The sequence below is a fragment of the Bubalus kerabau genome, chromosome X (assembly GCF_029407905.1).
Source record: "Bubalus kerabau isolate K-KA32 ecotype Philippines breed swamp buffalo chromosome X, PCC_UOA_SB_1v2, whole genome shotgun sequence".
NCBI classification, from domain to species: domain Eukaryota; kingdom Metazoa; phylum Chordata; class Mammalia; order Artiodactyla; family Bovidae; genus Bubalus; species Bubalus kerabau.
The window spans coordinates 2,028,522-2,100,610 of NC_073647.1; the positions used below are offsets into that span (position 1 = coordinate 2,028,522).

Genomic DNA, 72,089 nt, shown 5'->3' on the forward strand with positions numbered 1-72,089 from the left:
GAGACTGTTTTATTTAAATTTTGACGTAGCCTGACAATAAAATCTGCATAAGGTTCCCCATTGGATTGTTTAATTTGGGTAAATGAAATCGAGGCTTGTCCAGGTGGATTTATTCTCTCCCAGGCTTTTAAACATATCATTCTCACTTGAGCGAGTAATTGATCATCAAGTTGTAACTGAGCTTGAATGCCAAAATGTGCCCCACTACCCATTAACTGATCAAGTGTTATATCAACTGGCGGGTTGGCTGTCTCATTTCTGCGAGCTTGTTGATTTGCCTCATCTTGCCACCAGGTCCTAATTGTAAAAATTCTGAGGTGGATAGGCAAGTTCTGGCTATCATTTCCCAATCATAAAGAATTAACCATTCAGGTTGTGAAAGTCCCTGAATTAGTCCCATGGTATAAGGAGAATTAGTTCCATATTGGGTACATGCCTGTTTTATCTCTTTTATGGTTTTAAATGGTATGGCATTATAATCATAATGCATTCCTCCTTGTGAGAATTGAGGATCTGGTGGGATTTGAGTTACAGTCACAGGGAGAACTAAAACGTCTTCATCCCCCTGCAATTGTGCCATACGAACTCCCTTTTGTAAAGGTGTCATTTTATTAGGCACAGTTATCTGTGGTTTAAAAGCAAATCCATCATCCCAAGGGGTTTCAGGATTGAAAGGAGGAGGCTCAACCAAAGGTGCAGTTGGTCCAGAGAGAAAGATCTGTTCTTCTATCATTCTTTTGGCTCTTATTTTTCATTTTTATGGATTATTTCTCTTCCTCATCACCTATGTTATCATATAAATTCATTTCCTCCATTTGTTCTTGTATTTGTTCTACAGAATCCCCTGAATCTGAGGTTTCGGATTGCAGAGGTCCAAAAGCTGTACTAATAAGATTCCCTACTGATCATACAGACAAAGGAATCTTTTCGCCACGTTTGTAGGCACGGCGCAGGCAACGCATAACTTCTTGCCATTCCTCATGCCTCAAAGTCCCTTTATCTGGATCTAGCCAGTAGCAATATTTTTCAACGGCAGAAAACAATTCTTAAAAGAGGAATGAGAAATCTCAACCCCCGAACTTTTTTATAAAGTTTTTAACTCTTGCATATAGTCACTATGCTTAGAAGGATTTTGCCCCATTGTTACCCTGATTGACAAATCTGCAGGGGTGTACTTACCAAGTACATTCCTCGTCCTCTGAGTTGGCCGGATTTCCCTGCGTTTTCTGCCGTTAGGAGCTAGCCTCGGAAGCTGGATTCACTTTCGGATCCCGGTTTGGGTGACACTTGTCGAGACCAGCTCGACAAGCAGGGTTTCCGAAAGCGCGATACGGCGAAAGAATGAGAAATGAGACACAAGAATTCAGAGAAAAGCGAGGATCAGGGGACCAACACTGCTCCAAGTTGAAGGTGTCAAAACTGAATCCAAGCCAGCTTTATTATACTTTCAGGCGTGAATGAAAGAATAAGCAGGGAGTTAAGCTATAACTCATGTGGCCTTCAGGGCCAAAGAACAAAATGATCATTAACCATTGAGTAATTAGGAAGCAGTAATCAATAACAAATCAGTAACTAAGACTAATATTCTTATCTATAGATTTTCCACCAGATACATAAAACATGTGACTCTGAGATGCCAGTCCGACCCCAGGATCATATCTTGTTTTCAAGATTATGAACTGTTCCCTCTGGACTTGTTCCAAGAATCTCATGCCTTATCCAGTTTATCAGTAATTATAAATTTCTTTTGCAGCCCTTGCCAGGGCCTGCTTTTGTTTTATTCTTCCTGTCTCCTACAGAGGGTCAAATAATGCCTAATTATTCCACATCACCATTACTGCTAGTGGAGTACCAAGCCCTATGCAGCAGGAATTCCACAAACAAAAGATTTTCTAGCATCTTGTCTTCATGTTCTCATAGTAAGGTGGTTGGAGAACATAGTATTGGGTTGGCCAAAAAGTTCGTTCTGTTTTTTGGCACTATCTTATGGCAAATCCCAAATGAAAATTTTGGCCAACCTAATATTTAGCATCACATAGTTTGGGTTCAAATATCTTGTCATTCACTAGTTGTGTAACTCTGAGCCAGTCACACAACTTCTTCAGCCTCTGTTTCTTCATTTGTAAAATGGGGCTTATACTAGTTTCTACCTCAAAGGATTTCTATAAGAATTAAATGGGACGTAAGTGTAGATCACTCAACACAGTGTCTCGCTCAGTAAATAATTATTTCTTCTCTTCCACCAGGCATCCTCTTCCTTCCATCTTCCTTCTGTTCCTTCCACAGCCCATTCTATTCAATGTGGCATTTAAAAATCTATGAGTAGTGCTGGTGGGAATGTAAATCAAAAAATCACTTTGGAAAACTGGCAACAGCCACTGCAGCTGAATAGGGTATACCTTGTGATCCTGAATGTATCTGGATCTATACCTAATAGAAACACATATAGAAGACATGTTGCAGGAAAGTTCATCGCTGCACTCTTCAAAACAGCCCCAATCTGGAAACAGTCCAAAATGTCCATCAATAAAACAGATAAATTATAGTATATTCATACATTGGAATGCTAAACAGAATGACAATAGAGGAACTACAGATCTGTGTTATGGTACAACTGAGTCTCCAAAACATTTAAATGATGAGCCAAAAGAAGTCAAACATAGAGTGTACTTGCCATAATATTCCACTTATGAAAAGTTCAAAAACTGGCAAAACTAATTTATGGTGTTAAAATTCAAGATGGCGGTTAAACTGGAGGAAGGTAAGGAGGGATCTTCTGGGGTTCTGGCATGGTTGTTTCTTGAACTTGGTGCATGGGATTGTTATAGTTGTGAAAACTCTTCAAGTTGTACACCTATGATTTGTACACAAAATATTTAAGAAAAGCTGTATAGTATGCTACAGCAAATGTTTAAAAAATCATGAAAATTAGCAGATTCACTTTTCCTGTTTAGAAAGCACCAGTATGATATTATGCATCAGGTGCTTTCATTTTCTTTCAAGGGTCTCTGGCATGCTATCCTCTAGTATTCTGTAGGAAACTAGTATGTGTTTTCTTTGTCCATCCACTAGGTGACATAGCTAGGGAATCATTATCTCTTTGCCTGGCAGCAAGGAAATCTATGTGATTGTCTTTCCTAAGTATATTTTACTTCCTAGGATTGAAGGAAACTTTCAGAAATAATTTATTAATATTTTGACTATGGATGGAGTCAGATTCTTTTAATAAAGTGGTTGTCTGAAACTATTAACTTTAAAGAGATAATTCATATACACACATGTACTATGAGAGACTTTTTCCAAAAAATATATTAATTTCTTTTTCCTGTAGGTAGACTAGTAGCGTTCCTTCTCTTACAATTTCAGCTGGTGAAGTTTAAGAGGCTTCTTTCAGAAGAGGTGTAGAAAACAGTGGGGTTACTCAGTAAGAATTGAGTTTGTGAAATTGTTCAACTGCCTTCTGATTTGTGCAAAATTTTCACATCCAAATAGCTAGAAGAAAGCCTTAGATAATGATCTCTTTTATATTTAGTGACTCAAAATAAGATGAAAGGGACTTCCATGAATAGTGACAAAAATTTAATCTCAGTAATAAGGGGAAAGAATGTGGGCCATAACTATTGGATCAGTTTTTATTTTAATGTTTCTTTTCCTCGACAAAATCACAATTAGGAGTTGGTTTTTTAGTTGCCAATGAGTTATTTCTAAATAAATCTCTAAAATGATGTCTTTTTTTTTTAAGCTAAGCAGATTCATGGCTGAGGTGTGCATACACTGGAGGAGAAGGCCATAAAGTCCAGCATTGTACAATTTGATGCTTGAAGGTCCTTCGTCATAATTTTGAGGTATTTTTGCGCAACAGAAATAGAATGTGCTATGCGTGATTTCCAAGTTTACAATCACTTTACTATTGCTTACCAGACCATGGTTTAGGCCTGGATTTCAAGGCACATGCATAGCCATGCTTTCTCTCTCCAACTTTATTTCTTGCCCCCACAAACAGAGTCATCTCATGGTCTCCTATACTCTGCTCATCCCTACCGGATGACTTAGTTTATATAGTTTCCTCTCTCTTGTGCCTGTAACCAAGCAGGACCCTATGGGCTCTTCCCAGGACAGCCCTTCTCCCATGTCCTCAGTTTTAACTCCTCTCTGAAGTACCTAGATGATAGTATTTGATGCACATTTCCTGAGTTACAGATGTGAACTCTACCCCTCCACCCAAATGGAAGATGTTAACTACTTGACAAACATCAGCACATGGGGCTTCCCAGGTGGCACAGTGGTAAAGAATCTTCCTACAGTGCAGGAACTGCAGGAGACACAGGTTTAATCCCTAGGTCAATAAGATGCTCTGGAGAAGGAAATGGCAACCCACTCCAGTATTCTTGCCTGGAGAATCCCATGGACAGAGGAGCCTGGTGGGCTACGGTCCATGGGGCCACAAAGAGTTGGACATGACTAAAGCGACTTAACAGCAACATGAGCACATAGCCTAAGGACTGATAATGTTAACCCCTGTGACACCACCCTGTTCCCTTGTTATCAGTCAATCAGAGAACTCTGTATAAGTGGATCTCCCTGTGACGCCCCCCACACCCCAACCTGGCTTTTAAAAATGTTTTGCCAAAAACCTTTGGGGAGCTCAGGACTTTTTAGGGCATGAGCCACCTGCCTCCTTGCTTGGCCTTGAAATAAATCTTTCTCTGCTCCAAACTCTGACATTTCAGTTTGTTTGAACTCACTGTGCATTGGGCACATGAACTTGCACTAACAATTAGGAATCTGTTCCCAGGGACGGTCAACCCTGGCCTGGGTCAGCCCCTTCCCTGAACCCCCAGCAGCTGTTGGATCCCATTTTGCTTCAGAGATCTCAGAGGGACTGTCATCCATAGCACAAGACTGTTTGGAGCCAAGAAACATCCAGAGATATGGTCCACATTCAGTGTTGTTGAGTGAGTCGCTCCAGCTTTCTCTGGCTCAGAATTGTCTCCACTCCATCTGTGCTGCTTCCCTTGTGGGAAGAGAATCACTGTGTCTGCTCTCTTTCAAGAGCTGGGCCCATTGTTTGGAGACCTCCATCTGAGAGTAGAAGTGGAATTTTAGACTACACCTCCTCTGATTTTCTGTGTGAACGTAGCTTAGTTGTTGTTTGTGTTTTTGTGTGTATCATTTTGGGGTGAGCCACTCATGATCCATTCTCTTTTGGGAGCCAGGCAGCTCTGCAGCCTCCGTTTTGGAATGGAAGTGGAATTTCTGGAATATGGCTTGTCTGATCTCTAGTTTGTGGGACCATATGTTTGTTGTTTGTTAGAGTTTGCATTGACCAGTTGAGACATCTTTGGTGATTAACGGGGCTTTGGTGATTAACAGGTTACCAGGATATCCTTCTCTATGGTGTTGGTTGGGATTTTCCCTTTTGAACTAGCCTTGGTCATTCATACAAGGCTTCCCAGGTGGTGAGGTGATAAAGAATTTGCCTGCCAATGCAGGAGATGTGAGAGACACGGGTTTGATCGCTGGGTCAGGAAGATCCCCTGGAGTAGGAAATGGCAATCTGTTCCAGTACTTTTGCCTGGAAAATCCCATGGACAGAGGAGCCTGGAGGGCTATAGTCCATGGGGTCATAAAGAGTTGGACATGACTTAGTGACTAAGCACGCATGCACACAGTCATTCATTCAACTTCATCTCTGATAATGCATTGGTTAGAGTTCTCCTCTTTTGGACTGATCGGGCATTGGATAGGAACCTTCTTTTGGGGGGCTAGGGAAGTGTGACCCTGAGAAACTAGTTTGAATTGTTTGCTTGACATTTGATAACACTGCTGTTGCTGCTAAGTCACTTCAGTCGTGTCTGACTCTGTGCGACCCCAGAGACGGCAGCCCACCAGGCTCCCCTGTCCCTGGGATTCTCCAGGTGAAAACACTGGAGTGGGTTGCCATTTCCTTCTGCAATGCATGAAAGGAAAGGTGAAAGTGAAGTTTCTCAGTCGTGTCTGACTCTTAGCGACCCCATGGACTGCAGCCTATAAGGCTCCTCAATCTATGGGATTTTCCAGGCGAGAGTACTGGAGTGGGTTGCCATTGCTTTCTCCTGGCCATGGATAATTAAGTATGGATGATCAGAGCTCTGTTCCATCTTACAGTTCCCTGGGGTATTTTTGTAAATTGAGGAGATCTTTAATTATGCTCCCTAAATGAAAGAAAATGCCTCAGTACTCTCTAAGATCTGGAGAACAAATGCCCCTTATATCAAAGTGGGTCTTTTGGTATTGCTGTTGGTGCTATTGGGTGTGTGTGTTTATATGTGAACGAGTGTCTCAGTATTGAGTCCAAACCCGCCTTTTTCATCCTGATTTTGCTGAAAATGAGGCATGAGAATGTGAGCAGGTGATATGTGCTATTGTCTATTACTGTTATTTGTTTGTTTAAACTAAACAAACAAATAACAGTATTTGGGATATTTGAGAACTGGAAAAAAAGAAAGTTCCCTGAAAATAGCCCCAAATGGCTGGGTTTTGTATAAGTAGTTAGAGGAGGAATTTATATTTCTCTTCCTGTGCCTGTGAGATATAAATGACCTACCTGGGGTCTCTGGAACTTATCTAAACATCTGTGTTGCTTGGAACTAAAGGAAAAAGGGATGTGGTAATAACATTTAAAAAACCCTCAAAACTTTTTAAGACTTTTATCATTTATAAGCAGCTAAGCTGATGTTTTGCAAAACTGCCACATCTTCAAGAAGAGTCATAAAAAGGATGTTTTAACAAAAACGAGTTTCTGATAACTTAAATCATAGTGCTAAGCTAGATAAGATACTTTAAAAATCTAATGGAAACCAATTTTGTAAAACTGTTAGTAAAAAAAGATTAATTATATACAACTGAGTAAACTGATGAATATGGTTATAATTTTTTGGTTTTGCCTGAAATATTACTGGCTTTTAATCTGTGTTTTTCCAGATGTAAGGAAATCCTTCCCGCTAAGTATAGTTATGACACAGAAAGTTAAAATTAATAAATAGGTATGGGAACTGGATTCCCAGGTGACACAGTGGTAAAGAATCCGCCTGCCAATGCAGGAGACTCAAGAGACGCACGTTCGATCTCTAAGGCGAGAAAATTCCCTGGAGGAGGCAGTGGCAATTCATTCCAGTATTCATGCCTGGGAAATCCCATAGACAGAGCAACCTGGTGGGCTGCGGTACATAGGGTCACAAAGAGTTGGACATGACTGAGCAGGCACTCACAAGCACATCATGGGAACTGGAAGCAAAAACATAGAAGTCCAATTACAAATTAGGTAGTAGTTAAGTCTAGGAGGTTTCATCCAGTTCAAATAATTGTAGATAAAGAAGGAAAGAGAATTGTGCTATTTACTAAAGATTCTAAGGAATATTCACTGCCCAAGGCTGATCAATTCCTTTCTACAATTGCCTTTTATCACCCTGTTCAGCAGAAAGTAACCAGAGCTATCCCTTTCCCACAAGACTGTAGAGTGGACATTGACAGTGGAGAATTGTAATAGGCAATAACAAATCTAACTCCATATTGGATTTGTTTCTTTTACTTTATCCTTTGTATTCTATTGCTTTTGCTACCAGTTGATCACTAAAGGGACATTGCCTATCGTTTAAAGAATACATGATAGGCCATCTCAGAGAACTCTCCCCCATGCTTAAATGTTAAACAAAAATATTTCTGTTCAGTTCACAAGGAACATTCTGACCTAACCCACCAGTGAATGGCTGTTTTACAAAATTGTTTCTTGCATTAACAAATGTGTGACTGAGCCTCTGATAAAATGATGACATATAGTCCCATATGAGACAAATGATTGTTAATAGTGTAACTCTAGATATGGGAATAAGCAACAAGAGGGAATACTTACTTTCCTGGACCATAAGAAACTAGTAAGACAAGAGGTCCAGAGACTTTTGGCACTCTTAATAAGTCCTAGTCCAGTGATAGCACATTGAGTAGCCTATCAGTGCAATATTCGCCAGACCTGGGAATGAGCATTCCTAGCACATGGGATGAAATGCCCTCAAAGCCATGGTCAAATTTATGATGAAAGGGCTTTGCCAACTAAACATTGGCACTTGCCATCTACCTCTACAAGGGTTAAATCATGAGCCACTGCTCCTGCTAACTTTGAACACCCCCTGAAAGGACTTCAGGGTGGAGATCAGGAATCAGGTACTCTATACTCTGGGAACAACTGGCAGAGCAGGCTTTCAGATTGTAAGATATGTTCAGAAGATTTTATGAGCTCAAATTATTGCATTTTCTCAAGGAAATGAAATCTAGGAAAGCGTTAAAACCAGTAATGGTGACATTTCCTTTGGCCACTGAGGAGAGAAATGCGTTTAGAAGCAAAAATGGAATAACTGTCAGACTCTGATGCCACCAGCCATTTTCAAAGCGGTATCTGCTGGAATTGTATCTGACCAGGACCCTATGGGTACCTCTGTCAAGTTTATGATTGATCTACTTATCTGAACCTTTATTATTTTTCTTGTTCAGACCTTGTTTCCTCAAGATTGAGGAGTATAAAGATAAGGGGGGATTTGTAACCAAGCAGGACCCAAGGAGGCTTCCTGGACAGAGTTCTCCCCCATATCCTCTGCTTTAGCTCCTCTCTGAAGTACCTAGATAACAGTATTTGATGCACATTTCCTGAGTTGTTTTTCAGATGTTAAAAAACTCCCCCTCCCCAACAAATGGAAGATGTTAACTACTTGTCGACCATGAGCACATAGCCCCAGGCCTCCTGGAGCCTAAGGACTGATAATGTTAACCCCTGTGACACTGCCTGTTCCCTAACCATCAGCCAATCAGAGAATTGGGCACAAACTGATCACGTTTGTACCCTGTCCTTTATTTTTTTTTTAATTTTATTTTATTTTAAAATTTTACATAATTGTATTAGTTGTCCTTTAAAAATGCTTTGCCGAAACCCTTCAGGGAGCTCAGGGTTTTTTAGGGCATGAGCCACCTGTCTCCATGCTTGGCCCTGCAATGAACCTTTCTCTGGTCCAAACTTTGATGTTTCAGTTTGGCTTCACTCTACATTGGGCACACGAACTTGCTCTAACATGCCCACTCAATTTCTATACTTCTTTCAAGCCCAAATAAATTAAAAAATTCACAAACACAATTTGTTCATCAGTTAATAAGTCAGACTCCCAGAAAGAGAAAATGAGCTCCTGGTATTTTATGATCTTTTGGAGATGGATTCTAGACCAGTTTTCCTTTCCCTTCTTTGACCACAAAGTTCTAAATGGCCCTTTCTGAGTAAAAATTCCTAATAAACATTTCCTGAGTGCCTGTTCTGTGTCTGTCAGGATTTGTGCCAGGTATCGGAAATACAGGAATGATTAAGACAGTTTCCCTACCCACAGAAAGTTTGCAGTTTAAAGGACTTGAGGCCAGTTTAAAGGACTTGAGGCAAGTAATTTTACACAATGTAAAATGAGTATTGAATAACATAGGAATCCAGAGGAGAGGCATCTAAGCCTAGCTTTTAGTAATAGAGGCACAACTATTGTGGAAAGATCTGGAGGAGGTAATACCTAAGCAGAGTCTTAAAAGATGGGTAGTAGTTAGTCAAATGAGTAAGGCAGGAATTTCCAGAAGAAGAAACAGCATGAGCAAAGGCACCGAGGTGAGTAACATGTTATGTGCATATGCTGGAAAGGACACACGAGCTCACGAGTTTGAGGCAGAGACTGTCAAGAGATGTTACTGAAAAGTTAGAAAGAAGCCATATCATGGAAAGCCATGCACAGCAATGGGGATAATATACCTAAAGCAAGCAAATAAGCAAAGACTAAATTCTTTACAGTACCTTCTGTCTTAAATTTTATGCCTCTAAACTCTGGTGGCTCAGATGGTAAAGAATCTGCCTTCAATCTAGGAGACCCAGGTTGGATCCCTGGGTTGGGAAGATCCCCTGGTGAAGGATATGGCAACCCACTCCAGTATTCTTGCCTGGGATATGGCAATCCACTCCAGTATTCTTGCCTGGAGAATTCCATGGACAGAGGAACCTGGAGGGCTACACTCCATGGGGTCACAGAGTCAGACACGACTGAGTAACTAACACTTTAACTTTCAAACTTTCCAAGTTGTTAGAAATTTCTCTACTGTATAACAGGCAGGGAAAATTGCTGATTGTTTCCTCTGCTTACCACTTATCCTTGAAATAGATAGATTCCTAGTCTCTTAAATTTTTTAAAAATTTTATTATTGGAGTATAGTTGCTTTACAATAGTGTGTTAGTTTCTGCTGTACAACAAAGTGAATCAGCTATATGTATACATACATCCCCTCCCTCTTGACCCTCCTTCCCACCCTCCCATCCCATCCCTCTGTTGCTGCTGTTTAGTCACTAAGTTGTGTCTGACTCTTTGCAACCCCATGAACTGTAGCCCACCAGTCTCCTCTGTCCATGGGATTCTCCAGGCAAGAATACTGGAGTGGGTTGCTATTTCCTTCTCCAGAGGATCTTCCCAACCCAGGGATCAAACCTGCATCTCCTGTGAATCCTGCATTGCAAGCAGATTCTTTACCCACTGAGCCATCAGGGAGACTCTCCCATCCCTCTACTCTAGGTCATCACTATTCCCATAAGTTCAGGTCAGTCACTCAGTCGTGTCTGACTTTTTGCGACCCCATGGACTGCAGCACGCCAGGCTTCCCTGTTCATCACCAACTCCAAGAGCTTGCTCAAACTCATGTCCATCAAGTCGGTGGTGTCATCCAACCATCTCATCCTCTGCTGTCCCCTTCTCCTCCCGCCTTTACTCTTTCCCAGCATCAGGGTCTTTTCCAATGAGTTAGTTCTTCACATCAGGTGGCCAAAGTATTGGAGTTTCAGCTTCAGCATCATTTCTTCCAAAGAAATCCCAGGGCTGATCTCCTTCAGAATGGACTGGTTGGATCTCCTTGCAGTCCAAGGGACTCTCAAGAGTCTTCTCCAACACCACACTTCAGAAGCATCAATTCTTCAGTGCTCAGCTTTCTTTATAGTCCAACTCTCACATCCATATATGACTACTGGGAAAAACCATAGCTTTGACTGGATGGACCTTTGTCAGCAAAGTGATGTCTCTGCTTTTTAATATGCTGTCTATGTTGGTCATAGCTTTTCTTCTCTTAAGTTCATGGCTGCAGTCACCATCTGCAGTGATTTTGGTTACCATCTATTTTCAGTGCTCCATGTAAACAGAATTTTGATATGCGACTTTGATAGTTTCGTAAATGCTATTAGGTTTGCTTTTCAGCTCATTCTTTCATAAAGAGGTTTATAAGTCTTCCTTCCCCTCCTCTCTTTTATGTCTGCAACAGGTTAATATAATTCCTTCATTTTAGCCTTTAGGTCATACCAGTATCATATAACACTAATAGGTCCACATACACGTGCATGTGCATGCTCACACAGACACAAACACACACAGACATACACACCAACCTGTGCTATATTCAAGACAAAATTAGATGAAAGTTACTGATATTTTCTCCTGACTGCCTTCCCACTTCCCTTATGGACTTTCTTCTGCCTTACCTGCTCAAATTCCCCAGGGCATATTTCTATTGCAAATGGAAGATTCTTGTCAGCTGGTGGAGAGCAGAGGAGCTGGACGCTGGACCCAGGACTTGGCTCATGGCTGGTTCATCCGTGTGCAGCAATTTATACTGTGCCTCATATAACTGACACCATCTTTTGCCTGGTATGATCGAGTTTAAATCCTTTGAGTTTTCTGAAGAAAAGGTGTTACCTTGGTAAACAGCATTATAATAGTACTTTCCTCCCTGGCCCAACCAGGATGCTTCCTCATAGTTTACTTTCCAGGCCTCGCCTTTCTTGCAGAGTGGAGTCCTTTGTTAGGGTTAGAATTTCCCATAAACCTGCTCAATAATTTGTTTTTGTTTGGCCTCTTTGAAATTTACACAAAGCATTCCCTGTAAAGGGCAACACTGTCCTGAAGGCTGAGAAAGGCGCTTCAGACACAGGCTCAAAGTTGCTCTTTTCAGGCAGAGCCAGCTGAGTAATCTTATCTCAACTGGCTGCTTTTCAAGGTGCCCAATTCACGAGCTTTCCTCTCTGGGAGCAGTGTTTGCCCCAGGGGATCAAGTGCTTTCTAGTGAAGGGCAAAACTTTGGGAAATCCCAGAGCCCAGGACAGTACAGTCTGTTAAGGAGAATCTTGGGGAATGGAATGAACCCCACAGACCATGTCCTTCTCTGCCTCAGGCACTGGTAGAGATCAGCACTTGGCCCCAGGACAGAGACCAGACTGAGAGGTTACAAGGAAGCAGGGAACCCAGGAAAGGAGGAGAGACTGCAAAGGCAGCTGCCAGGCTCTGAGTCAAAGGCTATCAGTCATCTCTGCTCCGACTGCTCCACTCTCTCACAGCCCAGCCCTTTCCCGGGGCCGGGGCAGGGGATTGCTACATGCCAGCTTACCTGGGGAAAAACCGGAGCCTCACTTTAGTCCCTTCCGGTAATTGACATGACAGGGCAACCAGGCGGGGGAGGAGGGAGCTTCCCTCCATAAATGGTCCCACCCCTGGGCAAGGTGGCTCACTCTGGCAGCTAGTGACTGGGGAGTGTGTATCCGTCACCAGTCAAGCTCGGCCAGACTGAGAGACAGGCAGAGCAGCCCAGGGAGCCAGTGAACCATGGACAAGTTGAAGTGTCTGAGCTTCTTCAAGTGCAGAAGGAAGGAGGTAGGAGTCTGTGAGCTGCGGACCTGTGGAGGGCTTGGGAAGGGAAAACTTAAGGAGAGGCAAATCTCAGCTTTTGCTCTCTTTGGCTGTTCCGTTTACCACATTTCTGTTCAACTGCCTTCAAGTGTGACTGAGATGTCCCCATAGAGGAGAGGAAACAGGACAGCTCTTACTCTGGTAGCGAGAAGACTTATGGTCGCCTCATCTTCTGCCTTGGGTATGCCCACCACCTTCTGTGTTCTGTCCCTCTCTGGACTGTGTCCATAGGTTAGAGGGAAATAAGAAAATAACCTGACCTGAGGGAACCCTTCCCTCTTCTCTGAAGTGGAGAGAGTGCTGTTCCACCTGATGGGACATTAGAATTTGTCTGAATATTATTTTGTGGCTTTCAGAAAAGCACTGGTTTTACTCTGGAAAGGAACTTGAACTTCCCTGACAGCTCCAAACATCAAAACTAGCAATTATGAAAAAGAGTCTATGATTTTTTTTTAAAGCAGAAACTATATTTGAACCTTTTTTTCAAATAGCTCCTCCAATTTCAAGAGTATTGATTTCACCTAATTCATCTTTAAGACATTTGTACTTGAAATTTTATTTGGCCATCTTCAATTGCCTTTTATACTGGGTGCCACATGTAACCTTTTCACTAAAATTTGGATGACATAACCCAAAGAACTAGTAAAAATATCCACCTACAGAGTTTTTTTCATTTTAAAAGCAGTCATGCACAGAGGTGTCACTAGCTTTGGAAAACATTCTCTTTGGCTATGTTTTTCAGGGTTTGTTTCTCTCTGTCTCTGTCTGCCTGTCTCTGTATGTCTTTCTCTCTCTCACTGTCACTCTATGAATTTTTGAAATTATGCTTTTGTGTAATTTTTAATAGAAAAATAAGCTGATGATATTTTTCTTTTTCTAGAATGCTGAGGTTGCACCTGAGAATCTTCATGTTAATGAAAATGATGAGAATCAGGAGCGTGGTAACTGGTCCAAAAAATCAGATTACCTTTTATCTATGGTTGGATATGCAGTGGGACTGGGGAATGTGTGGCGATTCCCCTATTTGACCTACAACAATGGTGGAGGTACTACCCGCTGCCCCAATTTATTTCCCCTTCAGTTTTAAGGGAGGTGCTCTATGGCCTCTGATGATATTTAAGACCTAAGGAAAGGTATATGATAATATGGGTTAGTGGGAGGATAGGAAATGAGCATACTTCATTTTATTATTAGACCATGGTTTTCTAGCTCAAGTTGGAAAGCTGGTTTCATAAGATCTTCAGATATAAACTTGATAAAAGTTGCGTATTTAGCACTTCTGATTTCTCATTTGAAATCCCAATCTTCATATGACTTACTCTTCTTAATTTATACATGTTCCTATAATAATGTATTCAGACTCAAGTTGTGTTTTGCCTAATTTATTGCTGAATCTAAGTAAAAGGCAGGGAATTCTCATTCTAATAGGAAATTCAAATAAATCATTTGCTTAAATAAAATAAGGCATTACATTTTAGAAACTTAAGTTTGGAAAGAGTTGATTAAAAGGTAATTAAAGGTTTTGTACATTAAGTTGCAATATCAGTTACATATATTCCAAATTGGATTGACCAGGTAGAAGATCCTTCTAAAATGCAATAGAATTTAATTCAAGGCTAGGTGTTTAATTTCTGTAAAACAATCTGGTTTATACCTCATAGATCACTAAAGAAGACTCAATTAGAACAAGGAGAAAAAAATAACTCTGAAGTGATACCCAAAAGGAGACAGAATGAATTGCACAATCCTCTAGTAATGTTGAAACAACTTTTCACTTACACCATATTTATTTACTTGTAATTACAAGTCCTATTAGAAGTGTAGAGGTGACATTCCCTTATATTTCAAAATTGGATACCAGTGAAACTATGCACTGTAATTATTTTTCTTGGTACAATAGGATTTTGTGTGGTGATATTTCAATCTTACATTCCTTATTAATTGGTTATATTAAAACCTTCAAAGATTTAAGAAAGGAGCTCTGTTTATCAAACACTTTAAGTGTTGGTCCATAAATTACCAACATAAATTACCAACTAGAGCCAACATTGTTTAATCAAGAGTTTAGTATACATTTGAGCTGGAAGATGCGTCAGGAATCATATGTCCTAAGGTCAGTGTAGTTGAGAAAAGCATTCAGGTTCCTTTTCAGCCCCTTATGTTCAGGTTTAAATTAAGAAATACCCTGGGAGTTGATGTCATAAAGGGCCAGTACTTACTATAGATTTCTAGGAACTATATCAAACTAGGTTTAATAGAGAATTTTTTAACTTAGCTGAAACAAAATGGCATTATTTTATTGTATGCTATTACCTCTCTCACTGTTTCCTCTAAAAATTAGCTTATCATATTGGCTCTTATTTTTAAAAGATCACATCATTTGAGTAGTGGATGATCTGCTCTCTCTCAGTTGCTTCTCTTTTTTGCCCAAGGGTAGAACAGGAACACGAAATTCAAATTTGTCAAATGTTAATAGATTAGATTTAAACTTATGGTCAGGCTTAAAAGACTGTTGCTAAAATCTGGAATCATTTTAATCTTTAGATGCTTTTTAACACTATAAGAAAGAGAAGTATCAAGACTACCTTAGGGTCTAGGTCAGTAGTGTTAACTTTGTATTGCTAATCTACCAGTTATGGTTCTTATTAATAATGAAATAATATAATGGGTGAAAAGCCATTGATAACACTGAGGAAAATTGATTTTTGTATGTGTCTAAAAACCTGTTTACACTGGGCTGGCAAAATATTGCATATTGTTTTTCAAACAGATATTTTGTATTACTTTTTCTTCATATTTACCATTGGTGGGAATTAAACTTCTATTAGTCGTAGTAATGATGGTATGTACATTGCAATATCTGTAAAAACATATTTGTCCTTATGTTCTGGTGACTAGTGACTTGCATGTAACAAGTACTTTATTGTCTTCTTATTTCTAGTAAAATATATTTTTAGGGTTAGAAAAAAATGTAATGCCCAGGTATGATGTTACAGTATCATAATGGGAAAACTATATGAAGAAAAAAATGTACATAATCCAACCCAAAGTCTATTTTACTCACTTATCTCCACATTTTCTTATTAAACTTTGTTAATTTAAGACTTCTAGAATACTTAAACAACAAATTTAATATTCTGTCCCTGCTTCTACCAAAATTCTGGTCAAAGTTTTAATGAATTGTATTCCCTAAAAGTAGACAGGATAAACGTAAAATAATAAAAGGTTTAACAACAGCAACAAAAAAAAAAACAAACAAAATTGGGACTGAATAATCTAAATGTAGGAATATTAGTCCTTATGAAATTGAATGTTAATTCTGAATGCATCTCAAGGGTTCAAGATTCTTATACCAAAAATAATGTTTCTTATTAACATTGAGTGAAGACACATGACTATTTGGAGAATAATGAACTTAAATGCAATAGCTTCTACTTTGAACCACATTTAACATTTAAACCCTAAGTCTTAAAAGCAGATTGTTTTTGTTAGTTTTTAAGGAGAGAGGAGGGAAACTAGCTTTGAACATATACTATATGCCTGCCTATTTTGTGAAGTGTTTTCACATAGGCTCTGTGATTAAACCCTTACCACAAACTGATGAGTTGGCATTGCTCTTCCTATTTATGTGGAACCCAAGATTGAGAGGTTAGATAAACTGCCCCAGGTCACATAACTAGTACATGATGAAGCCAGGATATAAACCTAGGTCTATCTGTCTCCAAAGCCTATGATCATTCAACTTCTTTGAATTGCTTTTTATGGGTTATTGTTTTTCATAATCACAACAACCTCATTAGGTAATACCAGCATCCCCATTTCATGGATGAGGAATCCAAGGTTTAGAGAATCAACTACTTTCTTACAGATTTGAAGCCCAGATTCAGTTCTCTCTGACTCCACTATATCAGAGTGCTTTCAAAATGTTGTGTTGGTTGTCAAAGTGCCATCAAGATTTGGACATATAATAGTACTTTGGTTCTTGTTTTGCCTTTTCTAGGTGCCTTCTTAATACCATATGTGATTATGCTAGCCCTGGCTGGTTTACCTTTGTTCTTCTTAGAGTGCTCCATGGGACAATTTTCTAGCTTAGGTCCAGTTTCAGTTTGGAGGATTCTTCCATTGTTTCAAGGTTGGTATTAAAATGTTTTCCTTATTGTGCTTATTGGTTTGTTTCTGCATATAGCTGTCCTCACTGCGTGGATGAAAGCATTTAACATTTGGACATGATGGCCCAGGTGGTAAAGAAACTGCCTGCAATGCAGGAAACACAGGTTTGATCCCTGGGTCAGGAAAATCCCCTGGAGGAGGAAATGGCACCCACTCCAGTATTCTTGCCTGGGAAATCCATGGACAGAGGAGCCTGGTGGTCTATACAGTCCATGAGGCAGCAAAGAATTGGACACAACTGAGCAACTAACTTTCAAAGTCAGAGACATACATTGTTTTTTTATTTGCCACCATCAAATTTAGAAATTAAATGTTAATATGTATTTCTCTTTATCTTGGGCTGCAGATATTGTTGGGGTTAAGAAGGATATGAGGAAGTTGTTATTATTTTCACCTTTTGAATTCTCTTGGCAAACAGTCTTGTGTGTTAACTTAATGGCTTTGCCTTTTCTTCTACCTCGTATGCGGTCTCTGTCTTGTTGCTTTTGCCTATCTTTTACAATGCCTCATTCAGGAAAGTTGAAGGGCAGGTCACTATTTTTTTATTGGATGATCCTAATGGAATAGGACACTGGGAACATTTTTTTTGAAAATGCTTTGATTGTTATTAAACATCAAACAGCCTTTCTGTTTGAAGATTATATATCATTTTTGGTATGTGCTAGCTGCTGAAAGCTACTTGTAAAAGTTTCAATGTAACATCAAAAATACATTTATAGTGAGGTGAAGAGACTATCATGCTGGAATATTAAGGAAGCTACCTCAAAAGTTAGTCTTAGCATAGGAGTTATATTCAGTATGCTAAGCTGCATTTTGAAACTAGAGCGTTAAAGAAATTTCAGAAGTTTAAATTCAGATAATTACAATTTACTGAATTTTCTTTACACACACTTGTAGAAATGCTGTACATTTTCCCCTTAGGACATTCTTTCAGAGGCTTTATCTTCTACTTGTCAAAATGCTGTATAGATGAAGATGGGAGTATTGGTCACTGAATCGATAGGATATGAGCTTTGAATAGTTTTTTTTTTTTTAACAGTACCTACTCTGACAAGAATTTACAGACTTAATATGAATGAGTAATGAACATGGTTTTTCTTTATGTGAATTCAGTGGCTTAATATAGATCTTTAATCTTAGCACCTTTTCCTGATCAACTCAAAATCTGTCTAAAAAATCAATCATCAAAATAATTTTGAGAAGCTATTCAGACAACAGTACTGTCTCCCACGCCTCCAATAAAGAGAAAACATTGAAACAGTTTTCTCAGTTTAAAATAGATTTTGTGGAAATTGAGAATGCAGCTGTATGAATTAGCAAAAGAAATTTCACTTATTTTTTTAATTGTTCTCTTTTCCAGGTGTGGGGATTACAATGGTCCTGATATCCCTTTTTGTGACAATCTATTATAATGTCATAATTGCCTATAGTCTTTACTACCTATTTGCTTCTTTTCAACGTGAACTACCATGGTCAAAATGTTCCATCAGTTGGGCTGATGGAAACTGTAGCAGATCACCTTTCGGTAAAATTCATTTATTTATTGTTAACTCTGAGTCATTCATTCTTTTATATTTTCTAACAAGATTAAAGGCCTAAATCATTTCCTAACAAATTTAGGTTCAACTTTAAGTGAGCCACAGGTTACTGATGAAATCAGAATAAATCATGTATAATGTGAAAGTTGATTAATGCAATATGTTAATTTCTGAGGGCAGCCAGTAAAGCTAAACCACTACTTGGAGTACTTCTTGCAGACCTAGGTTGTCAGTGGTAGACAAGGAAGAAAATGGGAAAGTGGTAAGAGAGAAAATCACTGTTTATGATACATAGTAGTGTTCAGGAGATGGTGAGTATTGCTAGTCTTTGGAATAATGTAGCATCGATATTGTAGACTATTACCACTGGGATTGGCTGTGTATATTGGAGAATAAATTGATACAGATTTAACACTTCTTAGGAATTTAAAGGTGTCATTTATTTATCTAGGTTAAATAAGTCCACATATGAAAATTTCCCTAGAGTACTGAATCCCAATTGAAATGACTATTACTCTACAGCTGTTGTTACTGTAAATAAACTGTAAATATAAAAATATACTGTACATATAAAAATGCATACTGTTTAAAAGGGCAGATATTTTCATACTCACCCTCAGCTTAGTAGTAGAGAAAATTTAAGTTTCTGAGTGTGCATGGCTTATTCCATTTGTGAAATTTCTACTCCACATTCACTAAATAAGAATTTAGACAGTACCTTAAGTATTTCACCATTTAAACTTTATTTCCAGGAAAGCACTCTTCTAAAACTAAGTACATGTCTGTGTGTATTCTTTTTTTCTAATTTTAGTGACACATTGTAATGTGAGTATAAGCATAAATGAAATCTTTCAAGCGAATAAAAGCTGGGTAGACGCCAACAATCTTACCTGCATCAATGGAAGTGAAGTTTATCAGGCAGGGCAGCTTCCCAGTGAACAGTATTGGAAGTGAGTACAGTACATTATCTACATCCTAAGCAGATGTTAATAAAATTTTTTATAAATAAAAATAAAATATTGATCAGCTCCTTTCTTACCTCGTATAAGAGCAAATTATACTTCATTTGACTCAAATGTTTATCCTGTGTGAATAGTAGTAGCCTGCAAAATTAGCCCATAGCTAATAGATTGTCATTCATAAGTTAGTTATTAAATGGGCACAAGGTCGTCAGTGATGATTTATATAGTGCTTATTATCTATAAGTTAGGGCATTGCTTTGAAGAAAAATATGCAATTTTTAGACTATAATGAGCAAGTTCTAATGATAAACAGTTGGGTGATGAATAATACTAGGGGCAGAATTGCTATTTAAGGCTGAAATTCTTCATTATTCATTTTGTTTATAGTTGTCGTTATATGACAAAATAGATGTTTGGGGTTATATTTGCTTTTATTAATTTTAAATGATCTCTAATCTCCTTACTGTATATCTTGCCCTTTACCCTTATATAACTTCTTTGACTATTGCTGTAATGAAATCTTCCTCATCTCCATGTTACTGCTCTGTGTGACCCTTTTAAAATTTGGCCCCTGAAATGTTCTCAACATCAAGCTAAGAAGTAAAATCCTATATCTATATATGTCCCTAGTGGAAATCATGGAATTTTACAGAAAGCCTTTGAAAAAGGTATAAATAATGGGACCATTTAGCTTTGATAATAACAACAAGTATGATGAATTAGAGCTTCCCTGGGTCAGGTGGTAAAGAATCTGCCTGCAATGCTGGAGACTTGGGTTTGATCCCTGGGTCTACGTTCAATCCCTGAGTCGGGAAGATACCCTGGAGAAAGGAATGGCAACCCACTCCAGTATTCTTGCCTGGAGAATCGCATGAACAGAGGAAACTGATGGGCTACAGTCCATGGGGTTGCAAAGAGTCGGACACGACTGAGTGACTAACACTATGATGAATACACAAATATTTAATACAATTTAAAATGTCTTCTCTGTCATTTTAACTTGAGAAAAAAATACCATAATGAGTAAAATAATCTGATGTTAATTTTTTTCCATAGAGGAGCTTTGAAATTTTAGGGGAAAATCGGAGCTAAAGGAATGAGTGGATCTTTTATTCTATGATTTGAAATTTTGAATTGGCTGCAGTTAACCAGAAAGTTTTGAGCCTGACTTATCACTGAATTATTTTTGCCCCTCAATACAACTGTATCAGTAAAAGGCTCATATGATGTCAATTGATGTCATATTAACATTAATAAATACTAATTAATATTAGTATTAATATGAATAAATACGAATTAGTATGAGTATTAGTAAAATACTCATGAAGCTTCCCCTGTATGAAAGATATTACAAAATTCAATGTATTAAGATGAATGATTGTGTGTTAATCAAAGGACATCTGTGTTTTCAGTAAAGTGGCACTCCAACGGTCAAGTGGACTGGATGAGACTGGAGTCATTGTTTGGTATTTAGCACTTTGTCTTCTTCTGGCTTGGCTCATAGTCGGAGCAGCATTATTTAAAGGAATAAAGTCTTCTGGAAAGGTAATTTAGAAAACACCTTAGACAGTGATGTTGCTGTTTTGCAATTTCATTGTAGTTCAATGCCAAGTAGTATCAAATGCATGTTCTTTTCTATCATGAAATCCTTTGCATGTGTGAAAAGCTTTCTAAGTAGGCAGCCTCACTCTAAGAAAATACATAAGAACACTGCTATTGTTAAAAATAAAACTAGCAAAAATTAGTACTAGATGTGTGTAATTTCTCTAAACTTGGACCCTTCTAGCTGATATAGCATTCTGAGGCTTGGGAGTATATTTTTAAAATTTCCATCCTATTATAATAAAGAAGCATCTTGAGTGGAATTATATGTTACAATTTTTGGTTTGGAAAGTCTAGATCCCTGTTATATATGTTATATAGGGTAATAGTGTCAGCATTCCCATTATTCCATTGTTGGAGAGAGAAAGAAAAAAATAAAGCTATACAAGTGTTCTCTTAAAGCTTGCCAAAATTGACTCAGAACCCTCTCTCAGCAGAAAGTCCTCTTCTGAAAAACATTTCCTATGTCATTGTTTTATTTTTAAACTTTCGGAGAGCACTGTGGCAATATCAGAGAACATGAAATTTTCTCTGTGAGCAGCTGTACAATACCCAGAAAAATAAACATGTGTGTGTTTACTGAAATTTCCGTAAGGACAGAGAACAAGAATAACTGTGGATACTATCTTTGTGTTCCTGGTACAATATCTAGCAGTTACTGTTACATTGTAATGAGTGAGACATGCTGTTAGATCACAAAAATACCAGGAACATCACAAATTCAGTGGAAATTTTCCAAAACAGTGTTGCGATTGTACATTTTTTAAACCCTTGGTTGATTTTTGATGTTAATATTGAAAAATCCATGAAATTCCATTTACCCAGGCAATTAATTTTTACTGGTCTTGGGATGGTTTGTTTAAATCGTCTCTTTGGGTATATTACCAAACATAGGAAATCTATGGAGCAAAGAAATTATCCACATTAATGAAAAGCTAGCCTCAAAGGCAGTCTGTTCATCTGGAACCATGTGTTATCTAGGATACAAGCAGTTCACATGTATATATGTGTGCTCTCAAACACTTTTAATGGTAGCTTTAAGGATAATAATATCAAGTGTCCAGTACTCACTTTAAAAACCTTCACAGGATTTGGACAACTACTAGGAGATTTTCTTTCTTCTCTGGGATTGAGCATAAACTAACTACTTCAGTTAAAAGTTTACTTTTTAAACTACTTTAAAATCATTTTCCTTCCCACCTTAATGCACTAATTTACCAAGAGGTGATTTTCACTATCAGACATTTGTTGTTTAGTCACCAAGTTGTGCCTGACTTTTTGTGACCCCATTGACTTCAGCACACCAGGTTTCCCTGTTCCTCACTATCTCCCGGAATTTGCTCAAATTCATGTCCATTGAGTCAGTGATGCCATCCACCATCTTATCCTTTGTTGCCCGCTTCAGTGATGCCATCCACCATCTTATCCTTTGTTGCCCGCTTCACCTCCTCCCCTCAATCTTTCCCAGCATCAGGGTCTTTTCCAATGAGTTGGCTTTTTGCATCAGGTGACCAAAATATTGGAGCTTCAGCTTCAGTATCAGTTCTTCCAATGAATATTCAGGGTTGATTTCCTTTATGATTGACTGGTTTGATCTCCTTGCTGTCCAAGGGACTCTTAAAAGTCCATAATTCAAAATCATCAATTCTTCAGGTGCAGCTTTCTTTATGGTTCAACTCTCACATCCATACATGACTACTGGAAAAACCATAGCTTTGCCTATACAGACCTTTGTCGGCAAAGTGACATCTCTGCTTTTGAATTCGCTGTCTAGGTTTGTCATAGCTTTTCTTCCAAAGAGCAAACATCTTTTAATTTCATGGCTGCAGGCACCATCCACAGTGATTTAGGAGCCCAAGATGATAAAATCTACCACTGTTTCCACTTTTATCCCATCTATTTGCCATGAAGTGATGGGACTGGATGCCATGATCTTCATTTTTTGAACGTTGGGTTTTAAGCCAGCTTTTTCACACTTCTCTTTCACTTTCCTCAAGAGGCTCTTCAGTTCCTCTTCACTTTTCTGCCATTAGAGTGGTATCATCTGCATATCTGAGGTTGTTGATATTTCTTCAGTCAATCTTGATTCCAGCTTGTACTTCATCCAGCCTGGCATTTTGCATGATGTACTCTGCATAGAAGTTAAATAAGCAGAGTGACAATATACAACCTTGATGTACTCCTTTCCCAATTTTGAACCATTCCATTGTTCCATGTCTGGTTCTGTTGCTTCTTGACCTGCATACAGGTTTATCAGGAGGCAGGTAATGTGGTCTAGTATTTCATCTCTTTAAGAGTTTTCCACAATTTTTTTGTGATCCACACAGTCAAAGGCTTTAGTGTAGTCAGTGAAGCAGATAAATTTTTCTTGAATTCCCTTGCTTTTACTATTATGCAATATATGTTGGCAATTTTTTTCTGGTTCCTCTGCCTTTTCTAAATCCAGCTTGTACATCTGGAAGTTCTTGGTTCATGTACTGTTGAAGGATAGCTTGAAGGATTTTTAATATTACCTTGCTAGTATGTGAAATGAACTCAACTGTTTGGTAGTTTGAACTTCTAGATTTACAAGCTGAATTTGGAAAAGGCAGAGGAACCAGAGATGAAATTACCAACATTTATTAGGATACATTTAGGAAAGCACTTCATCTGGATTTCAAATAACCATTGCTGAAATAGTGTTTATTTACAACATAAACCTGGGAAACATTGCCACATACATCAGAGTGTTTTGAAAGTGGATCATTCAACGAGTGGTAAAAACAGAAAGAGGAAATTATGCCAACTTTGGTATTAGTATTATCAGACATTAATAGGCTAAACATTTCAACTGGCTAGTAACTTTGTATACAATTATATACCATGAGTTTTAAAAATAATAACTTTTGGTTGTTCTTGGTAGGTGGTGTATTTTACAGCTCTTTTCCCCTATGTTGTCCTACTCATCCTGGTGATTCGAGGGGCAACTCTGGAAGGTGCAGCAAAAGGCATTTCATACTATATTGGAGCACAGTCAAATTTTGCAAAACTTAAGGATGCTGAGGTAAGACAATTTGGATTTCACATTATCTAAGGAGGTAAACCTTAGATAAAGTCAATACTGAAAATCTTTGATTACCTAGAGTGTTGTAATGTAATAGCTTATAAAAGAATATGGAGTTAAATTTATTAATGTTTCTGTCCACTAGGATGCCTGATTTTAAGTGTTTAACATGACACTAATAGTGTCTTATTGGAAGTGAGACAGTCATTTTTAGCAACAGGATTTTCATAGTCATTTTTTCGAAACTGATCCTATTTGACCAAAAGGATTTGGGGCTTCTTAATCTGAAAAAGCATATTTCATGCATGAATACCCACAAATTGATGACCAGGGCTTCCCAGGTGGCACTAGTGGTAATGAACCTGCCCGCCAATACAGGAGACATAAGAGACGTGAGTTCAATCCCTGGGTTGGGAAGATCCCCTGGAGAAGGGGGCAACCCACTCCAGTATTCTTGCCTGAAGAATCCCATGGACAGAGGAGCCTGGTGGGCTACAGTTCATGAGGTTGCAAAGAGTGAGACACGACTGAAGTGATTTAGCATGCATGTGACTTATCAGATAAACGTGTAGTAGATTTAAAGATTACAGTTGATGGTTTAATCGTCTAACATAAACTGTCTTCAAAAGTTAATATTCTGAAGTTAAAACATAAATTTGAAATGAAAAATTCCATAAACAAAACTGTTACTTGTATACAAGACACATAAATATGTGCCATGAATATGAATTGGTAACCCCTTTTAATATTAGTCTGTCTTCAGATAATGGCTATGTGTATCATATGTACATAAAATCTTTTACAATTTTAACTGCAGAGGGCATTGCCAGTAAGTATACTCCATCGACTTTCCTTCTATTGATACAGCCTAATAACACTTTCACTTTTTTAGTAGTCATGTCACATTCTTAGAATACATTAAGCTTCTGGTCAGGCAAAATCCCACAATATTATATTAAAATCAAGAAACACTATAATATCATATTAGTAGTATTAGCCAAAATGGGTATTAGTTTTTAGCTTGCTATGGTATTCTTTGCGGAACTCATGCTTTCAGCAGTTGCTATGTTCTAAATACTCACAATATGGATACTTAATTATTTTTTGTAGAATGTTTCTGATAACCAAGTCAAATTTATCCATTTTTAGTCATGGAAATCCATCCTTTACCTTTTTGAAAATTGAGAGGTCAGTCTCCAGCCTTTGGTTACCTTCTGTGTGTCCAAATCATTTTCACTCAGGAGTAATCACAAAAAATCACTCTAAATCATTGATCTAGGTGGCGGATTCATGTTGATATATGCAAAAACCAATACAATATTGTAAAGTTAAAAAATAAAATAAAATAAATCATTGATCTAAACTGATGACTCTAAATCATTTTAGAACTATGAACTTTTATTGTTTATGTGTCAGAGATCAACATACTTTGATGTATCCAAAGGCCGCTGTTTATTTCTTCATTTTTCTTGGGCCTCACATTTTTTAACCTTGTTTGTTAATCTCTTCCCAACTAGATGACCATTTTTGATGATGGATAAGAAACAAATAAAATGGAAGTTGGGATTCATCATCTTCTCTCTGTTAGGTTATTAAACAAGATAAAATATGTTAATATACTTTGAAATGGTAAACTGTTATATAAATGAGCACACAAGTATTTTAATTATTGCTGTTATATAATACTAAATAATTGTAGACTGCAGCATTTTTCCTAAGAAATGGACCCTCCATTTTCTTTAAACCTCATAACTTTGAGCACAGTGGAAAAGCTCCTTTGATATTCCTCTAAGTGGCTTTTTTTTTTTAATAGTCTTTTTTTTATTTTATTTTATTTTTAAACTTTACATAATTGTATTAGTTTTGCCAAATATCAAAATGAATCCGCCACAGGTATACATGTGTTCCCCATCCTGAACCCTCCTCCCTCCTCCCTCCCCATTCCATCCCTCTGGGTCGTCCCAGTGCACCAGCCCCAAGCATCCAGTATCGTGCATCGAACCTGGACTGGCAACTCATTTCATACATGATATTTTACATGTTTCAATGCCATTCTCCCAAATCTTCCCACCCTCTCCCTCTCTCACAGAGTCCATAAGACTGTTCTATATAGTACGAGACAGCAAAAGAGACACTGATGTATAGAACAGTCTCTAAGTGGCTTTTAAAGCCTCAGAAACCTAGGCTTTATAGCTCCATGAGACTATCCTGAAATTTTTATGTGACTATTTTATACTGGTCTGTGTTTTGGTGTCTCTATTATCTTTAAAACATCAGAGCTAAGCCTAAAGTTCTGTATGAAACATACAGTTTAATTCTCCTACCTCCCCATCCCAACACAAACACTGCCCTCACCCCTTCTTTGGGAGTGCTGGCAATGAAAATTTTTTCTTAGATGTTTTTTATTCCTCTCCAATTTATATTCTAAGCATGCAATCACAAGTATGTATTTTTCCTTTTCTTTATTGATATCTCTAGGAGTAGAGAACCACACAAATTGATAGCTAGAGGGGTCTCCAGTGATTGTCTTACTAACTCCTTCATTTTAGAGTGATAAAAGTTGAGACCCAGGAAGATTCACATTTAGTTAAATTTACATCGCCTGTTTGTGCATCTTGAATTAAGATTTCCTAATCCCTAAACTTGGAGAAGGAAATGGCAACCCACTCCAGTATTCTTGCCTGGAGAATCCCAGGGACAGAGAAGCCTGGTGGGCTGCCATCTATGGGGTCGCACAGAGTCAGACATGACTGAAGTGACTTAGCAGCAGCAGCAGCAGCAATCCCTAAACTAATAGTCTTTTATATAGCTGTGAGATGGGTAGGTATAGAGATGATAAGTATGTTTGGAATTAGGCAGCCTAGTTACATCATTCATGGTATGCATAGCATTCTTACACAACTGAGACCTGCCACACCACCTCCAGACTCCTTCACCCCACTCACATATGCATGCATAATGTATCAAGTCAAAGCAGCTGAGAGACTAACATAAGCATGTTGTTCATCTCTTAATATGGGTTGGCCAAAAAGTTCATTTGTGTTAGCCAACCTGATATGTAAAACTGCCTAAGAAATGAGTGCATCTTATTCCTCACATGATTTTCTTATCTTGTTGTTGTTTAGTCACTAAGTCATGTCTGACTCTGTGTGACCCCATAGACTGTAGTCCTCCAGGCTCTTCTGTCTATGGGATTTCCCAGGCAAGAATACTGGAGTGGGTTGCCATTTCCTTCTCCAGGGGATCTTCCCAACCCAGGAATGGAATCCGAGTCTCTTGCATATCCTGCACTGGCAGGCAGATTCTTTACTGCTGAGTCACCACTTAAATATAACCAATTGTTAAATGTATAAGTGAAATAACCATGATCTAGCTGTCTATCTATGCATCTATCTACCCATCTATTTATCCATCCATTTTACTTTCTACTGGCTTCCTGCCATTATAAAAGCAATTTAGTATAAAAATCATCTGCTGCTGCTACTGCTAAGTCATGTCAGTCGTGTCCAAATCTGTGCAACCCCATAGACGACAGCCCACTAGGCTCCCGTCCCTGGGATTCTCCAGGCAATAATACTGGAGTGGGTTGCCATTTTCTTCTCCAGTGCATGAAAGTGAAAAGTGAAAGTGAAGTCGCTCAGTCAAGTCTGACTCTTCACGACCCAATGGACTGTAGCCTACCAGGCTCCTCTGTCCATGGGATTTCCCAGGCAAGAGTACTGGAGTGGGTTGCCATTGCCTTCTCCTAATAATCATCTAATAGCAAGCTATATTCTGAAGACCTAGTAAATATTTATTTACTCCTAACAACTTTATTTCTATTAAAATTGGAAATAGATTACATACCTTTCAAGGAGAAAAGTATTGTTTTTAACTTCCACAAAAGAAACTGAGTATCAGTTTATATTTCTTTTCCATAAAAACATAATAGCTATCATTGAATATCCTATTAATTGCTTTGCATATGTTATCTCATTTAATTCTCACATCATTCTTAGGACACATAGTTATTACTACTATTATTATCATTATCATCTCCATTTTACAGATGAAACAGGCTTGAAAATGTTAAAATGAATCAAATTCAATGAAAGTGAGAGGTATTGGATTTAGACTTCATTCTTTTTGATTCCAGAGGTAGAACTGTTAAGCCACCATGTTAACACGGCCTGCCTTCCATTAACCAGTCATATTTCCAGAAAGACTAAAAATACACTTTTGCCTACTTATATGCCAACCCTATTATTTGAAGTCTCCATAATTAGATTTTTCTTCAGAGTACTGTTATATCTATAGAATTTCACTATTAAGATGGATTTACCTAGGTTAGTTTCTAAGACTAATTATTGCCCTTTAGCAAAGACATAGGAGGGGTAAATTGTGAAAGGGGGAAAGATAAAGGGGTTGAATTAGATGAAGAGTGTGAGCACTGCTTAAAGAGATAAGGCCAGCTGCATGGGGCTCTAATCAAAACATGGAATGAAGGAACTGGATGATTGAAAGTCAAAGTGAAGTCGCTCAGTCATGTCCGACACTTTGTGACCCCGTGGACTGTAGCCCACCAAGCTCCTCCATCCATGGGATTCTCCAGGCAAGAATACTGGAATGGGTTGCCATTTCCTTCTCCAGGGGATCTTCCCAACCCAGGGATTGAACCCCATATGTGGCAGAGGTGGGGATACAGATCAATGGGAAAGGGATGGACTATCCAGTTGATACAATTGATATCCAAATAATATAATGGATAATATCAATTATCTTCAATTGATATTTCATTTAGAAAACAATGTATTTGGATTTCTAATTTAATATGCATTAAATTCAATTTCAGGTGAATTGAACTTAAGGATATAAGCAGAACTAAGTCTTTTAGAAGAAAATATAGGATAGTAGCTTTATGACCTTGGGCTAAGGATTCTTTCTTTCAGTCAGAGAAATCAAGGACAATACATAAAAGCAAAGATAGATACCTTCAGCTACATTAAAACAAAATCTTTGGTTCATCAAAGGACACAATGTTAAGAGGGGGGGAAAAAGCCACAAATTGGGAGAAAAAATTAAGACGTATAACAGATAAAGGATTAGAATCTGACTACATAAAGAATTCCTAGAGGTCAAATAAGACAAATAACCCAACTAAAACACTGGCAAAATATGTGAACAGGAATTTCACAGAAAAAAAAAAAAAAAACTATAGAATATAAACAAACAAAAACATGCTAAGCCTTATAAATTATTTAAGGTTATCAACACTCATTTCACAGCCATTAGTTTGGACAGCATTCAAAATTCTGACTGATGTTAGCAAGGATGTGGGGGAGTGAGAACTCTCATACCATCTGGTGGGAGTGCAAACTGATACAACCACTTCAGAGAATAATTTGGCAATATTTAGTTGAATTGAAATTTCATATGGTTCAAATTGATAATGGATAAATCTCATATACTACTGAATGGAAAATGCAGGTTGTATTAGTTAACATGCATTAAGATAACTTTTCTATAAACTTAAAAACATGGAAGGCTAAATGCCATATTGTTTAGGATAGTAAAAATATGAAGAAAACCAGAGAAATGATAAACACAGTAGTCAGGATAGCAGTTACCACTGAAGTTGGAAGTGTGATATAATCAGGAAGGAGCACAGGTAGGATTTAATAGCCTAGCAACATTTTATTTCTTAAGCTCAGTAGTGGGTATTTAGGTGTTTGTTTTGTTTTTATAAGTTATTCACTTGTATATATGAAATATTTTATACAAATGAAAAATTAAGTGTGTGTTTTAAAATATTATTTTCTTTTATAGGTTTGGAAAGATGCTGCCACACAGATATTTTATTCTCTGTCAGTTGCCTGGGGTGGTCTGGTTGCCTTATCATCTTACAATAAGTTCAATAACAACTGCTACTCAGATGCCATTGTAGTTTGTGTGACAAATTGCCTTACTAGTGTGTTCGCTGGATTTGCTATTTTTTCTATATTGGGACACATGGCTCATATATCTGGAAAGGAAGTCACACAAGTTGTAAAATCAGGTATGTAATGCTATATATAACTTGTATATAGCTCATTTAAGAAACACTGATATACTTTATAGCAATTAAAGCACTCAAGATTTAGGGTATTTTTTCTTTCTCATTTCATCTTAAATAACTTGGTTGTTTTAACCATATAATAATTCTTAGATGATCTGAGAAACAAGACTATATTACAGAACAATTGTTTAAAGTTTTTTCCAAATTTTGTTTAGTGCTTAATATGAACTACTGTTAATATGAACTACTTACAGCACAATTGCAAGTATTAGGCATCACGCTATGCACTTTACATTATCTTCATCTGTGTGTATGTATATAAAGATACATACATATATACATACATGTGTGTATTAATATATATGAATATGTGAGAGAAACTATATATGAAAATTAATCCATGTACAATTACACTATTATATTTGAATTTTTAAAATGCACAAATGTCATATAGATTGAAACCCAACTGACTTTGCGTATACAGCTGTGTCCAGCTTTAAAGGAATCTGATTAATGAACGTCTTAACTTTAAAGACATTAACTAGAGATGCTTAATTATCCGCTTGGTGGCTCAGACGGTAAAGAATCCGCCTGCAATGCAAGAGACCTAGGTTCGATCCCTGGGTGGGGAAGATCCTCTCGAGAAGGGACTGGCTACCCACTCCAGTATTCTTGCCCAGAGAATTCTGTGTATAGAGGAGCCTGGCAGGCTACAGTCCATGGGGTCGCAAAGACACAACTGAGCAACTAACACTTTCACTTTTGAAGACTCTTAGGAACAGAAGTCTAGGGTTCTTTTAAGTCAGTTTTTCTTACTAAATTTCTACCTATTGTTAGTATCATTTGGTGGAGAGATTGATGAATGAGAATAGAATGTTGGGACTATAAAAGACTTTGGAGATCATGTAGTGTTCAGCTCCTCATTTACAGAGGACGGGACTGAGCATGGAAATGTTATGTCTTGCAGAAGATCAAAAATTAGGAAGTGATAGAGCCTAGGCTAGAAGCGAATTCTCCTGACGCCTAGGCCGGTCCCCTGGGAGGTTGGAGACACTTAAAATACTTAAACTAAGTATCATATAATATGATTTAAAAAATGTTAACAAGTGTCTCAAAAGACAACATACATCAAATAGAAAATAAGATTCAATTTATAGTTTTATTACATACAATCTTGAAGGTGTCCATATAATAATTTAAATAGCACTAAAATTATACCTGTTATCTTGTAATAACCTATAATGCAGTATAATGTGCAAAAATACAGAATCACTAATTGTATACCAAAACTAACAGAATATTGTTGTAAATCAATTATACTTCAATAAAAAATAAGTTGGTACCATACAGCTGTGAAATGTACAGTGAAAAAAATAAATGACACTACATATTGTGATATTGGGTAAACATTGGAAAGAGAGTTGACTGGAGTTTAAGACAGTTGTTCTTCATTAATTAAAAAAAAATAAAATCAGCCAAACATCAGTGATGTAGTTAAGATTTCTTATGTGAGAAATGTACCATTTACAAAATTTATCTCACTAGCTTAATTTACAACACGTTTATATTATCATATTATAGAACAACCTACATAAACACTTTTAAAAAGTGATAGTGAAACAGTTGCTAAAGAATGTATATTATCCATTGGATTGCCAAATTGAGATTTTTCTAGTATCTTACTTTGAAAAATGTTCAAATATGTGAATTTCTTTATTTTTCTTTAACTTAATTTAAATTAAAATTCCATTAATTTTTCCTAGGTTTTGATTTGGCATTCATTGCCTATCCAGAAGCTTTAGCTCAACTCCCAGGTGGGCCATTTTGGTCCGTATTATTTTTTTTCATGCTTTTGACTTTGGGTCTTGACTCTCAGTTCGCTTCCATTGGTAAGTAATACTCCCAATGTTAACATACCCCTCTTATATTTTACTCTATTTCAAAACATCATTTTCTTACCCTTGTTGCCCCTGTCTAGCTTTTACTCTAAGAATGATCTTTCTGAAAATTCTTTTTAACTTAAATTTTAAATATGGAAAAATACAATGTACTCAAGTATCAGATACTTGAAAGGAACAGACATTAATATTTTATGTTTGCTTCAGACATTTTTTTATAAAAATAAACTGTTACAGATAAATTTGAAGTCCTTTATGTTTCTTTGCCTAATACAATTCACATTTCTTCCTTCCTAGAAAGCAACTGTCACCATGGATTATATATGTTCTTTGTGTACATTGTATATATATATCCATAAATAAGATAAAATTTTTAAATTTTCACATAAATGTGAAGTTTCATAGCATACATACCATTCTGACAGTTGCTTTCTATATGTATTATGAATCCATGTTGATACACAGACATGTGTTAGTTGCTTAGTCATGTCCAACTCTTTGCTACTCTCTGTGCATGGACTTAGCCTGCCAGGCTCCTCTGTCCATAGAATTCTCCAGGCAAGAATACTGGAGTGGGTAGCCATTCACTTCTCCAGGGGCTCTTCCCAGCCCAGGGATCGAACCCGAGTCTCCTGCATTGCAGGAAGATTCTTTACCATCTGAGTCACCAAGTTAATTCACAATCTGTTACCATAATTATGGGCATTTGAATTATTTCCAATTTTTTTTAATTAATTTAATTGGAGGCTAATTACAATATTGTAGTGGTTACACGCACTGCTGCAGTAATTATTCTTATATATGGTTCTCTTTACACATAGGAATTTTCCCTAGGGTTCAGTTCAATTCAGTCGCTCAGTCCTATCTGACTCTTTAAAACCCCATGAACTGCAGCATGCCAGGCCTCCCTTTCCATCACCAACTCCCAGAGTCCACCCAAACCCATGTCCATTGAGTCAGTGATGCCATCCAACCATCTCATCTTCTGTCGTCCTCTTCTCCTCTTGCCCTAGGGTACACAACTAAAAATTCTGAAACAGTTTTTGTCATATCACACTGTTACATAAAACATTTTAATAATTTATAGGATAAAGTCCAGCCTCCTCCAGTTGACTTTCAAAGCCCTCCAAAAATTTCAAACATGTTTCTTAATCCTTTACTCATATATCCTTCTACTTTTAACCAGTACCCTGTTTCATGAACATATTTACTTCTTAAACCTAGAAGGCCTTTCTGTGAATTCACCTTATTTAAAAGTTCTACTAAAATTCTTCCTTCCCTATAACCCTCTTTCAAACTTCTTCAGCCCTTGGGAAACTATTACCTTATAATTGCTACCAATGAAAAACCTTATAAAACAGACTAAAAACAACAAATAGAGCTGTATTTGATTTTTTTTTGATCAGAACTGATGAGTGGTGACTGCCAGGAGAAAGGACCCTATGGATTTTTAAAAGCAAGAAGTTGGGCCCAGAGTATATTCTCAACATATATTTGTAAATTTGATTAATAGAAGTTGATTTCTATGATTCAAATTATTGGCAAATGAGTTGACATGTCATTTTTTTTCCTTCTGAAGAAACGATTACCACGACAATTCAAGATTTATTTCCCAAAGTGATGAAGAAAATGAGGGCTCCCATAACTTTGGGTTGCTGCTTGGTTTTGTTTTTCCTTGGCCTCATCTGTGTGACTCAGGTATACTACAGTATTTTTCCATAGACAAAATATTAGTTGGAACGTACTTTATAATCTAAATGAGGAAGCCATGGTTTAAGAGCATGTTTAGTACAGACTTCAAGATTTTCTGAGTTTTAACCCAGATTCTTTCCCCATCATAACACAATTTCAATAGCATGTATAATTTGGTGGGGGGAGCCCAATAGTGGACAATTTCCCCAATTACAATAAAGTTACAGACTTTGTAGGCTCTAACTTCTTTGTAGGCTGTAATATAGTCTATATTTCTTGGCAACTACAAAAGAGCACACTACCTTTCATTTTTATAATCAACTATTCTAAATGCTTATTTTTTTAATAGGGACTCATAGAATAAAAGGTACAGCCTGTTTGAGATATGTAAAGGCCCATTTGTGTTTACATTTGAAACATTCCCTTTTACATTTTGGCAGAGGTGAAACCAAGGAGCATATGTTAAAATCAAATTAGTAGATTCAATCTGAGTACCTCATCAATCATAAAAGTAATTAAAACTATATTTAAAAGTAACTGACATTTTTTTTGGTAGGCTGGAATATACTGGGTTAATCTGATTGACCACTTCTGTGCTGGATGGGGCATTTTGATTGCAGCTATACTGGAAATAATAGGAGTCATCTGGATTTATGGTAAATAGTGACTACAGAATGATCTACACATTTTATTAAAATGACTTAGTTTTATTCCTTTTCATTATATTTACTATAATAATTAAGTATAATATACTGGGCAAAAATTTATTATGAATAAAATGTAGTTAAAGGTATTATATGCTTCATTGCTATAGTATAGGAAAATGTTTAGACATAGAAAGATAACTTAAAAAAAAAAAAAGAAAGATAACTTAGAGCCAGAATGATTAATGAATGAAAGTATGAGTAAGGGCTGAATGCACTCTTTATTGCTGTTTTTAGGAGGGAACAGGTTTATTGACGATATAGAAATGATGATTGGAGCAAAAAGGTGGATATTCTGGCTATGGTGGAGAACTTGCTGGTTTGTCATTACGCCTATCCTATTAATGGTAAGTATTAACATGGGTGAATCTGGTATCAATAATATATATATTTAAACACTTGTAAGGTAAAATTGAATTATTTACATTAAATACAATAAAGAAAATTAATATCATTTTAAAATCAATGATTTTCAACTTTTCATGACTGGTGCCTACAAGTTGCTGAAATTACAGTACCCTTCTTTGTTGCATTATTTCTGAGGCCATAGGCTTAAACATTTACTATTTGAGACTTAAAGATATCCTAAAAAGTACCTAGGACAAGATACTTAAAAATTATCAATACAATAAATTTTTAAAAACCAGTCATTTGCTCATTCTGTAAAAAATATGCTGAGCCACCTACAATGTTCTTAACCTCTCTGTTTAAGACCCAGTCTCTGCCTTCAAGGAATTCAATCTAAATATACTAACTGCTTAGTTAACTAAGTTTTCTCAGTTATTAATGCATGTTTTTATGGGAAGTAGTATCTGAAATTACAAAAACTCACGTGCGTCAATAGAGGCAATAGTTTGTTAAAAATTAGTGCGATTTAGGAGCTGAAGGGAGAAGGACATGGCAACCCACTCCAGGATTCTTGCCTAGAGAATCCCGGGGACAGAGGAGCCTGCTGGGCTGCTGTCCATGGGGTCGCACAGAGTCGGAAATGACTGAAGTGACTTAGCAGCAGCAGCAGCTGAAGGAAAGCAAAAAATAAATTTAAATAACAGTTCAGGACAGTAAAAGGCTGAATGCCAAGTAAACACTTTATGGGACAGAAAATTACTATGGGCTAGAGATAATGGTGGGGGTGGGGCAGGGGGAAACTTTATTGAGGATGAGTTTTGGTTCTCATTGCCTCCATGCTTCAATGATTTCCCTAGAAAAGGGTATTATGTTAATTTGATCTACACTTTATTTTAGAGGGTGTTTTTAATATTTGGCTTTGACAGTGCTACTAAATATTGTTTTCCTCATTTGACAAGTTTCCATAATAAAATAAGCCCTTTCTCAACTTAGAAAATCTAACTAGACATTTTAGCCAGCTAATGTCATTGATTTCTAGGTTTGACAACTGGATTTACTTTAAAATGCAAAGGTATTAAATATTAAATGATATACATTATCATCTATTTTGTATAAAGTCATACATATTAGACTCCTATCCCTCATCCACTCTTGTAATTATATGAAATTATAGTAATTGTGAAATAATCTTAGTATAATGACATTAAAGGAATTTTTGTGTGTTTTTTTCATTTTGTTTGCTTTACAGATTTCTATATAATTAGTTTTAATACTGCAACAGTCTAGTAGGGTTTTTTTTTAAACACTTTTTAAAAAACTTGGCCTTAAAATGTTTTAATCTTTAAGGTTCACTGTGTTACCCAAACATCTTTTTTGTTTTTCAATAAGAAAGTGCTTTGGTAACTATGTACCCATGTGTGAATTGCCTGTATGTTTTGGGTGTGGAGTAAGGGGTACTCTGTGTAGTGGGAAATAAATAGAAACTACTGCTAAGCAAGGCACAAGGCATGTTCACTAAAATGTATCTTACATTCTCATTGAACTAACTGATATGCTGGCTAGCTTACAGGACAGAATGCATGCATGCTAAGTCACTTCAGTCATGTCTGACTCTTTGCGACCCCATGGACTATAGGCCACCAGGCTCCTCTGTCTATGGAATTCTCCAAACAAGAACACTGGAGTGGGTTGCCATATTTCCTCCTCCAGATAGCACAGAATAAAATCATGCTATTATAAGTGAAAGTTCAATAATATAAATTTCAGATACTATTTTACTTTCAACAGATATACTTTATGGTAAAGTATTTTACTGAAATACGTGTTGTACAAGTATCTGCATCAATGCTAATTTTTGTAAGACAAATACAAGTTATTTAGATTGGTTCATTTAGAATTTGATTTTCTGGCTAGTTACCTGATTATCTTAGTCACCTTGAATGTATTTTCATCTTAATTGTTTTTGATAAGTTATTTCTAAGGAATGGAATACAACTGCTAATAAATAGTACAACTAAAACCATTAATGCAATAAAGTCTAATTTTTACCATTTTCTTTTCATATTTTACTTTCACAGTCAATCTTGATCTGGTCAGTGATACAGTTTCGTAGACCTAAGTATGGCCAAATTCCATACCCTAACTGGGGAGTTGCTCTAGGCTGGTGTATGATTACTTTCTGCATTATCTGGATTCCAATCATGGCTATCATAAACATAATTCAAGCTAAAGGAAACATCTTTCAAGTAAGCATGTTAATATTATTTATACTTTATAATATAAAGTATTATCAAAATGAAGGTTAATATGAGATTTTGAACATGAGATCAAATCAATCACTCTTTCCCTCAGGTAACTTTTATACCTGATACAATTTATCTGTTACTATGTGTATAACATTGTATTATACTAGATGTATATTTTTGTGTCTCCATGTACTAGACTATAAGCTTCTTTAAGAAGGGGTCTTGTCTTGATTGCTGTTATATCCTCAGGCCCTATTAAAATGCTTAGCACATAAAAGTTATGGTATCTTGATGCTAGGGGTAAAGAACCCGCCTGCCAACTCAGGAGACAGGAAACGCGGGTTTTATCCCTGGGTCGGGAAGATCCCCTGGAGAAGGAAGTGGCAACCCACTCCAGTATTCTTGCCTGGAGAATCCTATGGATAGAAGAGTCTGGCAGGTTACAGTCCATAGGGTTGCAAAAGAGTTGGACATGATTGAGAGACTGAATTGAACTGAGATGACACAAAGCAACTGACCTTTTTCCTTTATAATTTTCACTTTTAAAACTTCATCTGGTTATAATACATACTATAATAGCATGTTAAAACTGGAATAAGTCTGGTAAATTACCTTGAACCAAATCTAGACCCTGAGTTATCCCTCTTTCGTGGAGGCCTAAGGGAATGGAGTTGATTATATCTCAGTAGGACAATGTCTAGGTAGGCTCAGAAGTCAGACTGGATTCAAGATTTAGGTCAGTGTTTAGTGGATCTAGATGAATGGCTTTTCCCTTTGATTCTTGAAACTTTCCAGTCATACACTGGTTTAGATCCTAACTTAACCCTTACTCTAAAGCCAGGATAGAAATTCAATGAAAGTATGTGAAGTGATACTGTTGCCTGAATGGGTTCACACACTTCCTTTTGAGCTCATTTACATACTCAGTTATTTTGGCTTTGTAGTTAACACAGTTCTATTAACAATCAGTTAAATTTGAGTATCATTTTTTTCTGTAGACAATTAAGAATTTAGATGATCACTTTTTTACTTTTCTATGTTCTTATTTCATTTTGGTTAGCAAGAAGACATAACAGTCTATAATGATTTTTTTTTTTTTTTTTTTTTTTTTGCTTCTCAGCGCATTGCAACCTGCTGCAGACCAGCTGCTAACTGGGGGCCATACTTGGAAAAACATCGTGGGGAAAGATATGAAAACATGTCAGATTCTAAAAAAGAGACTAACCATGAAATATCTAATATTAGTGACAGCAGAAAACCAGAATGAGATCTATGAGCTTTATAATTTCAACAGGAATGTAATACAAAAATGTGAAACTACTAATGTTTAGCAATGTGATTAATCTATCTGTTCACACATACATAGCTGCCTCTATTTCACAATAAAAATTTTGTATCACTACAATATTTTTATAATATACTGAAGGCTTTATTTTGAGCTGATTATTTAGAAAATAGTTATATTTTCTATTATAAAAGTTTTTAAATACTATTTGCTTATATTTCTTAGCATACAATGTTTCTTTCCCATAAATCTGGGGAAAATAAATATATTTAAAAGAAAGTGGTAAAATTGAAAATTAGGAATGCCATACATATATGTATATAAGGAAAAAATGAACTATGTATATGAAGACTATTGCTTAATATCTTTGATTCATGTCTAAAAACTTCATGCCTTCATAGTTCACTTTTTTAAGGTGAACTTAGTAGTTATATTCTTTATTTACAAATAGTGAAATAAGACAGAAAACTATGGCCAGTAAGTGATAAATCTAGAATATGGAATCCAGAAGCTTTGATTATTTCTTTCCCCATAAAATGTGTTCTGTAGGTTATGGTTGGAATAAATACATGATCCATCTAATTTCTACTGTGTTTCACAAAATTTAAAGTAGTTCATTATACACCCTGAAGTCTAATTTCAAATAGAACATAGAACAAAATACTAATGAGGAAATGGCTTCAATCAAATCTAAGATCTTATGATTGTAATATATAGTTAATAGATAAGTAGAATGATTTTGTTTTACTTGAATAAGTTACTATTTACAGGTGATAACTTATTTACATACTTATGGGAGATAAACTTGTGAAACTTGTCAAGAATGAGGGCAGCCAAGTTAGAAAGTCCTATGTGCCAATTTCTTTACAAAAGATATTGAAAACATCATATCATTAATAGATTTATACACTGATTATATATCATTTACAACTGGTTTAACATCACAATCTAGGATTACCAAACTATGTAAGAAACTTTTCAGTTATTCTTAAGGTTCTTAACATAGGCTTCAGAGACTGTATGAGGCTGAAATTACATGTAATATTTTTCTACATGTATGTGTATATGCATTTTTTCTACTGCAAGAGTCCATATTTTTCATCAGAATATCAAAAGAAATCTGTGACTCTAAAATATGTTTAAGAACCACATATACTACTGCTTTTTGTTCTTGTCAAATGATGAATAAAAGAATAAATTTAAGCATTATAAATTCTTACACATTTTAAATTCCTTTTCCTTTTGATTGAAGATTAAATGAGTAAGGGATTAAGGTTTTCCTTTAATTTATACTGGTAACTTATTTTGGGGGCAGGGGGCATGAAGTTAGGTAGATAGTTAGGCCTGTAATTAAACAATCTCAGTGAATTATGTGTGTGTGTGTGTGTGTGTGTGTGTATATATATATATATATATATATATATATAATGAACTTGTGTTAGATATTTTGAGGATTTTCTTTGAGGCTTCTCTGGTAGTTCAGATGGTAAAGCATCTGCCTGCAATGCAGGAGAACTGGGTTCAATCCCTGGGTCAAGAAGATCCCCTGGAGAAGGGAATGGCTACACACTCCAGTATTCTTGCCTGGAGAATTCCATGGACAGAGGAGGCTGGCAGGCTATGGTCCATGGGGTTGCAAAGAGTCGGACACGACTAAGCAACTAACATACACATAAGATGAACTTATGTTAGATATTCTGAGGGTTTTCTTTGAGGGTAGGTCAAATGCTGTTAGTGAATGTCAACAGATTACTAGATTTTATAAAATATTTAAAATAGATTGCTAAATATAGCATATAAATACTTTAATGTTAAGCCATATTATATTATATACATTCTACCATTATATTTTGGTGCTATTTGAGGTGTGGGTTTTTCACCAAATAAAAAAAATGCATATAATTTTCTACAGGTGACTTGCAATTCAGGGAAGATTTAGGCACAGTTCTAATGAAATATCTAATTAGTAGCAGAGGTGGTGCTGGAAAAGTAGTCTACTTCAATAGCTGACTATGAAGAGTAGTTAAGAGTTTCTGTGACTATCTTTACAAGTATGTAAAGCACAGATCTTAACAGAGTCCCTGGCACATTTTAGGGTGCTCAATGATAGCTCTTAGTATTATTACACAGATTCAATAGTGTTAGACTATTCTGCATAATGGAAAAAAAGTTCCATCAAATCTCATTTACTTTAATGCAAACTTGGAGACATTTACAGTATTGTATTGTAAACCACTAGGAAAAAAAAAAACTTTCACAATTCAAGTTAAAAATCACTATATCTCAACTATATTCTTTTTACTGTAACTAATAAAAAGAAAACAACTCAAACTGTTTCTGTCTCTATTGTGCTTTCATTCCTTCTCCAGTAAAATATGTTAGCAACATAATCAACTCTCTAAATGTAAGCAAACTGACAATGTCTGGATTTTGTATCTGACTTGGCACCCCTCCCCTTTTAAATAATAATTCATTTGGTATAAACACATATAATCAAATGAATCCACTCAAAGTCCTTTTAATGATTGCCTCAATTGTTATGACATTCTGTAGGCTTGTCAGTGGATTTCCGGTTAACTAATGCACCATTTAAACCCTTAGTAACTAGGAATTGTTCCAGTTCAGCCAGCTTGTATTCCACGATCCTGAGGTTTACCAATATTCGCCTCTGCATGGCTACTGAGTGTGGGAAATTAATTAAGATATCCCGAGAGAGACTGTTGACCAAAAGACTCTTATCAGTATTGCTCTTAGTTGACTGCGTAGAAGAGGATGATCTTACTAGTGCAAGAGAAGTTGAATTTGATGACATTTCACCAGTGTTTCTCTGTAAGGGAAGGAAATTAAACATATGTAGTTTATTGACTTTAGCAATGTCCAAATACCACCAAATAATAACATTCTTAGTCTTGGTTTACCAAAATGAACTGATTGACCTCCCCCAAGATTAAAAATCTGTTGAATGAATACTTTAATTTGGAAATATGTCTTTCCCAAAGAGTGAGAGAAAAAAAAAAAAAATGAAAAGTAGCCTTCTGATGCCAAAATGCCATAGCCTTGGCTTACATTTCTTGGGCATTCCAGTAGGTCTTATACTTGGACCCTGTTTCATTCTTATCTCAAAGCACTTCACTTGGAACTTTAAACATCACCAGGAAACCCACATTTTGACCTTAGTTATCTGTGATGCCCCCTCCCCCACCCAAAGCTGTCATAAAGATGACTGAAAACGAAAATACAAGGGAGGAAGAGGCAAACAGAATTACATGGGGGTAGTAAAAGCCAGAGAGGAAGAGAGTAGGTATACTTTCTTAAAATGGGAGGGGGCAGATGGACACTTTCTGCTGTACTTTTCAAGTGGATGAAAAACTGATCCCATCACCTAGTGACTTGGGGCTTTTCACAACACAGTACAGCTGTGGAACTACTGGTCAACATGGGAGAAGTGTGAGGTAGAGTCAACATCTGAGCCCTTTCAAAGGAGAAAGGAATGGGGTGACCCCCGCCTTACTCTTACTTTACTATCTACTCTCTTAAACACACCTCCCTCCCCAAGCCATGTATTTGTCGAGCTTCATCTAATTCCAACTGCTCTTACACACTTTACCTGAAACCAGGTTTTCCAGAAGACAAACATGAAGGCAAACAGAATGCTGCTCACTAGTAGGAACAGGAAGCTCATGGCGCCTCTTCAAATCTCTTCCCTCTTCTCGGGCACTGAGGCACACAGCTGGCAGTTGGGAAGCAGGGGGCCACTAGCCGCCCGGGAAGCCACGGGCCAGGATGCTCAGCGTCCCTCACTGCCTGGTGCAAGTGGGATACCAGGCAGCGTCCAGCTTTATATACCGGAGAGAGCGTGTGACCTCACAATTGAGCACGCACAGGGGGCGGTACGTCACAATCTGATGACGTAACACCAGCTTGAGGGGAAACCAGGCAGCACATACCGCACGCCTGATTACAGTTAGGATAGTTAAAGATGGTGGGAGAGTTCGGGATTTGGGGGAAGCTGAACCACAGTAGAAGTAAAGACGCCAAATTGACTGGTTAAATGCTAGATTTTAGAAGTGCTCCCTGCCCCCCTTTTTCTGTTAAGAATTTTTCTTTGCTGCAACCACTTCATTATTCATTTCAAAAACAAGTTCAAAAGCAAGGTAGAAATACACTGTAAAAGTAGTTACCTACATATTGTGAGTCGTGGCCAAATACCTCCTTACCACCTCCGCTGCTATTTTAGGATTCACTCCAACTATATTCACATCAGGATAATGTACGTCTATGCCACTGTACAGTTTAAAAAGTAATTCCAGGGCCATTTCTCCATATAGTTCTCACAATAATTTTGTGCTATAGGTATCTTTAATGGTGTGTCAACTTCGGGAAATGCAGAAACAGATTCAGGTGTTAAGTAAACTCATTTGAAACTAGTAGCAAAAGCACAGCTTGAATCCACAGAGTTTGAGTTCTGAGATAAACTCCCATTCCCTCATCCTCATCCCCATCCTCAGGACTTCTACCTACACTTGTGAGCCACAAATATTTACTATTCTTCACCCAAGGAATGGAGCAGTATATTTGGATTAGTTAATGAGAAAGGACAGATACAGAAATCATTGTACAAGTTAGAAGTGTTCAAGAAATTCTGGTAAATGTACAAGATGACACTGAACTAAAAGTCCGTACTAAAGCAATAGCCAGTATAATATCAAGATAAGTGTCAAACTGTAACCCACTATCTCTGCTTGGGGAATAACTCACATCTTCATAAAGATAGGAAGGAGAGGAATTACATTTATGCATTTTTATATCAGACTTTTTTCCCAGTTATGAGTTCAACTTTAAAGATTTATTTAACATGTATTTATTAAACACCCATGCAAAGGGCCGGAGAAGGCAATGGCACCCCACTCCAGTTCTCTTGCCTGGAAAATCCCATGGATGGAGGAGCCTGGTAGGCTGCAGTCCATGGGGTCGCGAAGAGTCGGGCACGACTGAGCGACTTCACTTTCACTTTTCACTTTCATGCATTGGAGAAGAAAATGGCAACCCACTCCAGTGTTCTTGCCTGGAGAATCCCAGGGACGGGGAAGCCTGGTGGGCTGCCGTCTATGGGGTCGCACAGAGTTGGACACGACTGAAGCAACTTAGCAGCAGCAGTAGAGCACGTAAAGGGCAGGCACTGTGTTGTATACTGGGAATACGATTATGAGCAAAACTAAAGTCTCTGCTCACCCAGAATGTGCACTCTAGTGTGAGAGATAGATAGTAATCAAATACAGAAATAATGTAAAAGTATTAATGAAATAACTGATAACAGGAGGTACATGATGGCACAGGAGCATATAATAGGATGTGAGATGTAAAGGAGAGTGAAGGTCCTGGTTTTATGGCTTACTCAATCAGATGCATGGCAAATAACCAAGTATGGGGATGCTGATTATGAGTTTGGTGTTGGGCATGTTGAGGGTGACATGACTTTTGTCAGGTTGGTTTAATTCTCTTTCCTTGGTTCTTGTTTTGTCACAACAAAAGATTGGCGTGATGAACCAAAAGATGTAGAACATTCAACTCAAGCAGACAGAGCTTTTCTTAGTCCAACACTCCCAAAAGACCAAAAGAGTTGCCCTCATCCTTCCGGTCAAACCCTCTTGGCTTCCCCCATCTATACTTCCAGTCTCCTCCTTTTGGTTTTGCCTGATGCAAAGTAGGGCTTGCACCCACCACCAATCAATGAAAGGGAATGCAAATGGGCGTATGCTCAAGGCCAATTGACAATTATATAACAGCAAGTTGTATTATTTATGTCTTCCCATAATTCTGTCATAATTAGATGTAGAATATTCATGAGCCCTTAATGAGATCCTTACTGCCTAAAGTTACTTGGAGAAGTCCCTGTGGTCATTTTGTATCCACTTGTGCCTAGGGCGCATGTGCAGGAGTGAAAACTATAGTTATTTTGTAGCATCTGTGAGCTCTCCTGGGTGTTTCTTGGATGGAGTTCAGAGATAAGCTTCCATCCCTTACAGCCAGGCCTCCTCTGGTTGCTCATGTCTAACTTCCAACCTAACACTTTGAAACATGAATAAATGACCTCAGTGAAATAATTGAAGACATACGTTTATGAAGCATCTGCATGTAAATAGCAATTGAAGCTCTAGATGTGTAAGAAATTCCCTCATGTCACTGTAGGCATGTAATTGTGGTTAACACTTAATTTCTTGTTTCATCAAATAAAATTGAGTGAAGCCCAGTAACATTGTCTCCAACAATAGAATTTTGAATTTTGATCCTATTGGTATCCAAGGGAGCACTTCAGAGATTTTGGAAAATATTCTCATCACACACATTGTTGCTAACCATTGACTTTTTTGCATTTTTTTATTGTAGTAAATTATATAAAACATAGAATTTATCATTTTAACCAATTTTAAGTGTACACTTCTGTGGCAGTAAGTAAATTTGCATTGTTGTGCAACCATCCATCTCCAAAACTTTTTCATCTTTTCCATCTGAAAATCTGTCCTCATTAAACACTAAGTTCCTTTTCACCCCTCCACTCATCCTCTGGAAACTACCATTCTACTGTCTCTCTCTATGAATTTGAATATACTAGGTATCTCATATAAGTGAAATTACACAATATTTGTTGTGTTGTGACTTGCTTACAGAATGTAAGTATAATGTCTTTAAGCTTCATCCATGTTGTAGCCCTTGTCAAAATTTCTTTTCTTTTTAAAGTTGAAGAATATTTCATTGTAACAATAACTTAAATAAATAGAGTTGATTAAAAGACAAGCAATTCAGTGTGGGCAGGGGAGATTCATAAATGTATTGGGAACCCTGGTTTGTTATACTCCTTTGCTTTGTCATCCTCAGCATGACAAATTGTATTGACGAATTGTTCTGTTACCAGGCTGGTGGAAAATGTGAAGGATGATTCTCCTGTCTTTTAAGCAGCACATGATGCTACCACTTTCATTACGGGCCAGAATGTAGATAAGTGGTCAAATCTAGCTACAAAGGAGGCCAAGAAATATAGTTTTTGTTCTGTGTACTGAGCCAAATCAAAATTTATGGTTATGCTACTGAGAAGGAAAAGGTGAGGAGTTATTGAAGGATGTCTGTCAATCTCTCTGACACCTTCTAGAGAAGATTTAGATTTTGTCTCAGGATACCAACCCATCCTTGCACCCATAAGATGCACATGAACTTCATCATTCATAAGGACTTGGCTGATATTTGAAGATTAGGGAAAAGGAGAGGGAGGACAGCAATCTGGCTTGTTCAGAATTCCATCTTTCTACCTTTTCCACCTTGCCTTAACTGAAATTGTCTAAAAATGGTTCTTCCTTTCCAATTGTTCTTCCAGAACGAGTTTCGAGTAGATCACACCTATTCAAGGCCACGTAACTGGGCCTACTGTATTAACCATTTATAAATGGATACTTTTTCCTTTTAACTGACATAATTTTGTGCTGAATGCTGTAAAAACAGAAGAATATAAAATGCTTATTTTATGAAATTCAATTAGAACACAATTTAGAGAAACTTAAAAAAAAAGAACTAAGAAACATGTTGAATTTTTTCTCTCCAATTATACATTCTCTAGTCACACATTTCATCAACAGAGGGCATGGTAGGTTTGTTTCATTTCATTTTTTTTTTCTGGTTGCTTTGTACTTTTCAATTATAGCTTCCTTTCATTTGGAATCACATTGTACAATCCACGGCCAAATAAATGAGTGGTATGTTAAATATACCACAGATCATTGATCACTGACAGCATAATCCAGACTTCACTACACATAAATTGCCATAGAATTTTGCTGAGAACATGCCCTTTAAAATTAATCAGATTGAGTCAAAATTTCTACACCATATTTCTTTTTTTAAAAAGAGAAAGGATAAAGATAATACAGTTATGATCAACCCTAACCTGAGATTTTTTTGTTCCTCTACCCCCATATCACCCCTGATGTTGTAATAGAGGCAAAATAAAAAGATTATATAATCTGAATGATGATACTTAAATCTGGTATTTTATTTTCAGTGACATTGTTTTCCTTTAAGTGACATTTAGAGCTTATTTTAAATGACCTTTAGATCTGTAATCTGTTCTGGAAAGTATTAAATGACTTAGAAGAAGAATTGCTTTTAGCTTTCTTTCTAAGAGAATGAGCTACAATGTCCATCTCAAATTGAGATTTTAACAATTCATTATGTTTGTCACTGAAACTTTGAAATGCCAACCTGAAAATTGTATTAAAATATAATTTGCAGCCTTTTTATAACTTGTAATAATGGAAAATGTTGATAATTGTTATTAATATCAGTGGGTAATTTAAGTACAATGCAGATTTTTCTACTGATATTTATATTTGAGTTGTTTATAATAAACCATTTTTTTTTTTGAGGAGTGGTGTGTGTGTGTGCATGCATGTGTGTGGGTGCATGCACATAAGTGATGCCCTGAAAGAGCTTTATAGAGCAAAACACAGGATACATCAGGAAGAAAAAAAAAACCCTTCCAAGCAACTCTATTAAATGTCCAGGAAGACTATTCATTACCTTCTATTTATTCAACAAACATTTACTGAATACCAGGCACTGTTCTAGAACAGTAGGGATACAGTAGTGAACAAAATAGATAGAAATTCTCCTTGCAGCTTATATTCTATGGGGAAGCTGTATTCAAATTCCCACACTGATTATTTGTTGGTTTTTCTTTTCAGATTTTTATGAAGTATTTAAATAACCAGTGATTTAAAAAGTCAGATCATGACAAATGCATTTTTTGAGGCTAATGTAACCCTGACATAAAATCTTGCCAAGTGTAACATAGAGGATTTAAAGAATGATACTCTTAAAATAAAGAAGAAGAAAAAAAAAAAAACCTAACACAAAGCACTAAGCAAATAAAATATGGACAATATTTTAAAACTAATGTCATCAAATATAGTTTATTTCAGAATATTAGGAGGACAACATCAGGAAATCTCTAATATATCATTTCCATAGGTCAAAAGAAAATGATATAAGACTATCTCAACAGGTGTCCAAAAGACTCATTTGCTGAATTTCAACATCCATTTTTGGATTAATTAAACCAAGTGTTAATTTTTTAAAAGCCTGGGCATAAAAGAATAGGCCCTTAATATTATGATAGTGAGAAGAAAACAATAACCAACATCTGTAACAACAACACACTGGGGACATAATCAACATCAAGAACAAGACAATTGTGTTGCATCATTATAATTATTTAATAGTAGTATAGAAATTCTAGTGAATGCACTAAGAAATATCTGCACAGAAAATCTAAAAGATTCTAAATAAAAAATCTTAGAACTAATGACTTTAGTAAAGTTCTAGGAAGCAAAGTCAGTGAACAGGTTAAAGAGCTTTCTTATATACCTATAATAAGTGGGAAAAAAAGTGAAAGTGTTAGTCGCTCAGTCGTGTCTGACTCTTTGTGACCCCATGGACTGTAGCCCTCCAGGCTCCTCTGTCCATAGAATTTTCTAGCCAAGAATATTGGAGTGGGTAGCCATTCTATTCCTCCAGGGGCTCTTCCCAACCCAGGGATCAAACCTGGGTCTCCCAAATTGCAGGCAGATTCTTTACAGTGTGAGCCACCAGGGAAGTAATGTACTGATAATAGCTAGTTAGAAAATGAGACCACTTAAAATGACAACATAATATACAAAATACCCAGAAACAAAAAACTAAACATTGGCTGAAGAAAATTACAAAACTTCACTAGGAGAGATACAAGATTTATGTAAATATAGAAGAACATGTTCCTGGATAGGAAGACTAAACAATATAAACATGCCAAGTTTTCAAAAATTCAGATGTAATTTACCTGTGAAAGAAAGTGAAAGTGAAATCGCTCAGTCATGTCCAACTCTTTGCAACCCCATGGACTGTAGCCTACCAGGCTCTTCTGTCCATGGGATTTTCCAGGCAATAGTACTGGAGTGGATTGCCATTTCAGATCAAAATCCCAAGAGGATTTTTGAAATGTAAGAAAGTGATTTTAACATTCATCTGGAAATTTAAAATATGAGACAGCTCGGAAATTTTTGAAGAACAAAAATAGAGAGAAGATACTTGCTTATATAAAAATGTATTAAAGAAACACTTTTAAAACAATGTGACATTAAAACAAGAATATGTGGATGTGGAAAAAGATTGGAAAACAGAACAAAGATGAATGGTCTAGTATACAATTGGTAAGAATATTAAAAATGAAGCAAAACAATTGACAAAAATTATGATAATAATAATGCTGTGGGCTGCACTCAGTCACTCAGTCATGTCTGATTCTTTGTGACCCCATGGACTGTAGCCCACCAGCTCCTCTGTCCATGGAAAATTTTCCAGGCAAGAATACTGGAATGACTTGCCATTTCTTTCTCCTCAAGATTATACTGAAATGAGAAAGAGGCTGGACCTTGAAGTCATGGAAAGGCAAAAGATGATGGTGACCAAAGAAGTGGACATATGTGTGGCCAAAGCTTATTCAGTTCAGTTCCTGCCCCCAAACCCTCCCAGCATCAGAGTCTTTTCCAGTGAGTCAACTCTTTGCATGAGGAGGCCAAAGTACTGCAGTTTCAGCTTTAGCATCATTCCTTCCAAAGAACACCCAGGGCTGATCTCCTTTAGAATGGACTGATTGGATCCCCTTGCAGTCCAAGGGACTCTCAAGAGTCTTCTCCAACATCATGGTTCAAAAGCGTCAATTTCGGCGCTCAGCTTTCTTCACAGTCCAACTCTCACATCCATACATGACCACAGGAAAAACCATAGCCTTGACTAGACGGACTTTTGTTGGCAAAGTAATGTCTCTGCTTTTTACTATGCTATCTAGGTTGTCAAAACTTTCCTTCCAAGGAGTAGGTGTCTTTTACTTTCATGGCTGCAATCACCATCTGCAGTGATTTTGGAGCCCCAGAAAATAAAGTCTGACACTGTTTCCACTGTTTCCCCATCTAGTTCCCAAGAAGTGATGGGACAAGATGCCATGATCTTAGTTTTCTAAATCTTGAGCTTTAAGCCAACTACTTCACTCTCTTCTTTAACTTTCATCAAGAGGCTTTTGAGTTCCTCTTCACTTTCTGCCATAAGGGTGGTGTCATCTGCATATCTGAGGTTATTGATATTTCTCCCGGCAATCTTGATTCCAGCTTGTGCTTCTTCCAGCCCAGCATTTCTCATGATGTACTCTGCATATAAGCTAAATAAGTAGGGTGACAATATACATCCTTGACGTACTCCTTTTCCTATTTGGAACCAGTCTATTGTGCCATGTCCAGTTCTAACTGTTGCTTCCTGACCTGCATAAAGGTTTCTCAAGAGGCAGGTCAGATGGTCTGGTATTCCCATCTCTTTCAGAATTTCCCACAGTTTATTGTGATCCACACAGTCAAAGGGTTTGGCATAGTCAATAAAGCAGAAATAGATGTTTTTCTGGAACTCTCTTCCTTTTTCAATGATCCAGCGGATGTTGGCAATTTGATCTCTGCTTCCACTGCCTTTTGTAAAACTTGCTTGAACATCTGAAAGTTCATGGTTCACATATTGCTGAAGCCTGGCTTGGAGAATTTTGAGCATTACTTTACTAGTGTGTGCTGCTGCTGCTGCTGCTAAGTCACTTCAGTCGTGTCCAACTCTGTGTGACCCCATAGACGGCAGCCCACCAGGCTCCCCTGTCCCTGGGATTCTCCAGGCAAGAACACTGGAGTGGGTTGCCATTTCTTTCTCCAATGCATGAAAGTGAAATCTGAAAGGGAAGTCGCTCAGTCGTGTCTGACTCTTCACGACCCCATGGACTACAGCTCACCAGGCTCCTCCATCCATGGGATTTTCCAGGCAAGAGTACCGGAGTGGATTGCATTACTTCTCTGTACTAGCCTGTGAGATGAGTGCAATTGTGCAGTAGTTTGAGCATTCTTTAGCTTTGCCTTTCTTTGGGATTGGAATGAAAACTGACCTTTTCCAGTCCTGTGGCCACTGCTGAGTTTTCCAAATTTGCTGGCATATTGAGTGTAACACTTTCACAGCATCATATTCCAGAATTTGAAATAGCTCAACTGGAATTCCATCACCTCCTCCACTAGCTTTGTTCATAGGGATGCCTTCTAAGGCCCACTTGACTTCATATTCCAGGATGTCTGGCTCTAGGTGAGTGATCACATAATCATGATTATCTGGGTCGTGAAGAACTTTTTTGTACAGTTCTTCTGTGTATTCTTGCCACCTCTTCTAAATATCTTCTGCTTCTGTTAGGTCCATACAATTTCTGTCCTTTATCGAGCCCATCTTTGCATGAAATGTTCCCTTGGTATCTCTAATTTTCTTGAAGAGATCTCTAGTCTTTCCCATTCTGTTGTTTTCCTCTATTTCTTTGCATTGATCGTTGAGGAAGGCTTTCTTATCTCTCCTTGCTATTCTTTGGAACTCTGCATTCAGATGCTTATATCTTTCCTTTTCTCCTTTGCTTTTGGCTTCTCTTCCTTTCACAGCTATTTATAAGGTCTCCCCAGACAGCCATTTTGCTTTTCTGCATTTCTTTTCCATGGGGATGGTCTTGATCCCTGTCTCCAACAGGGATCCCCTGTCTCCTGTACAATGTCGTGAACCTCCATCCATAGTTCATCAGGCACTCTATCTATCAAATCTAGTCCCTTAAATCTATTTCTCGTTTCCAGTGTATAATCATAAGGGATTTGATTTAGGTCATACCTGAATGGTCTAGTGGTTTTCCCTACTTTCTTCAATTTAAGACTGAATTTGACAATAAGGAGTTCATGATCTGAGCCACAGTCAGCTCCTGGTCTTGTTTTTGTTGACTGTATAGAGCTTCCCCATCTTTGGCTGCAAAGAATATAATCAATCTGATTTCAGTGTTGGCCATCTGCTGATGTCCATGTGTAGAGTCTTCTCTTGTGTTTTTGAAAGAGGGTGTTTGCTATGAGCAGCGCGTTCTCTTGGCAAATCTCTTTTAGTCTTTCCCCTACTTCATTCTGCATTCCAAGGCCAAATTTGCCTGTTACTCTAGGTGTTTCTTAACTTCCTACTTTTGTATTCCAGTCCCCTATAATGAAAAGGACATTTTTGGGGGGTGTTAGTTCTAAAAGGTCTTGTAGGTCTTCATAGAACCATTCAACTTCAGCTTCTTCAGCATTACTGGTTGGGGCATAGACTTGGATTACTGTAATATTGAATGGTTTGCCTTGGAAACGAACAGAGATCATTCTGTCATTTTTGAGATTGCATCCAAGTATTGCATTTCGGACTCTTTTGTTGACCATGATGACTACTCCTTTTCTTCTGAGGGATTCCTGCCCGCAGTAGTAGATGTAATGGTCATCTGAGTTAAATTCACCCATTCCAGTCCATTTTAATTCGCTGATTCCTAGAATGTCAATGTTCACTCTTTTCTTTTTCAAATTTATTTTAATTAGAGGCTAATTACTTTACAATATTGTATTGGTTTTGCCATACATCAACATGAATCTGCCATGGGTGTACATGTGTTCCCAATCCTGAACCCCCCTCCCACCTCCCTCCCCATACCATCTCTCTGGGTCATCCCAGTGTACCAGCCCCAAGCATCTGTATCCTGCATCAAACCTGGGCTGGTGATTAATTTCTTATATGATATTATACATGTTTCAATGCCATTCTCCCAAATCATCTCCCACCTCCCTCTCCCACAGAGTCCAAAAGACTGTTCTATACATCTGTGTCTCTTTTGCTGTCTCACATACAGGGTTATCATTACCATCTTTCTAAATTCCATATATATGCATTTGTATACTGTATTGATGTTTTTCTTTCTGGCTTCACTCTGTATAATCGGCTCCAGTTTCAACCATATTACTCAGCCATTAAAAAGAATACATTTGAATCAGTTCTAATGAGGTGGTTGGTCAACGTTCACTCTTGCCATCTCCTGTTTGACTACTTCCAATTTGCCTTGATTCCTGGACCTAACATTCCAGGTTCGTATGCAATATTGCTCTTTACAGAATCGGACCTTGCTTCTATCACTAGTCATATCCACAACTGGGTATTGTATTTGCTTTGGCTCCATCCCTTCATTCTTTCTGGAGTTATTTCTCCACTGATCTCCAGTAGCATATTGGGCACCTACCGACCTGGGGAGTTCCTCTTTCAGTATCCTTCTATTTTGCCTTTTCATATTGTTCACGGGGTTCTCAAGGCAAGAATACTGAAGTGGTTTACCATTCCCTTCTCCAGTGGGCCACATTCTGTCAGACCTGTCCACCATGACCTGCCCGTCTTGGGTTGCCCCAAGGGCATGGCTTAGTTTCATTGAGTTAGACAAGGCTGTGGTCCTAGTGTGATTAGATTGACAAGTTTTCTGTGATTATAGTTTGTGTGTCTGCCCTCTGATGCCTCTTGAAACACCTACTGTCTTGTGTTTCTCTTACATTGGACGTGGGGTATCTCTTCATGGCTGCTCCAGCAAAGCGCAGCACTGCTCCTTACCTTGGAGGAGGGGTATCTCCTCACAGCCATCCCTTCTGACCTTGAACATGGAGTAGCTCCTTTCAGCCTTCCTGCACCCACGCAGCCACCACTCCTTGGATGTGGGGTTGCTTATTAGGCATTGCTATTAAAACTCATACTATGATGAATACTTTGGAGGAATTTAAAAACAAGGTGGGACTTCCACTTCTAGGAAGTAACAATTTAAATCTTTCCATATGACAAAAGACAAGGTAAAATTAGAAGATATGACTGTGAGAAGACAATGCCACAGGTATAACCAAAACCAGTCGAGGGGTCAAGAATCCATAAAGAACTCCTTTATATTTGTTTTTTTTTTATTGTTATTAATAAAAGATGGTCAAAGAATATGGACAAGCAATTCACAGAGGAGCAATATGAATAGTCAATAAATATCCAAAAGGATCATATAGTACATCTATTCTTAATTTTTTTGAGGACCCATCACACTTTTCCAACTGTCTGCATCAATTTACATTCTTATTAACAGTGCTCGAGGGTTCATTTTTCTCTACATTCTCACCAGTGTTTGTAATTTGTTGTCTTTTTTTATAATAGCCATTTTGACAGCTGTGAGGAGATAGCTCATTGTGGTTTTTATTTGCAATATGGTGGCACTACTGGTAAAGAGCCCACCTGCCAATGCAGGAGACATAAGTGACATAGGTTTGATCCCTGGGTCAGGAAGACCCCCTGGAGGAGGGCATGGCAACCCACTCCAGTATTGTTGCCTGGAGAATCCCCATGGACAGAGGAGTCTGTTAGGCTATGGTCCATGGAGTTGCAAAAAAGTCCATCACTACTGAAGCGACTTATCACAGCACACATCTATGTTTATTGCAGCATTGTATACAATAGCCAAGATAGGAAAATAACCTAAGAGCCCACTGATGGATGAATGGATAAAGAATGAGTATCCACATTATCATCATTGAGGATTTGTATCTTTAAAATGTTAACTAAATATATACACCACATTTTAACTTTTATTTTTTTGATTGCTAATTGGACAACAGCTAATCTTGTTTTCACTGTTCAATTTATCTTGATCGGCGCTTTACTCTTTTTTTTTTTTTCTTCATTTATTTTATTTTATTTTTTAACTTTACAATATTGTATTGGTTTTGCCATATATCAACATGATCCGCCACAGGTATACACGTGTTCCCCATCCTGAACCCTCCTCCCTCCTCCCTCCCCATACCATCCCTCTGGGTCGTCCCAGGGCACCAGCCCCAAGCATCCAGTATCGTGCATCCAACCTGGACTGGCGACTCGTTTCATACATGATATTATACATGTTTCAATGCCATTCTCCCAAATCATCCCACCCCCTCCCTCTCCCAAACAGTCCAAAATACTGTTCTATACATCAGTGTCTCTTTTGCTGTCTCATATACAGGGTTATTGTTACCATCTTTCTAGATTCCATATATATGCATTAGTATACTGTATTGGTGTTTTTCTTTCTGGCTTACCTCACTCTGTATAATAGGCTCCAGTTTCATCCACCTCATTAGAACTGATTCAAATGTATTCTTTTTAATGGCTGAGTAATACTCCATTGTGTATATGTACCACAGCTTTCTTATCCATTCATCTGCTGATGGACATCTAGGTTGCTTCCATGTCCTGGCTATTATAAACAGTGCTGCGATGAACACTGGGGTGCACGTGTCTCTTTCAATTCTGGTTTCCTCAGTGTGTATGCCCAGCAGTGGGTTTGCTGGGTCATAAGGCAGTTCTATTTCCAGTTTTTTAAGGAATCTCCGCTTTACTCTTTCAATCTGAGGATTCATGTCTTCCTTAAATTCTGGAAAATACTTCCTTATTTTCATATTGTTTCCTTATATTTTCTATTCTCTTCTTTTGGAATGCTTGCCAGGTGTGTCATTCACACTTCTATGTCTCTTAATCACTCTGTAATATTTTCTATCTCAATTCTGAATCAATTTAGTTTTTAAATTTAGTGACCCTATTTTTCTGTATTGAAGTTTTATAATTATTGTAGTTATTTTCTTTATTTTTCTTCTTGTAACTTCTATTCCCTTTAGTGCCTTTAATCATGTTATATATATATCTTTAGGGTTTGGTTTGGGGGAGGGAGTTAGTATTGTTCTTTTATTTCTGGATTACTATTTCTTGTAGCTGCAGAACTTCTTAAGGATAGATCACAAATTTGTGTGATTTGCATTGTATGTTTATTGTTTGAGTGTGTGCATGAATATTCCTCTGTGGGAATCCTAGGCATCCTGGTTTTTTGAAGATACATCTAAAGAATAAGTTTTCCATTTGTTTCAGGTAGGGGCATCAGGGATTTCACACATTGGGGAGCAGTTTTTAAAGTTAACAACCTCAGAAATCATAACGTTTTAGTTAAAAACCTAATGTTAAGTAAATTGCACCCACACAAGGAAAATAAATTACCTAAATTTGAGAAATGATACAAAGCAAATCACAGGTTATTTCAATCAAAGATACACATGCTATGTGACATGTATTCATTATACAAAAATAATATGAGGACTGTAATCAAATATGCTTTACAGTAGCATGAATTGGAGAAGGAAATGGCAACCCACTCCAGTACTCTTGCCTGGAAAATCCCATGGACGGAGGAGCCTGGTAGGCTGCAGTCCATGGGGTCACAAAGAGTCGGACACGACTGAGCGACTTCCCTTTCACTTTTCACTTTCATGCATTGGAGGAGGAAATGGCAACCCACTCCAGTGTTCTTGCCTGGAGAATCCCAGGGACAGGGGAGCCTGGTGGGCTTCCGTCTATGGGGTCACACAGAGTCGGACACGACTGAAGTGACTTAGCAGCAGCAGCAGCATGAGTATGATCCCCTAAAGCCAAATTTTTGTACTTTAACATGCCTCTGTATGTTTGTATGTTTGAGACTGAATCAGAATAGGCTCTTTTTCCTGTGAGAAATGTAAAACTAAAAAATCTTTAAATATAATAATCATTAAAGCAAGTAGACATTTGCAGAGATGTGGATGGACCTAGAGTCTGCCATACAGAGAGAAGTAAGTCAGCAAGAGAAAAACAAATATCATATATTAACACATACATGTATATATGGAATCTAGAAAAATGGTACAAATGAACCTATTTGCAAAGCAGAAAGAGACACAGATGTAGAGAATAAATGTATGGACACCAAGGGGAAAGGAGATTGGTTTGACATGTTCACTTCCACTGAGTAGCCTGGAGATCTAAAATGATGGGTGTGTCATACCAAGCACACTTGCAAGTTAGAGAAATCAAAGTGAGTAAATGCAAGGAGAAACTGGGAAGATAGACCAGAGCAGGTCACAAGCAGAAGACCAAAAAGATTGATTATAAGTCATTAGCTCATCAAAAGATTGGGAATTATGGCTGAGATGGAACTGAAACTGCCCCAAGCAATCTTCAGTTAGTTTCTAAGATGAGGAGCAGAACCCACTGTTTCTATTGTCTGGAAAGTGCAATCTTTACAAAATGTCAGATGATGCTTTAGACACATACATTCTATAGGATTGGTACAGTTCACCATTTTTTCCATGAAAGCCTGCTCTGGAAGGCAGAGGTTAAGGTGGATCGAATGGTGAAGGTCCTGACCTGAGCTGCATAAATTTGAAAAGAACTGCTGTCCCCTAGTCTCCACATTAACTTAGGCTGGTAACTATTTGAAGATAGACTGACTGTGAAAAGTGGTTTAAAATATGGGTATTTCTGACTTAGGAGAAAAACTATTTCAACTAAATTGAAGTCATTTCAATTGAAAAAATATTCTTGCTTATGATTATTACTAAATTTTATATGTGTTTTTAGATGCTAGTTGTTATGTTTTGCTTTATTTATTCAGCTTCAAGAAATGACTGTGGCTAACTGTATACAAAGAAATAGGAACTGCACCTTGAAATGAACTAGATTTTTTTTCCTTCCCATTACATCTTATTTATTGCTTGGTCTCTTTCAGTCCTAAAGCTGATAATGGGCACTATTATTCCAGACTCTATTTTAAGATCAGTCTACAGTACATTGGACTTGGAATCCTACTGTTATTATTGTTCTCTGACTTTAAATTATATTTCAATAATTCAGTAGAAAGTATATTAAAATTGTACTAAAAAAGAGTAGTCAAGCTTTAAAGAAATAGTAAATGAAATTCTACAAATTGATAAGAAAATACGGTGAGATTGAATGCTGGAAAAAAAATCAATAAACCTCCAAAGATAGTAACAAAACTATCCTTTTAAGAAGGTTATTGCTTAAATTCATCTATGAGTTTTGAATGTTGTTACCTTTTTTGAATCAACTTTACCAAGGTTTGGAGATATATTTGAATACGTAATCTAAAGTTTTTGCTTTTAGTAATATTATGTGCACATGTGTGTACATTATTACAGAATGAAATAACAAATGTCCCTTTCCCTTCCCCCAGAATCTAGTTGCATTGGCCTGATAATTAAATTAAAAAAAATCTTAAGCCCCCTGAAGGATTTTTTAGCCTGTTTGTGACTCTATACATTTCTCTAGTTGCCAGGTAGAAACAGTTACATTGTAGAAAGAGCACTGATTTTTTTTTTCTAGTCAGAAAAATAGTTTTAAATCCTCTTTGTCTCCAATCCAACTTTTATGACCTCAGGCCAGTTATTTGATTTCACTAGAACTCAATTTCCACATCCATAAAGTGGGGGAATTTTAACTTTTGCCTAGAGTCCTCTAATTAGTAGGCCTGGCCATTTTTATAAGCAAAGCATCTTTATACTTTGTCACATGATTTAAGGGATTCAATGATAATTATCCCTAAATATTTCTTCCATTGATATGGCTGTAGTATTTAAGATTCCCATATTATATTTGCTTAAGAGTTATTGAAGGTTTAATTTAAAATGCACATTTTTCTGAACAAGGTAAAATTTTGACACAATTATTTTGTAGTAATAAGTTGATGAAAAGTTGTTTCTCTCCCCTAAAACCTTAATATTCAAAGTGCTGTCTCCAGAGTAGCAGATGTGGTGGTCACCAAGGAGCTCATTAGAAATACAGGCCCCAACCCAGCCCTACTGTATGAGAATATGCATTTTAACAAGAGACCAGTGAGTCACATGCACATTAAAGTTTGAGAAGAATTTATCTGAATAATATGGGAAAGTGGTTCAAGTCTGGGCAGGAGAGAAGAGAATCACCACAGTAGAGGGCATATACTTTCAGATAACAGCAGGAAGACAAAGACCAATAAGAGGGGGCAGAAAAAGGGTTCCAGAAGGGACATGTGGCCTATTTCCCAACTCCTAGGGCAATATATCTTTGATGACAAATAAAATTGATAATCTGGAGGAAAAAAACAAGAAAACTAAACAGAGTGAGAACAATAGAGAGAGAGTGCTTCGGTGCTACAGGGACAAGTTTCAGTTTTATTTAAAACTTTATCAATTTAAAAGAACAATTTCTTCTAGGCTAGTAAAACATCCTAGAGGCCTTGGAACCATGAGAAAATTTACATGTTATTTCACGTTCATCTGACAAAGCATAAAATGCCTGATCACTTTGGTTAACAAATCTGCGACATATTCTACTCTAAAAGCCTTATTCCTGAAAAGCTATTGACTTTGAGCCCACTTATGTAAAGGTACTTGACTTCATCCAGTCAATGAGACATATATCTTTGTGTAAATCTTTCTGAAGTTTTAATACTCATTTCACTCATTATATAGCAAGGCCTTCTTTTTTTCTTTTTTGAATTTTGGTCCACAATGTGAACTGATTCATTGGATGAGAACAAGTTTAAAATAACCAAACTTTGGAAGTGACCTCTGAAGGTCTACTTGAAGAAATGCCAAGAATTTGCTGCTCCGGTGCTGTTTTCTCAGTGATTCACAGCATGGCATCATCAGCATTGCTTCTGGAGAAGGCATATCATCTAGTTTGCTCTGTGAAAATGGATGAATTAGAAGTCAGAGTGTGAAGTAAAATTGAGTGAATGACAAAAAGGACTTGGGATTTTTTATTAGTGAAAATCCTGTATATTGAAACCATATGAGTTCATATATCCATGTCTAACACTTATTTGTTGTTATTCCGTCACTAAGTTGTGTCCAACTCTTTGTGACACCATGGACTGCAGCACACAGGCTTCCCTGTCCTTCACTATCTCCTGAAGTTTGCTCAAACTCATGTCCACCAAGTTGATGATGCCATCCAAACATCTCATCTTCTGTCACCTCCTTCTTCTCCTCTAATCCCTACAAGCTATATTTATATTTATGGAAAACAGCAGTTGTCTACATATAGTTTAATAGCTTTTATAGTTAAGGAGGAGATGTTCTGATAGCAGTATATTCACAGGCAATCTTGCTCTTTGTAGAATAGTAAAACATTTCATTTTTTCAGCAAATATATCCTCTATCACTTAGTTTACCCAAAGAACTGAGCTAAGCATTTTGGTAGATACAGATTGTCTTAGAAAAAGAATACATGATTATGGTCTGGTAGGGGAGACAAGGCATCCTAATACAATGTATAACAGCTATAAACTAAAGGCTTCAAGAGCTCACAAGAGAGTGGGAAATCAATTCCAGCTGAGGAGAAATCCCAACGCTCAGTGGAAGAAGTGGCCTTGGAATGAAACCTTCAAAAATAAGGATTGTAATTGGCAGATATGTGAGGTAAGGGCATTCTAAGCAGAGAGAACAGTACAAATAAACAGGAAAAGCAGATGATATTGAAGGAATTGCTATAGTCCTGCTTATTTGTAGGGCAGCAGAGAGAGACAGGGCTGGAAAGGTGTGTTGAGAAGATGGTTTTCAAACCACTCTACACATCAATCTTCTGGAGAGCTTTTGGTCATATCAAATTCCTGGACCCCATCCTAAGGTTTGATTCAAGAGGCCTGGGATGGGGATCTCAGAAAGTTTTCTATTGGAAAAAGTCTTCCAGGTGATCTGAGGCCCACTGTTTGGAAATTACTGCATTAGAGACATATTGCAAATGTAGATACTGAGGTAATTTAAGAAAGATTACTCTGGCCTCAATGATTAGGAAGGATTGGAGAGTGGAAAAGGCATAGGTAGGATCAAAAATTGAACACAGAGGTAATAGTTCAGCTGTGAGGCAATAGCCCAGAACTGTGGGCAGCAACAATATGTGTGAGATTTTGCTCTGAAGAAGGATAGGATATAGTAACTGAAGGAGGCTAAAAGAAGTCCAGAAAGAAGGTTAGATCAATGATAATTGTAAAACTCAAGTTTGGGTGACTGAATGAAGAGGTGTGCCATTTATCCAATTTAGAATATTAAAAATTAAGTGAAGCTCTTCTATGGGTCACTATAAAGAGATAAGCTAACAATAAGCATTTCCTGACACCCATGACTTTATGCTAATATCCTATTACACAGTTTCATAGCACCTTGTACCTTTACCTTTAGTATATCTTAAAGTGCAATTTTATGTTAATCTGCATGGCATTTGATTAATATCTATGTGTCCTATTAGATGACTAAGTCCATGAGGGCAAGGAACTACAACACCTGAAAAATCATAAGAACTCAGTACATTTTTTTGTTGATTCAGTTTTTCTACATAAGTAGTTGAGTAGACAGTAAAAATGAACTTTTCAGTAACTCATTAACATTAGTACTATATATTACTGGTACAAAAATATTTACATAAAAAAGATTTAATTGTAACCGAACATATTTTTATTCCAAATACTTCATAAAATATAATGGTAAAATTGTGCATTTTCTCTCAGTTAGTGGTACAAAACTTGAGTACACCAGTTTTGATGAAAGGCTCTCTAAATGAGGTTATGTATGCTTACTTGAACAAGAAAAATTCCAAGCATTTTAGAAGTTTTATCTATCTGAGTATTTGCTTATTGTAAGAAAAATATGTGTACAATAGATCTGTTTTTATAATTTGAGAATATAGCATATGATTCTGTGTGAATTTTGTAAATTCCAGGTTGTATTTTTATAAAATAAAACAAAATTACACAATGAATTATGTAATTAATTACATCCACTCCTCATTAAACCATAAGACTTAGGGTCTCTGTTAGTGTACAGAGAAGATGTACATCTTCAAAACTGTGTACATCATCAAAACTGTGTCCTGCATGATCTAAAATAAAAACCCAGAGGAAATTTACAGAGATAAAGTTCTTTTTTTGTTCAAGAATAACTCAATCCTCTGTCTTACCATTGAATAATGCACCATTATTCACCTTTCTCATTTTACTCAGAGAAAATGGAAGCTAAGAGGGTTAAAAGACTTGATGAAGATTCTACATTTAGTTAGTACCAGAACTATATAATTAGAGAGATGGGACGATTACGGCTAATATTTATCAAATGTGTGTAGTATGGGACACTTTAAACATATTTCTATTTTAATGTCACAGCTCCTATATGTGATGGGCGTTGTCCCTTTTTTAAAGACAAAATATTGAGGCTCATAATAATATGCACTTCCTGTGCTGTATAGTAGGTTGCAGAGTATTAATCTACTTGATTCCAAACCCCACATATATTTTCCCCATAATGCTCTATTTTCAATTAAATAGAAAAACTAAGAATTAAATAAATCAGGTGCTGTGTTGTAGTGCCAATAATATTATATAATTATACTTATTTGTCAAATTAAGGCAACAGATCAGGTAGAATGGCAAAAATAAGCTATCTCTATTTATAATTATAGTATTCTCCTTTATCCAGAAATCCTTATCTAGAAATAATTGCTGCTGCTGCTGCTGTCGCTTCAGTCGTGTCTGCCTCTGTGCACCCACCAGGTTCCCCCGTCCCATTAGCTATATGTAAAAGGTCAGAAAACTAACAAAATTAAAATTTGTACAATTTTAAAACTTGAAGTATAGTTGATGTATTGATATAATATAACATTAGTTTTAGGTGTACTATATAGTGACTCGATATTTACATACATTATGAATTGATGACCACAGTAAATTTAGTAACAATTTGTCCCTATACAAAATTATTACAATATTATTGACCCTATTCCTTTTATAGTATATAAAACCTCTGTAGCTTATTTATTTTATAACTGGAGGTTTGTACCTCTCAACTCCTTCACCTATTTTACCCCCCTACCCTCTCCTTTCTGGTAACTACCTTTTTGCTCTCTGTATCTATGAGTCTGTTTTCATTTTGTTTTGTTTTTTAGAATCCACATATAAGTGAATCATGTGATACAAGTCTTACTGTATGTTATATATCATACATATATGTACAATACACATATGTATCAATGACACATACATATATGTGTGTGTGTGTGTGTGTATATATATACATATATATATATATATATATATATATATCTATCTTTATCCATTCATCTAAACTCCATGCTTCTTTATAACATATTGTGCCCTAATTCTGTTTATTTCCACTGCAGTGTTCCAAACTGTTATCTTTCTGGGAAACACAAAACAATTTCAGCAGAAACATTTTCATCCAAAAGGTGGGTATGTTCCTATACTGTAAACAGACTGAGAATTTACATGATTATTGGCAAGATTGAGGAGATAGTGTAGGTATCATTTGAGTGATGTGCAGCACTGACTCAGAAAAGCCAGACTTAAAAGAGGCAGAAAAATGTAGCTCTGGGTAGACAGAGATAGCAAGAATCCCTACACAATTAGGGAGAGGTGGACTGGAAGTCGGTAGATGAGTTGGAAAGAACAGTTGTGGGTCAACCAAAGATGACATGGTCTTCTCTGTAATTTTTTTCCTGTTCTTTTTTTCTAGATACCTTTCTTTTTTTCCTTAATGTTGTGAAATATACAACGTGAAATTCACCATTTCAAGGTGTACAATTCAATGGTATTTAGTACATTCACAGTGTTGTATAACCATCACTACTATCTACTGCTATTTCTAGAACTTCATCATCCTAAAGGAAAAGTTCATACTTATTAAACATAGATTCCTTTCTTCTTAAAGTCAAGTTAGAGAGCAGCAGTTCAGGCTGGGATAAAAACATTTAGCTGTGAAATAGCAAGATTTCTGCTGAAAAATATCAGAACCATCTCCAAGTTTCCCAGTCATTCAATATCTTCCCTCTGCTGTAATGTTCAGGGTAGAACTGTCTCTTGAAATCCAGCCCCTAGAGCAAAGGCAGCCATTGGAGAAGCCATTTTCTCTGGTCAGTCCACAGGCACAGACTGACAGCTGGAATTTAATAAACCAAGTTGGTTAAGCACTCATTCTTGGGGCTTCTCTGGTGTCCAGTGGTTAGGAATCTGCCTGCCAAAACAAGGGACACAGATTCGATCGCTGGTCTGGAAAGATCCCACATACTGCAGAGCAACTAAGCCCATGCACTGCAACTACTGAGCCCACACTGTTGAGCTGGTGCTCTGCAACAAGAGAAACCACCGTAGTGAAACGCCTGTGCACTGCAGCGAAGAGTAGCCCTCACTCACTGCAACTAGAGAAAAGCCTGCGTGCAGCCACAAAGACCCAGTCCAACCAAAAAAATTTTAAAAAGCCAAAACAAAACAAAGCACTCATTCTCATCATGAACAAAGAGAATACCACTCAGAACATGATATAAGATTCTGTCAGATAGTCAGTGGAAATTTGCTCTATGATGCAGGAAGCTCAAGTCCAGTGCTCTGTGAAAACCTAGAAGGGTGAGATGGGGTAGGAGGTGGCAGAGAGGTTCAAGAGGGAGTGGATATATGTATACCTATGGTTGATTCATGTTGACATGTGGCAGAAACCAATGCAATATTGTAAAACAATTATCCTCCAATTAAAAATAAATTAAGTTAAATTTAAAAAAAAAGAGTGTTGGGTTAGTATACTTTGTCATTAAGACCTTCCCTACCCACCCATGTACTTAAAAACTCTGACAAAGCTTGGTATGTGTGGGCAGGGGTGAGGAGGAATCTCTTGTAGTTATTGCTTCAAAGGAAAGATAGAAATTTGTGATAAAATGTTAACTTATAATTTAGTGTTTCTACACAAGAAGACGGAGAAGGCAATGGCACCCCACTCCAGTACTTTTGCCTGGAAAATCCCATGGATGGAGAAGTCTGGAGGGCTGCAGTCCATATGGTTGCTAAGAGTCGGACACGACTGAGTGACTTCCCTTTCACTTTTCACTTTCATGCATTGGAGAAGGAAATGGCAACCCACTCCAGTGTTCTTGCCTGGAGAATCCCAGGGACGGCAGAGCCTGGTGGGCTGCCATCTCTGGGTTCGCACAGAGTCGGACACAACTGAAGCGACTTTGCAGCACACAAGAAGAAATAAAGCATCTACAATGCTGAAGAAATATTGCACAGCAGTGTGTAAGGGGAACAAATGAAATGAGGACAGAATTGAATAAGGAAAGCTGAGATGTTTGAGCTTACATCTTACTGAAGTTAGTCCACTGGAAGGTTTCTTCAATGGAACAGAGCAAACCCATCTTCAATAGAAAGAGAAAAAGAAACTGATAATTGATACTTCCCCAACAGTAACCGGGCAGGGTATTATCTGCAGAAACCCACCAGATGGTCTGAGTGAGAGGGAGAATAAGCAAGATAATGTGAGAGAACACAGATCAGTCACTTTTATTATAGCATTGCTTGGAGTTTGATGGGAATGGCAGGCAGACGACACGAGTTTTTTAGTATGCATTTAATATTTTTCTTTTGGGAACTAATTTATTTTTATATTATACCTCAAACATCTAAATTATACACAGAACTGAAGTCTCTCAGCAGGCCTTCTTAGCTTGTCCCCAGAACAAGGTCAGATTCGATCTCTCAGCCTCTGAGATTACAACTCATTAGAAGGGAGGACAAGATGATTAACAATTTGACACAAATGGACCAAATATTTAAAAATATTCCACAATTTTGCATACACTTCTTGGAAAATGTCAGTAGGCAGAGGAGAGTATAATTTTCACTTTAATATGGGTTTAATACAGTTTTCTTAATGGACAGAATAGTCTTAAATATTCCCCTTTCAGAATATCAGCAAAGAGGGTGTTTATGTCTTCCCAGAAAGAATCATGATATAGGAATTAAGGTAGTCCTCAACCTAAGAAAATAGGTGGGCTCCAGTATTCCACTGTATGTTGGTTGCTTAAAATTTGTAATACATTTTTCTTTAAAGACAATTTACAGAATAAATAAGTACACAGGTCAACTTCAAAGCCTGGAATGAAATGCAATGCTAAATCTAAGGTCATGGTTTTGGGTCATGAAATAAAGGAATGAGAAAAGAGAGGGAAAATAGATTATTTTTACCCTCTTTCCAGGGTGAATGATCAGTTCAAGGTAAAATTTTAAAACAAGCAAGCTTGATCTTTGATTTGCGGTACATGCCAGTGTCCTCACAGCCACACAAAGCTCAATGCCCTCAGGCTGCCCTGCATAGACCCCTGCCCACAACTGTGGGATTCCAAACAGACTTATCCTGCTGCTTAAAATGCTGCAAGATCCAACATTATCTATTGTATTTGTCTCTAATAAAACTGCCATATGTTCCTTTTAGAGAATTCATTTTATACCCCAATGTAAAGAAGAAAACAATCTGCTTTTTATGCCTGGATGATCAATAATCCCTTTTTTGTTGGCATCAATGCTTAAATTACTCAAAGAGAATTCATGTTAATCCAAAGATATCACTAATTAATAGACTTCCTCTGTGTTAATAACATGAGGTGAAACTATTCTAATAGTGTAGGCAGAAATTTTTTCCGAGCTGGAGGCCAACTAACCAAACAGGTTAGTTATTCCTGAATGGTTCCCTCAGGAGACATTTTCTCTAAGATGTTGCAAATTTTTAGTTTCTTCCTCTTGTTACTTTTGTATTAAAAAAACACTGTTTCTATACATCTGTGTCTCTTTTGCTGTCTCTCATACAGGGTTATTTTTACCATTTTCTAAATTTCATATATATGCGTTAGTATACTGTATTGGGGAGAAGGCAATGGCAACCCATTCCAGTACTCTTGCCTTGAAAATCCCATGGATGGAGGAACCTGGTAGGCTGCAGTCCAGGGGGTCGCAAAGAGTCGGACACAACTGAGAGACTTCACTTTCACTTTTCAGTTTCATGAATTGGAGAATGAAATGGCAACCCACTCCAGTGTTCTTGCCTGGAGAATCCCAGGGACTGGGGAGCCTGGTGGGCTGCCATCTATGGGGTTGCACAGAGTTGGACACGACTGAAGTGACTTAGCAGCAGCAGCAGCAGCATACTGTATTGGTGTTTTTCTTCCTGGCTTACTTCACTCTGTATAATAGGCTCCAGTTTCATCCACCTCATTAGAACTGATTCAAACGTATTCTTTTTAATGGCTGAGTAATACTCCATTGTGTATATGTACCACAGCTTTCTTATCCATTCGTCTGTTGATGGACATCTAGGTTGCTTCCATGTCCTGGCTATTATAAACAGTGCTGCAATGAACATTGGGGTACATGTGTCTCTTTCAATTCTGGTTTCCTCGGTGTGTATGCCCAGCAGTGGGATTGCTGGGTCATATGAATGTTGAGTTTTAAGCCAACTTTTTCACTCTCCCCTTTCACTTTCATCAAGAGGCTATTTAGTTCTTGTTCACTTTCTGCCATAAGGGTGGTGTCATCTGCATATCTGAGGTTATTGATATTTCTCCCAGCAATCTTGATTCCAGTTTGTGCTTCATCCAGTCCAATATTTCTCATGATGTATTCTGCATATAAGTTAAATAAGCAGGGTGACAATATACAGTCTTGATGTACTCCTTTTCCAATTTGGAACCAATCTGTTGTTCCATGTCCAGTTCTAACAATTGCTTCTTGACTTGCCTACAGAGTTCTCTGGAGGCAAGTCAAGTGGTCTTGTATTCCCATCTCTTTAAGAATTTTCAACAGTTTTTTTGTGATCCACACAAAGACTTTGGCATGGTCAATAAAGCAGAAGTAGATGCTTTTCTGGAATTCTCTTGCTTTTTCCATGTTGTAGCTATTGTAAATAGTGCTGCAATGAATAATGGGATTCATATGTGTCTTTTTCAATTTTGGTTTCCTCAGGGTATATGCCTAAGGGTCCTAGTTTTTTAAGGAATCTCCATACCGTCTTCATAGTGGCTGTATCAATTTACATTCCCACCAACAGTGCAAGAATGTTTGCTTTTCTCCACATCCTCTCCAGCATTTATTTTTGTAGGCCTTTTGTTGATGGTCACTCTCACCTGTGTGAGGTGATATCTCATTGTAGTTTTGATTTGCATTGCTCTAATAATGCGGAGAAGGCAATGGCACCCCACTCCAGTACTTTTGCCTAGAAAATCCCATGGACAGAGGAGCCTGGTGGGCTGCAGTCCATGGGGTCGCGAATAGTCGGACATGACTGAAGCGACTTAGCAGCAGCAGCAGTAGCAATAATGAGTGATGTTGAGCATCTTTTCATGTGTTTGTTAGCCATCTATATGTCTTCTTTGGAGAAATGTCTGTTAAGGTCTTTTTCCCACTTTCTGATTGGGCTGTTTGTTTTTCTGGCATTGAGTTATATGAGCTACTTGTTTATTTTGGAAATTAATCCTTTGTCAGTTGTTTCATTTGGCATTATTTTCTCCCATTCTGAGGGTTGTCTTTTCACCTTGCTTATAGTTTCCTTTGCTGTGCAAAAGCTTAAAAAGTTTAATCAGGTCGCACTTGTTTACTTCTGTTTTTGTTTCTGTTGCTCTTGTTCTATGGGTCTGTATTTCTGTTTTTGTGCCAGTACCATACTGTTTTGATGACTGTAGCTTTGTAGTATAATCTGAAATCAGGAAGGTTGATTCCTCCAGCTCCATTCTTTCTCAAGACTGCTTTAGCTATTTGGGGTTTTTTGTGTTTCCATATGAATTGTGAAAAAAATTTTTCTAGTTCTGAGAAAAATGCCATTGATAATTTGATAGGGATCACATTAAATCTGTATATTGCATTTCATAGTATAGTCATATTTACACAATATTGATTCTTCCTACCCAGGAACATGGAATATCTCTCCATCTGTTTGTGTGTCTTTGATTTCTTTCATTAGTGGCTTATAATTTTCTGTGTACACTTCTTTTGTCTACTTAGGTAAGTTTATTCCTAGATATTTAATTCTTTTTATTGGAATGGTGAATGGTATTTATTCCTTAATTTCTCTTTCTGATTATTCATTTTTAGTATATAGAAATGCAAGTGACTTCTGTGTATTGATTTTGCATCCTGCAACTTTGCTAAATTCACTGATTAGCTCTAGTAATTTTCTGATATGATCTTTAGGGTTTTCTATGTACTGTATCATGTCATCTGCAAACAGTGAGAGCTTTAATTCTTCTTTTCCAATCTGGATTCCTTTTATTTCTCTTTCTTCTCTGATTCCTGTGGCTAGGACTTCCAGAACTATGTTGCATTATAGTGGTGAAAGTGGACACCCTTGTTTTGCTCCTGATCTTAGGGGCAATGCTTTCAGTTTTTTCACCTTTGAAAATAATATTTGCAGTAGGCTTATCATATATGGCCTTTACCATGTTGAGGTACTTTCCTTCTATGCCCAGTTTTTTGAAATGGGTGCTGACTTTTTTCAAAGGCTTTTTCTGCATCTATTGAGATTATCATATGGTTTTTAATATTTCAATTTGTTAATATGGTATGTCATATTGATTTATTTGTATATATTGAAGAATCCTTGCATCCCTGGAATAAGCCCAAGTTGATCATGGTGTATGAGCTTTGTGATGTGTTGCTAAATTCTGTTTGCTAAAATTTTGTTGAGGATTTTTGCATCTATATTCAGTGATATTGGCCTGTAATTTTCTTTTTGTGTGTTGTCTTTGTCTGGTTTTGGTATCAAGGTGATGGTGGCCTTGTAGAGTTTGAAAGTGTTCCTTCTTCTGTAATTTTTTGAAAGAGTTTTAGGAGAATAGGCATTAACTCCTCTCTAAATGTTTGATAGAATTCTCCTGTGAGGCCATCTGGTCCTAGGCTTTTGTTTTTTGGAAGGTTTTTGATAACAGCTTCAATTTCAGTGCTTGTAATTCAGGTGTTCATAATTTCTATTACTTCCTGGTTCCTAAGTTTCCTAAGAATCTGTCCATTTTTTCCAGGTTACCCATTTTATTGCTATATAGTTGTTCATAAGAGTCTCATAATCTTTTGTATTTCTACATTGTCTGTTGTAACTTCTCTTTTTTCATTTCTAATTTTGTTGATTTGATTCTGCTCTCTTTTTTCTTGATGAGTCTGGCTAAAGGCTTGTCAATTTTGTTTATCTTTTCAAAGAACCAGCTTTTAGTTTTATTAATGTTTACTATTGTTTATTTTCACTTCTTTTTCATTTATTTATCCTGGGATATTTATGATTTCTTTCCTTCTACTAATTTTGGGTGCTTTTGTTCTTCTTTTTCCAGTTGTTCTAGGTGTAAAGTTAGGTTGTCTATTTGATGTTTTTCTTGTTTCTTGAGGTAGGATTGTATTGCTATAAACTTCCCTCTTAGAACTGCTTTTGCTGCATCCCATAGGTTTTGAGTTGTCATGTTTTCATTGTCATTTGTTTCTAGAAATTTTTTGATTTCCCTTTTGATTTCTTCAGTAACCTGTTGTTTGTTTAGAAATGTATTGCTTAATCTCCATGTGTTTGTGTTTATTAGCTTTTTTCTTGTAATTGATATCTAGTCTCGTAGTATTGTGGTCAGAGAAGATGCTTGATACAATTTCAAGTTTCTTAAATTTATTGAGGCTTGATTTTGTGATGCAAAATGTGGTCTATCCTGGAGAATGTTCCATGTGCAGAGAAGAAGGTGTATTCTTCTTCATTTGGATGGAATGTCCTGAAGATATCAATGAGATACATCTCATCTAATGTATCATTTAAGACTTTTGTTTTCTTATTAATTTTCTGTTTTGATGATCTAGCCATTGGTGTGAGTGGGGTGTTAAAGTCTCCTACTATTATTGTGTTACTGTCAATTTCTCCTTTTATGTCTGTTAGTGTTAGTCTTATGTATTGAGGTGCTCCTATGTAGGGTGCATAGATATTTACAGTTGTTATGTCTTCCTCTTGGATTGATCCCTTGATCATTATGTAGTGTCCTTCCTTATCTCTTGTAATCTTCTTTATTTTAAAATCTATTTTGTCTGATATGAGGATTGCTACTCCAGCTTTCTTTTGCTTCCCATTTGCTTGGAATATATTTTTCCATCCTCTCACGTTCAGTTCATATGCATCTTGAGGTCTGAAGTGGGTTTCTTGTAGACACCATAAATATGAGTCTTGTTTTTGTATCCATTCAGCCTGTCTGTGTCTTTTGGTTGGAGCATTAAATCCATTTACACGTAAAGTAATTATTGATATATATGTTCCTATTGCCATTTTCTTGTTTGTGGTTGAAGAAGATTTATATACATTAAAGATTAACTGCAAGGGGAAAAGAACAGTAGGAAAAGCAAACAAAGGAATAAATGTAGAAAAAATATAAAAGGTTTTTTTTAAAAATTAAAATTATAAAAAAGAGAAAAAAAAAAAAAAAAAAAACAGAAGAAGCAAGAAAAAATAGGGAGAAAACAGAAAACTCCACAGAACAGCCAAAGCCCAATGCAGAGGCAGAGGTCTATAACAACAATAAAAAATGTGACTGAGAAAAAATAAAAGCTCAAAAGCTTAATAAGATTTCACACTTCCAGTAAAATCAACAACTACAATGGGGTGGAGGGGGTGAGAAAAAAAGAGAAAAAAGTCCAAAAGAATCTACAGAACAAGTCAAAATATAAGAATAATAAATGTTTTTCTCGAGTCATTGCTGTCAGAGTCCTTTCCCTCACTGGGAGTCATAGTCCACCTCACCTCCCTAGAATGCCCTTCAACACTGTGCTGATCTCTGGACCTGCTATGAGCTTAGCTTAAATTCTAATCTGGTCCTACTCCTGTGTGTTCTTGCCTCCAGTGTCCATAGCTATCAAAACTAGTGAGTTTTCTTTTATGGGAACTCTCAGTGACCTTTTATATATTCCATAAACACAAAGTCTGCCTACTTGATCATGTGGATTTAATCTGCAGTTTGTACAGTTGGTGGGAAGGTTTTGGGTCTTCTACCTTAGGCACACTGCCCCTGGGTTGCAATCGTAGTTTTATTTCCACCTCTGCATGTGGATCATCCACTGGGGTTTGTTCCTGAGGCTGCTTTGGAGGACTTGGGTTTGCCCCTGTGAGGGCCAGGTGTGGAGGTGGTGTAGCTGCTTGATCGCAGGGCTTCTGGCAGCACCAGGTACTCAGGGGTGTTGGCGGCTAGGGCAGCAGGAAATATAATGCTCTAAAAGGGTATGGCAACCAGTATTGGCCAATACGCTCCAACATTCTTCCCTGGAGAACCACCATCCCTGACAGAGAAGCCTGGCAGGCCACAGTCTATAGGGTTGCAAAGAGTCTGACACTACTGAAGTGACATAGACACAAGACATTTTTTGCCTGTGGCAGCTCTGCCCCAGTGAGAGTTGAGCATGAAGGTGGCACAGCTGCTTGGATTGCGGGGACCCTGGTGGTGCCAAGTGTACAGGGACACAGACTTCTTTTGCTGCAAGAGTTATGACCCTATCAGAGTTTTTTTTTGAGCCTCTTGTGGCTGGCAGTCGGAAGGCCTCTTTGGCCAATCTTTCTCGATAGCTCCACCCATTCAGGCACTTAGAGGGCTCCCTTGTCTGGGGTCCTTCTCTGTTGTTCAGCACATCAGGTACATAGAGGGTACCCCCTGGCTGGGGTCCTGTAGATCGGCACATCAGTCACCTAAAGGAGCACCCTGGGTGGGGTCCTGCTCTGTAATTTAGTATGTCAGGCATGTGATGGGCCAGCCTCTCTATTGTTCAGCTGCCGATGCTGGTGTGTGTGGGGAGAGAGAGGCTATGGTGATGGCTCCACCCGCTATGCGTGACTCAGCAGTATCGCCTCGCTTCCATGGCTGTCTGGCTTTCCTCCACAGGCATTTCCCACCACAATCTCCTCCCTCACATCCCCTTGATCCAATCCATCTCTCCACAGTCAACAGCAGCCCTAGCCCTGGGACTGCTCCACAATCCCTAAAATCCAGCTCCAAGCTACTGCATCTTCCAGGAGACCTGCGTCCCTGTCAGGGGTATGTATGGCTGTGGCAAGGACTGTCTGATTCTCATTCCATTTAGGCTGCTACAGATCAGCTGTTTCATTTTCAGCCTTAAGTGTTTCTTCCCTGATTCAGACAACTGCCCCAATGTGGGGAGTCAGACTCCTGCTTCAGTTCCCCCACCTGCAGAGGGC

General features: G+C 37.3%; 2 protein-coding genes across 2 annotated transcripts; one reads left to right on the forward strand and one right to left on the reverse strand.

The window, feature by feature from the left end:
* The first annotated feature begins 2,739 nt into the window (after positions 1–2,739).
* SLC6A14 (solute carrier family 6 member 14) lies at positions 2,740–39,450 on the forward strand. The gene is made up of 15 exons (XM_055564643.1): positions 2,740–2,761; positions 11,587–11,735; positions 13,651–13,816; positions 16,771–16,902; positions 18,301–18,465; positions 19,290–19,428; positions 20,853–20,985; positions 23,945–24,085; positions 29,891–30,119; positions 31,883–32,008; positions 33,597–33,715; positions 34,266–34,365; positions 34,651–34,760; positions 36,840–37,007; positions 38,128–39,450. The coding sequence occupies exons 1-15, from the start codon at positions 2,740–2,742 to the stop codon at positions 38,272–38,274; spliced, it is 2,046 nt and encodes a 681-aa protein (XP_055420618.1). The 3' UTR covers positions 38,275–39,450.
* Positions 39,451–40,793: 1,343 nt separating this feature from the next.
* CT83 (cancer/testis antigen 83) lies at positions 40,794–42,113 on the reverse strand. The gene is made up of 2 exons (XM_055564469.1): positions 41,900–42,113; positions 40,794–41,119 (listed from the first exon to the last, which is right to left on the reverse strand). Exons 1-2 carry the CDS (start codon positions 41,972–41,974, stop codon positions 40,823–40,825), a joined length of 372 nt encoding a protein of 123 aa, XP_055420444.1. The 5' UTR covers positions 41,975–42,113; the 3' UTR covers positions 40,794–40,822.
* Between the last annotated feature and the right edge of the window lie 29,976 nt (positions 42,114–72,089).

What these genes read in the sequence shown, in the direction of transcription:
- SLC6A14 (XM_055564643.1), top strand. Translation starts at nt 2,740, where the DNA reads ATGGCGGTTAAACTGGAGGAAG. An exon ending in CACACAAGTTGTAAAATCAG is followed by an intron (nt 30,120 to 31,882) that starts GTATGTAATGCT and finishes AATTTTTCCTAG; the next exon opens with GTTTTGATTTGGCATTCATT. An exon ending in GCCTCATCTGTGTGACTCAG is followed by an intron (nt 33,716 to 34,265) that starts GTATACTACAGT and finishes TTTTTTTGGTAG; the next exon opens with GCTGGAATATACTGGGTTAA.
- CT83 (XM_055564469.1), bottom strand. Translation starts at nt 41,974, where the DNA reads ATGAGCTTCCTGTTCCTACTAGTGAGCAGCATTCTGTTTGCCTTCATG. An exon ending in TCTGGAAAACCTGGTTTCAG is followed by an intron (nt 41,120 to 41,899) that starts GTAAAGTGTGTA and finishes CTTCCCTTACAG; the next exon opens with AGAAACACTGGTGAAATGTC.